General features: G+C 49.2%; 2 protein-coding genes and 1 pseudogene across 2 annotated transcripts; 1 reads left to right on the top strand and 2 right to left on the bottom strand.

Annotated features, from left to right (window-relative positions):
* Nucleotides 1-48518: 48518 nt before the first annotated feature.
* LOC123063853 (uncharacterized) lies at nucleotides 48519-48660 on the bottom strand (annotated as a pseudogene).
* A 1947-nt stretch (nucleotides 48661-50607) lies between these two features.
* Nucleotides 50608-55048, top strand: LOC123062953 (5' exonuclease Apollo). Its single transcript, XM_044486656.1, has 5 exons — nucleotides 50608-50877; nucleotides 50966-51071; nucleotides 52743-52954; nucleotides 53058-53264; nucleotides 53569-55048. The coding sequence occupies exons 1-5, from the start codon at nucleotides 50677-50679 to the stop codon at nucleotides 54757-54759; spliced, it is 1917 nt and encodes a 638-aa protein (XP_044342591.1). The 5' UTR covers nucleotides 50608-50676; the 3' UTR covers nucleotides 54760-55048.
* An 87-nt stretch (nucleotides 55049-55135) lies between these two features.
* On the bottom strand, nucleotides 55136-58719 carry LOC123062954 (scarecrow-like protein 1). Its single transcript, XM_044486657.1, has 4 exons — nucleotides 58541-58719; nucleotides 56120-57527; nucleotides 55783-55938; nucleotides 55136-55674 (listed from the first exon to the last, which is right to left on the bottom strand). The coding sequence occupies exons 2-4, from the start codon at nucleotides 57421-57423 to the stop codon at nucleotides 55476-55478; spliced, it is 1659 nt and encodes a 552-aa protein (XP_044342592.1). The 5' UTR covers nucleotides 57424-57527; nucleotides 58541-58719; the 3' UTR covers nucleotides 55136-55475.
* Between the last annotated feature and the right edge of the window lie 13098 nt (nucleotides 58720-71817).

Below are 71817 nucleotides of genomic sequence, written 5' to 3'. Positions count from 1 at the left end.
AAAAAGCAGCAACAGCTTAGAGCTGATCAGGATTTGCTAGCTGACAGATGGACTGAAGTCCTTGCGGCCGAAGAGTATGAACTCGAACGCCCCTCCAAGAGTTACCCAAAGCGCAGGCTGCTACCCCGACTAGAGGAGGAAGCACCTACATCACCAGCGCAGGACATGGCCGACCGGCCACCTTGTGGCCGCGATAGAGAGGCCTCTTGGCACTCCACTCAAGCCATGCCCCGACGCCGCGTCAAGCATACTAAGGCACGGAAAATGCGCCCGACCTACGCGACATACTGGAGGACAAGGCAAGGCAAACAAGATCGATCTACGGATAGCGCAGGCGCCCCACGGCACGTGACGGTGATCGTCACTCCGGATGCAATAAGTCCGGCCGGGCCAAACTCAACAGACAAAGCTCCTTCAAGCTGCGTTGTGATATAGCTGTTGGAAATATGCCCTAGAGGCAATAATAAATTGGTTATTATTATATTTCCTTGTTCATGATAATCGTTTATTATCCATTCTAGAATTGTATTGATAGGAAACTCAGATACATGTGTGGATACATAGACAACACCATGTCCCTAGTAAGCCTCTAGTTGACTAGCTCGTTGATCAATAGATGGTTACGGTTTCCTGACCATGGACATTGGATGTCGTTGATAACGGGATCACATCATTAGGAGAATGATGTGATGGACAAGACCCAATCCTAAGCCTAGCACAAGATCATGTAGTTCGTATGCTAAAGCTTTTCTAATGTCAAGTATCATTTCCTTAGACCATGAGATTGTGCAACTCCCGGATACCGTAGGAGTGCTTTGGGTGTGCCAAACGTCACAACGTAACTGGGTGGCTATAAAGGTACACTACAGGTATCTCCGAAAGTGTCTGTTGGGTTGGCACGAATCGAGACTGGGATTTGTCACTCCGTGTAAATGGAGAGGTATCTCTGGGCCCACTCGGCAGGACATCATCATAATGTGCACAATGTGATCAAGGAGTTGATCACGGGATGATGTGTTATGGAACGAGTAAAGAGACTTGCCTGTAACGAGATTGAACAAGGTATCGGGATACCAACGATCAAATCTCGGGCAAGTATCGTACTGCTAGACGAAGGGAATTGTATACGGGATTGATTGAATCCTCGACATCGTGGTTCATCCGATGAGATCATCGTGGAACACGTGGGAGCCAACATGGGTATCCAGATCCTGCTGTTGGTTATTGGCCGGAGAGTTATCTCGGCCATGTCTGCATGACTCCCAAACCCGTAGGGTCTATACACTTAAGGTTCGATGATGCTAGGGTTATAGGGAATAGATATACGTGGTTACCGAATGTTGTTCGGAGTCCTGGATGAGATCCCGGACGTCACAAGGAGTTCCGGAATGGTCCGGAGGTAAAGATTAATATATAGGAAGTATGGTTTTGGCCACCGGAAGTGTTCCGGGCATCACTGGTAGTGTATCGGGACCACCGGAGGGGTCCGGGGGTCCACCAGGTGGGGCCACCAGCCCCGGAGGCCTACATGGGCCAATAGTGGGAAGGGACCAGCCCCTAAGTGGGCTGGGGCGCCTCCCCACCAAGGCCCATGCGCCTAAGGGGAAGAGGGGGCAAACCCTAAGGGTAGATGGGCCTTAAGGCCCATGCCTGGCCCATGCCTGGTGCGCCTCCCTCTCCCCCTCCACTTGGCCGCCACCCTAGATGGGATTGGGGCTGGCCGCCGCCCCTAGGGTGTAACCCTAGGTGGGGCGCACCCCTCCCTCTCCCCTATATATACTTGAGGACTTGGGGCTGCCAACAGATGTGATTTGCTCTCCCTGTTGGCTTAGCCCTACCCCTCTCCCTCCTCGTCTCTCATAGTGCTTGGCGAAGCCCTACTGGAGTCCCACGCTCCTCCACCACCACCACGCCGTCGTGCTGCCGCTGGATGGAGTCTTCCCAACCTCTCCTTCCCCCCTTGCTGGATCAAGGCGTAGGAGACGTCACCGGGCTGTACGTGTGTTGAACACGGAGGTGCCGTCCGTTCGGCACTAGGATCATCGGTGATTTGGATCACGACGAGTACGACTCCATCAACCCGTTCACTTGAACGCTTCCGCGTAGCGATCTACAAGGGTATGTAGATGCACTCTCCTTCCCTCGTTGGTAGACTTCTCCATAGATTGATCTTGGTGATGCATAGAAAATTTTGAATTTCTGCTACGTTCCCCAACAGTGGCATCATGAGCTAGGTCTATGCGTAGTTTCTATGCACGAGTAGAACACAAAGTAGTTGTGGGCATTGATTTTGTTCAATATGCTTACCATTACTAGTCCAATCTTGATTCGGCGGCATTGTGGGATGAAGCGGCCCGGACCGACCTTACACGTACTCTTATGTGAGACTGGTTCCACCGACTGACATGCACTAGTTGCATAAGGTGGCTAGCGGGTGTCTGTCTCTCCCACTTTAGTCGGATCGGATTCGATGAAAAGGGTCCTTATGAAGGGTAAATAGCAATTGGCATATCACGTTGTGGTTTTTGCGTAGGTAAGAAACGTTCTTGCTAGAAACCCATAGCAGCCACGTAAAACATGCAAACAACAATTAGAGGACGTCTAACTTGTTTTTGCAGGGTATGCTATGTGATGTGATATGGCCAAGAAGAATGTCATGAATGATATGTGATGTATGAGATTGATCATGTTCTTGTAATAGGAATCACGACTTGCATGTCGATGAGTATGACAACCGGCAGGGGCCATAGGAGTTGTCTTTATTTATTGTATGACCTGCGTGTCATTGAACAACGCCATGTAATTACTTTACTTTATTGTTAACCGGTAGCCATAGTAGTAGAAGTAATAAGTTGGCGAGACAACTTCATGGAGACACAATGATGGAGATCATGGTGTCATGCCGGTGACGATGATGATCCTGGAGCCCCGAAGATGGAGATCAAAAGGAGCAATATGATATTGGCCATATCATGTCACTATTTGATTGCATGTGATGTTTATCATGTTTATACATCTTATTTGCTTAAAACGACGGTAGCTTAAATAAGATGATCCCTCACTAAAATTTCAAGAGAAGTGTTCTCCCTAACTGTGCACCGTTGCGAAAGTTCGTCGTTTCGAAGCACCACGTGATGATCGGGTGTGATAGATTCTTACGTTCGAATACAACGGGTGTTGACGAGCCTAGCATGTACAGACATGGCCTCGGAATACATGCGAAACACTTAGGTTAACTTGACGAGCCTAGCATGTACAGACATGGCCTCGGAACACGGAGGACCGAAAGGTCGAACATGAGTCGTATAGAAGATGCGATCAACATGAGATGTTCACCGATGATGACTAGTCCGTCTCATGTGATGATCGGACACGGCCTAGTTGATTCGGATCATGTATCACTTAGATGACTAGAGGGATGTCTATCTGAGTGGGATGAACTTAATTATCCTGAACATAGTCAAAAGGTCTTCGCAAATTATGTCGTGGCTCGCGCTTCAGTTCTACTGTTTAGATATGTTCCTGGAGAAAATTTAGTTGAAAGATGATAGTAGCAATTATGCGGACTAGGTCCGTAAACTGAGGATTGTCCTCATTGCTTCATAGAAGGCTTGTGTCCTTAATGCACCGCTCAGTGTGCTGAACCTCGAACGTCGTCTGTGGATGTTGCGAACATCTGACATACACATTTTGATAACTACGTGATAGTTCAGTTAAACGGTTTAGAGTTGAGGCACCGAAGACATTTTGAAACGTCGCGAAACATATGAGATGTTTCGAGGGCTGAAATTGGGATTTCAGGCTCGTGCCCACGTCCAGAGGTATAAGACCTCCGACGATTTTCTTAGCCTGCAAACTAAGGGAGAAAAGCTCAATTGTTGAGCTTGTGCTCAGATTGTCTGAGTACAACAATCATTTGAATCGAGTGGGAGTTGATCTTCCAGATGAGATAGTGATGTTTCTCCGAACTCATTACCACCAAGCTGCTAGAGCTTCGTGATGAACTATAATATATCAGGGACATATATGATGATCCTTGAGATATTCGCGATGTTTGACACCACAAAAGTAGAAATCAAGAAGGAGCATCAATTGTTGATGGTTGGTGAAACCACTAGTTTGAAGAAGGGCAAGGGAAAAAAGGGATGCTTCATGAAACGGCAAATCAGCTGCTGCTCTAGTGAAGAAACCCAAGGTTGAACCCAAACCCGAGACTAAGTGCTTCTGTAATAAGGGGAACAGCCACTGGAGCAGAATTACCCTAGATACTTGGTAGATGAGAAGGCTGGCAAGGTCGATAGAAGTATATTGGATATACATTGTGTTAATGTGTACTTTACTAGTACTCCTAGTAGCACCATGGTATTAGATACCGGTTCGGTTGCTAAATATTAGTAAACTCGAAATAAAAGGCTGCGGAGTGAACGGAGACTAGCTAAAGGTGAGCTGGCAATATGTGTTGGAAGTTTTTCCAAGCTTGATGTGATCAAGCATCGCACGCTCCCTCTACCATCGGGATTGGTGTTTGCGTTGAGCGTAGACATGATTGGATTATGTCTATCATAATACGGTTATTCATTTAAGGAGAATAATGGTTACTCTGTTTATTTGAATAATACCTTCAATGGTCTTGCACCTAAAATGAATGGTTTATTGAATCTCGATCGTAGTGATACACATGTTCATGCCAAAAGATATAAGATAGTAATGATAGTACCACCTACTTGTGGCACTTCCACGTAAGTCATATCGGTATAAAACGCATGAAGAAGCTCCATGCAAATGGACCGTTTGGACTCACTTGATTTTGAATCACTTGAGACATGCAAATCATACCACATGGGCAAGATGACTGAAAGCCTCGTTTTCAGTAAAATGGAACTAGAAAGCAACTTGTTGGAAGTAATACATTTTGATGTGTGCAGTCCAATGAGTGCTGAGGCGTGTAGTGGATATCTTTATGTTCTTACTTCACAGATGATTTGAGTAGATGTTGAGTATATTTACTTGATGAATCACGAGTCTGAATTATTGAAAGGTTCAAGTAATTTCAGGGTGAAGTTGAAAGATCGTCGTGACAAGAGGATAAAATATCTATGATATGATCATAGAGATGAATATCTGAATTACGAGTTTGGCACAGAATTAAGACATTGTGGAAATTGTTTCACAACTAATACAGCCTCGAACACCATAGTGTGATCGTGTGTCCGAACATCATAGTTGCACCCTATTGGATATGGTGCGTACCATGATGTCTCTTATCGAATTACCACTATCGTTCATGGGTTAGGCATTAGAGACAACCACACTCACTTTAATAGGGCACCACGTAATTCTGTTGAGACGAAACCGTTTGAACTATGGTTTGGAGAAACCTGAGTTGTCGTTTCTTAAAAGTTTGGGGCTGCGACGCTTGTGTGAAAAAGTTTCAGGTTGATAAGCTCGAACCCAAAGCGGATAAAATGCATCTTCATAGGACACCCAAAACAGTTGGGTATACCTCCTAATTCAGATCCGAAAGCAATAGGGATTGTTTCTAGAATCGGGTCCTTTCTCGAGGAAAAGTTTCTCTGGAAAGAATTGAGTGGGAGGATGGTGGAGACTTGATGAGGTTATTGAACCGTCTCTTCAACTAGTGTGTGGCAGGGCACAGGGAGTTGTTCCTGTGGCACCTACACCAATTGAAGTGGAAGCTTATGATAGCGATCATGAAACTTCAGATCAAGTCACTACCAAACCTCGTGGGATGACAAGGATGCGTACTACTTCAGAGTGGTACATAATCCTGTCTTGGAAGTCATGTTGCTAGACAACAATGAACCTACAAGCTATGGAGAAGCGATGGTGGGCCTGGATTCCAAAATGGCTCGAGGCCATATAATCCGAGAGAGGATCCATATATGAAAACAAAGTGTAGACGTTGGAAGAACTACTTGATGGTCGTAAGGCTGTTAGGTACATATGGATTTTAAAAGGAAGACGGAGAATGATGGTAAGTATCACCATTAAGAAAGCTCGACTTCTCGTTAAGATGTTTTCCGACAAGTTCAAGAAATTGACTACGATGAGACTTTCTCACTCGTAGCGATGCTAAGAGTCTGTTGGAATTATATTAGTGATTACTGCATTATTTATGAAATCTTGCAGATAGGATGTCAAAATATTGTTTCCTCGACGATTTTCTTTAGGAAAGGTTGTATGTGATACAACCGGAAGGTTTTGTCAATCCTGAAAGATGCTAACAAGTATGCAAAGCTCCAGCAATCCTTCTAAGGACTGGAGTAAGCATCTCGGAGTTGGAATGTATGCTTTGATGAGATGATCAAAGATTTTGGGTGTATGCAAAGTTTATGAGAAACTTGTATTTCCAAAGAAGTGAGTGGGAGCACTATAGAATTTCTGATGAAAATATGTTGTTGACATATTGTTGATCAGAAATGACGTAGAATTTCTGGAAAGCATATAGGGTTATTTGGAAAGTGTTTTTCAATGGAAAGCCTGGATTAAGCTACTTGAACATTGAGCATCAAGATCTATAAGGATAGATCAAAACGCTTAATGGTACTTTCAAATGAGCACATACCTTGACATGATCTTGAAGGTGTTTAAGATGGATCAGTCAAAGGAGTTCTTGCCTGAGTTGTAAGGTATGAAGTTAAGACTTAAAGCTCGACCACGGCAGAAGAAAGAGGAAGGACGAAGGTTGTCCCCTATGCTTTTGTCATAGGCTCCATACGGTGTGCCATGCTGAGTACCGCACCTGATGTGTGCCTTGCCACATATCTGGCAAGAGGGTACAAAGGTAATCTAGGAGTAGATCACCAGATAGCGGTCTAAATTATCCTTAGAGGAATAAGGATATGTTTCTCGGTTACGGAGGTGATAAAGAGTTCGATGTAAAGAGTTACGTCGATGCAAGCTTAACACCTATCCGGATAGCTCTGAGTAGAGATACCGGATACGTATAATGGAGCAACAATTTAGAATAGCTCCAAGTAGAACAGTTATTTGAAATGACTCCAAATGTAGCGTAGTAGTTGCATCTACAAGATGACATAGAAATTTGCGAAGTACATACGGATCTGAATGTTGCAGACCCGTTGAATGATCAAACCTAAAACTCTTTGGGTGTTAGTCACATGGGGATGTGACCTTGAGTGTTAATCACATATCGATGTGAATTGGATTATTGACTCTAGTGCAAGTGGGAGACTGTTGGAAATATGCCCTAGAGGCAATAATAAATTGGTTATTATTATATTTCCTTGTTCATGATAATCGTTTATTATCCATGCTGGAATTGTATTGATAGGAAACTCAGATACATGTGTGGATACATAGACAACACCATGTCCCTAGTAAGCCTCTAGTTGACTAGCTCGTTGATCAATAGATGGTTACGGTTTCCCGACCATGGACATTGGATGTCGTTGATAACGGGATCACATCATTAGGAGAATGATGTGATGGACAAGACCCAATCCTAAGCCTAGCACAAGATCATGTAGTTCGTATGCTAAAGCTTTTCTAATGTCAAGTATCATTTCCTTAGACCATGAGATTGTGCAACTCCCGGATACCGTAGGAGTGCTTTGGGTGTGCCAAACGTCACAACGTAACTGGGTGGCTATAAAGGTACACTACAGGTATCTCCGAAAGTGTTTGTTGGGTTGGCACGAATCGAGACTGGGATTTGTCACTCCGTGTAAACGGAGAGGTATCTCTGGGCCCACTCGGTAGGACATCATCATAATGTGCACAATGTGATCAAGGAGTTGATCACGGGATGATGTGTTACGGAACGAATAAAAAGACTTGCCTGTAACGAGATTGAACAAGGTATCGGGATACCGACAATCGAATCTCGGGCAAGTATCGTACCGCTAGACAAAGGGAATTGTATACGGGATTGATTGATTCCTCGACATCGTGGTTCATCCGATGAGATCATCGTGGAACATGTGGGAGCCAACATGGGTATCCAGATCCCGCTGTTGGTTATTGGCCGGAGAGTTATCTCGGCCATGTCTGCATGACTCCCGAACCCGTAGGGTCTACACACTTAAGGTTCGATGACGCTAGGGTTATAGGGAATAGATATACGTGGTTACCGAATGTTGTTCGGAGTCCCGGATGAGATCCCGGACGTCACGAGGAGTTCCGGAATGGTCCGGAGGTAAAGATTAATATATAGGAAGTATGGTTTTGGCCACCGGAAGTGTTCCGGGCATCACCGATAGTGTACCGGGACCACCGGAGGGGTCCGGGGGTCCACCAGGTGGGGCCACCAGCCCCGGAGGTCTACATGGGCCAATAGTGGGAAGGGACCAGCCCCTAAGTGGGCTGGGGCGCCTCCCCACCAAGGCCCATGCGCCTAAGGGGGAGAGGGGGCAAACCCTAAGGGCAGATGGGCCTTAAGGCCCATGCCTGGTGCGCCTCCCTCTCCCCCTCCACTTGGCCGCCACCCTAGATGGGATTGGGGCTGGCCGCCGCCCCTAGGGTGGAACCCTAGGTGGGGCGCACCCCTCCCTCTCCCCTATATATATTTGAGGACTTGGGGCTGCCAACAGATGTGATTTGCTCTCCATGTTGGCTCAGCCCTACCCCTCTCCCTCCTAGTCTCTCGTAGTGCTTGGCGAAGCCCTGCTGGAGTCCCGCGCTCCTCCACCACCACAACGCCGTCGTGCTGCTGCTGGATGGAGTCTTCCCAACCTCTCCTTCTCCCCTTGCTGGATCAAGGCGTAGGAGACATCACCGGGCTGTACGTGTGTTGAACACGGAGGTGCCGTCCGTTCGGCACTAGGATCATCGGTGCTTTGGATCACGACGAGTACGACTCCATCAACCCGTTCACTTGAACGCTTTTGCGTAGCGATCTACAAGGGTATGTAGATGCACTCTCCTTCCCTTGTTGGTAGACTTCTCCATAGATTGATCTTGGTGATGCGTAGAAAAATTTGAATTTCTGCTACGTTCCCCAACAATAGCCCAATACAGAGGCGCCGCACACCCACTATGCTTCACAGATGAAGTGATGGATCATAAAATCCCTGAGGGCTTCAAACCCGTAAACATCGAATCGTACGATGGCACAACAGATCCTGCGGTATGGATCGAGGATTATCTCCTTCATATCCACATGGCCCGCGGTGATGATCTACACGCCATCAAATACCTTCCACTCAAACTTAGGGGACCGGCCCGGCATTGGCTTAACAGCTTGCCAGCAGACTCAATCGGTTCTTGGGAGGACCTGGAAGCCGCATTCCTTGATAACTTCCAGGGCACTTATGTGCGACCACCGGACGCCGATGACCTAAGCCACATAATTCAGCAGCCAGAGGAATCGGCCAGGCAATTCAGGACACGGTTCCTAACAAAGAAAAACCAGATAGTCGACTGTCCGGACGCAGAGGCCTTAGCGGCCTTCAAGCATAATATCCGTGACGAGTGGCTTGCCCGGCACCTGGGACAGGAGAAGCCGAAATCTATGGCAGCCCTCGCGACACTCATGACCCGCTTTTGCGCGGGAGAAGACAGCTGGCTAGCTCGCAGCAACAATTTAACCAAGAACCCTGGTAATTCGAACACCAAGGACAAAAGCGACAGGTCGCATCGGAACAAACAAAAGCGCCGCGTTAACAGTGACATCAACGAGGATACAATAGTTAATGCCGGATTCCGAGGCTACAAATCCGGTCAACGGAAAAAGCCATTCAAAAGAAATACTCAGGGCCCGTCCAGTTTGGACCGAATACTCGACCGCTTGTTTCCAGATACATGGCACCCCCGAAAAGCCAGCCAATCACACCAACAGGGACTGTTGGGTGTTCAAGAAGGCAAGCAAGTTAAGAGCCGAAAACAAAGACAAGGGGCTGCATAGCGACGACGAGGAGGAGTCCAGGCCGCCGAACAACAGTGGACAAAAGGGATTTCCCCCGCAAGTGCGGACGGTGAACATGATATACGCAACCCACATCCCCAAGAGGGAGCGGAAGCGTGCATTACGGGACGTATATGCGATAGAACCAGTCGCCCCAAAGTTCAACCCATGGTCCTCCTGCCCGACCACCTTTGATCGAAGGGACCACCCCACTAGCATCCGTCACGGCGGCTTCGCCGCATTGGTTCTAGACCCAATCATTGACGGATTTCATCTCACAAGAGTCCTCATGGATGGCGACAGCAGCCTGAACCTGCTTTACTAGGATACAGTGCGAAAAATGGGCATAGATCCCTCGAGGATCAAGCCCACCAATACGACCTTTAAAGGCGTAATACCAGGTGTAGAAGCCAACTGTACAGGCTCAGTCACACTGGAAGTGGTCTTCGGATCTCCGGATAACTTCCGAAGCAAGGAGTTAATCTTCGACATAGTCCCGTTCCGTAGTGGCTATCACGCACTGCTCGGGCGAACCGCATTCGCAAAATTCAACGCGGTACCACACTATGCATACCTCAAGCTCAAGATGCCAGGCCCTAGAGGAGTAATCACGGTCAATGGGAACACTGAACGCTCCCTCTGAACGGAGGAGCACACGGCAGCGCTCGCAGCAGAAGTACAAAGCAGCCTCTCTAGGCAGTTCTCCAGTTCGGCCTTCAAAAAGCCAGACACTGTCAAGCGCGCCCGGAGTACCCTACAACAAAACCGCCTGGCACGTTCTGAGCTAGTGTAGCAATGCGGCCCCAACCCTAGCCCTCGCGATATAGCGAAACCAGTGCTTCGCGTACATAACTACGCTCTTGAAATACCATGGGCACAGGGGAAGGAGCACTATCACGGCACGCCCGAAATACGGCTTAAAACCGCACCAGGGGCTGCCGGATTCCTTTTTTTCTTTTTTTCTCTTACTCTCAGGACTCCATATTTCGGATGACCCGTTCGGCAATTCAACTGCCGCACAAACGATGCAAGATCTAGGAAAGCAGACAAGCCACGTCGCATTATGGAACTCCCAGGTGGTCTCTATTGCGAGCAGTATACCTGTTTTTTAATACAATTCCGCGGCCTGCCCCTGGCCAGGACATGTTAAATAGTCCAATTTCTTTTGCTTATCGCACTATTTGTATTGTTTCGCTTTCATAGTAGCCTTTCTATAAACAATGCATAGCTTTTTGTCTATTTTTTGCATTATCCTCTTGTTATATATATGTTTATTAATAACATGTTGCATCCGTACACTGTGGTACGGCAAAATACGCCAGGGGCTTCAGTACCCATCAATATGGCGTGAGAAGTCCGTACACTTTCACAAGTGCGGCACCCCGAACTTATAGCACTATATGCATCGGCTCCGAATCATGATTTGGGTCAATAGTTGGGTTTGCCCGGCTCCTATGTTTTGGTGCCTTACGTTCCGCTATATCAGCTAAGGTAGCACTAGGAGAACCACTGCGATTGTGCCCCAGTTGAGCTGGGCCGAGCACCTCAGTGGAGAAAGCTAAAACTGACTGTCATGATGAGGCGAGAGACCGGTCGCTGTTCGAGAGGTTTTTCGAGTCCTTAAAGACTTATGCCGCTTCGAGCGAGGAACCGGCTTTGTCCGGCCAAGGCGTGGATAGCGCCCCGAACTCGGTCTTCCGAATACTAGGGGCTTCGCCGAAATTTAAAATTATAGAGTTTTATGGCTAAGTGAGAGTGTTAAAGCATTATAGTCCGATTGCCTTGTTCGTTGCGCTGAGCGCCTCCCTCGACGGACCCAATCATGGGAAAAAGAGCGCTCAGGTTTATCCCGAACACCCCAGCACTAGTGGCATGGGGGCAGAAGCCGACGACTGGCCATCTCTCAATTTTTTGATAAACGGTTGCACAGAAAGTAATATTTTAAATTCAACAAGCATTGCTTAGCGCATATAAACAAGTTTTCAATGCACAGGATAACACGAGCGAGTTCATTCAAAAATTACATCCTTGGTACATTCATCCGCCATAAGGTGGGCACCAGCCAGAACATCCTTGTAATAGTTCTCGGGCTTGCGATGCTCCTTCCCTGGCGGCGGCCCGTCCCTCACAAGCTTCTCACCGTCCAGCTTACCCCAGTGCACCTTTGCACGGGCAAGGGCCCTACGGGCACCTTCGATGCAGACGGAGCGCTTGATGACCTCGAGCCTGGGACAAGCCTCCACCAGCCGCCGCACCAACCCGAAGTAGCTCCCAGGCAGGGCCACTCCAGGCCACAGCCGAACTATGAAGCCCTTCAGGGCTTGTTCGGCCGCCTTGTGGAGCTCGACCAACTGCTTCAGCTGGTCGCTCAAGGGCACAGGGTGTCCGGCCTCAGCGTACTGAGACCAGAACACCTTCTCCGTCGAGCTGCCTTCCTCAGCTCGGTAGAATGCGGCGGCATCGGATACGCTGCGGGGAAGATCTGCGAATGCCCCTGGAGAGCTCCGGATTCGGGTAAGTAACAAGTAGTTTACTTTTAAATGTCTGCTTTGCATAGAGAATGCCTTACCCGCCGCTATCTTTTTCACCGCATCCAATTCCTGGAGGGCCTTCTGGGCTTCGGCCTTGGCAAAATTGGCATTTTTAAGGGCCGCAGCAAGCTCGGACGCTCGCGTCTTCGAGTCGAGCTCCAAACTCTCATGTTTTTTCATGAGAGCCTGAAGCTCTTGCTGCACCTCGCTGACCTGCGCCTCAAATTTCTCCCGCTCGGTGCGCTCCGTGGCCACTTTCTTCTCGGCCTCGGACAGCGCCTGCTTGAGGGTCGCCACCTCAGTTGTGGCCCCTACAATAAGCAGTATACTCCTGTCATTTTTTGCAACTGCGTCTTCTTATAGGCATTTTTTCTATAAGGTATCTCTTACCTTCTTTCTCCTCGAGCTGCCGTTTGGCAAGGCCGAGCTCTTGCTCGGTCCACTCGAGGCCCTGCTTCAGGGCACCCACCTCCGCAGTCAGTGCGGCGGTGGCCAGCAGCGAAGCCTGCATACGTATATTGACTCCTTTTTAGTTAGACTCCTGCGATATTTAATAGATCCTCTATTCGGCTTTTCTTTCCGAACGCCAAACAGAGCATCAGGGGCTACTGTCTATACGGTAATATTTTTACATATTTTTACTTACCTCGAAGCCTGTTAGAAGGCTAGCACAAGCTTCAGTCAGTCCGCTTTTGGTGGAACGAACCTTCTGGACCACCGTACTCATGATGGTACGGTGCTCCTCGTTGATGGAGGCGCCCTTAAGCACCTCCAGCAGATTGTCCGGTGCCTCTGGTTGGACGGAGGACGCCGGCTCAATAGGCTTGCTCCTCTTGGCAGGAGTTCACCTGCCGCGGTCCAGAACCGTTGATGATTCCGACGCGGTGTCCGGCTTAAAGCCGGACTTGGAGCTCTGGGGGGTCTTGTCCCCTTTACTCCTGGAGTCCGGGAGGTCGCCTCGCGACTCCTCCTGGACCACCTCCTCTTGCCCTGGAGCTTGTTGCGACGCCACTTCGGCGTCATCCGCAGCACAGGGGGAGGCAGCGGGCGGAACTGAATTCACGTCCGATGAATCCAGGGAGCCGCTCGACGACTCGTCGAGCCCGTCCTTGGGTGGGCTGCATGATTATATTCGATATTAGGGAAAGCTGTGCAACAAAAGGATATCATGAGTTACTCTGGTATCCGAACACTTACGATTTCGCCGGACGCTTGGCCCTGTCCGGCCACTCCTCTTCGTCCTCGTCGCCGTCGGGGGCGTAGTCCGGCGGAGGGTTTTTTCTCTTCTTGGACCCTTCAGCCTCCCCTACTGGGGCGGCCTTCCTCTTCTTTCCTCCCCCCGCTGGAGGGGGAGAGGTCTCTTCTTCCTCCTCCTCGTCTTCATGGGAGGAGTGCGTCTCGGACTCGTCGAACGACGAGTCCGGCACCACCATATGCCGGGAACTCTTTCGAGTCCCCGTGGCCTTCTTCTTCTTGGCCTTCTTCTCCAGCACCACATAAGGTGCCGGAACCAGCAGCTTCACTAGGAGAGCAGGGGCTGGGTCTTCGGGCAAGGGAGCCGGACAGTTAATCAGTCCGGACTTCGCCTGCCAATCCTGTCAAAGGTGAGGGAGTTTAATCCCGCATAGAGTCAAACTATGAAGAAAACTTAACATCCTGTAAAAGATGAAAATATTTTACCTCACCAGCAGGACGCTGCGAGCTGAATCCGCGGTCTTCGGAGGCGGATGTGGGAGCTTCGGCGCCTTTGGTTAGCCCCCTCCAGACATCTTCGTACGTCGTGTCGAAGAGCCTGCTCAGAGTTCGGTGCTGCGCCGGGTTGAACTCCCACAAATTGAAGTCCCGTTCTTGACACGGAAGGATCCAGCGGATGAGCATGACCTGGACTACATTGACAAGCTTGAGCTGCTTGTTCACCAGGGACTGGATGCATTTTTGCAGTCCGGTCACCTCTTCTTCGTCGCCCCACGACAAGCCCGTCTCCTTCCAGGACATGAGCTGCGTAGGGGGTCCGGATCGGAATTCGGGGGCTGCGGTCCACTTCGGATCGCATGGCTCGGTGATGTAAAACCACCCTGACTGCCACCCCTTCAAGGTCTCCACAAAGGAGCCCTCGAGCCATAGGACGTTGGCTATTTTGCCCGCCATGGCACCTCTGCACTCCGCCTGGTTGCCGCGCACCACCTTTGGCTTGACGTTGAAGGTCTTGAGCCAGAGGCCGAAATGGGGACGGATGCAGAGGAAAGCCTCGCACATGACGATAAACGCCGAGATATTGAGGATGAAGTTCGGGGCCAGATCGTGGAAATCTAGGCCATAGTAGAACATGAGCCCGTGGACAAATGGGTGGAGAGGAAAACCCAGTCCACGGAGGAAGTGGGGAAGAAATACTACCCTCTTATGGGGCCTTGGGGTGGGGAGAAGCTGCCCCTCCTCAGGAAGCCGGTGCGCGATGTCTTTGGACAAGTATCCGGCCTTCCTTAACCTTTTGACATGGCCCTCCGTGACGGAGGAGACCATCCACTTGCCTCCCGCTCCAGACATTGTTGGAGAAGGTTGAGGTAGGAAGTGCGGGCTTGGGCGCTGGAGCTCGGGTGCACAGAAAATGGATAGGCAAAGGAGGAAGAAGGCGTAGGTAAGAAGGTGGATCCTTATCCCCTTATATGGGCGGATGCAACTATGCGGCCCCTGTTGGAAATATGCCCTAGAGGCAATAATAAATTAGTTATTATTATTATATTTCATTGTTCATGATAATCATATATTATCCATGCTAGAATTGTATTGATAGGAAACTCAGATACATGTGTGGATACATAGACAACACCATGTCCCTAGTAAGCCTCTAGTTGACTAGCTCGTTGATCAATAGATGGTTACGGTTTCCTGACCATGGACATTGGATGTCGTTGATAATGGGATCACATCATTAGGATAATGATGTGATGGACAAGACCCAATCCTAAGCCTAGCACAAAGATCGTGTAGTTCGTATGCTAAAGCTTTTCTAATGTCAAGTATCATTTCCTTAGACCATGAGATTGTGCAACTCCCGGATACCGTAGGAGTGCTTTGGGTGTGCCAAACATCACAACGTAACTGGGTAGCTATAAAGGTACACTACAGGTATCTCCGAAAGTGTCTGTTGGGTTGGCACGAATCGAGACTGGGATTTGTCACTCCGTGTAAATGGAGAGGTATCTCTGGGCCCACTCGGTAGGACATCATCATAATGTGCACAATGTGACCAAGGAGTTGATCACGGGATGATGTGTTACGGAACGAGTAAAGAGACTTACCAGTAACGAGATTGAACAAGGTATCGGGATACCGACGATCGAATCTCGGGCAAGTATCGTACCGCTAGACAAAGGGAATTGTATACGGGATTGATTAAGTCCTTGACATCGTGGTTCATCCGATGAGATCATCGTGGATCATGTGGGAGCCAACATGGGTATTCAGATCCCATTGTTGGTTATTGAACAGAGAGTTGTCTCAGCCATGTCTGCATGACTCACGAACCCGTAGGGTCTACACACTTAAGGTTCGATGATGCTAGGGTTATAGGGAAAGTATGTATGCGGTTACCGAATGTTGTTCGGAGTCCCGGATGAGATCCCGAACGTCACGAGGAGTTCCGGAATGGTCCGGAGGTAAAGATTAATATATGGGAAGTATGGTTTTGGCCACCGGAAGTGTTCCGGGCATCACCGGTAGTGTACCGGGATCACCGGAGGGGTCCGGGGTCCACCAGGTGGGGCCACCTGCCCCGGAGGCCTACATGGGCCAATAGTGGGAAGGGACCAGCCCCTAGGTGGGCTAGGGCACCTCCCACCAAGGCCCAAGGCGTCCTCAAGAGGAGAGGGGGCAAACCCTAGGCGCAGATGGGCCCTAAGGCCCACCCTAGGTGCGCCCCCCTCTCTCTCGTCCTTGGCCGCCTCCCAGATGGGATCTGGGGGCTGCCGCCACCCCTAGGGAGGGAACCCTAGGTGGGGGCGCAGCCCCTCCCCTCCCCCTATATATACTTGAGGTTTGGGGCTGCCCAACACATGTGATTTGCTCTTCCTGTTGGCGCAGCCCTACCCCTCTCCCTCCTCGTCTCTCGTAGTGCTTGGCGAAGCCCTGCTGGAGTCCCGCGCTCCTCCACCACCACTGTCGTGGTTTTGTCACGGCAGATGTCCTATTAAAAGGACTTAGTCGTGGAGCCATCGCTACAGTTAGCTTGAAGGGGTTAAAGCAGACACAAGAACGCAAGAGAGTTTATACTAGTTTGGCCCCTTCAATGAAGGTAAAGCCTACCTCTAGTTGTGATGGAATTGATGGGTGTTTCAATGACTAGGGAGCAAATAAGCTTCGCCTATGTCTCGAATTGTTGTCTGTTGTCCCTGAACCGCCGCCGGGTCGTCCCCTTATATACATGGGTGACGCCTGCCGGTTCAGAGAGTCCCAACACCGGTTCATACTCGTATCCGGGTTGGTCTCTCCTTGTTCCTAACTTATATTACAAGTATATGCACAAAGCTGATGTACGGCTACAGGTTGTAAACCGACTACGGGCCCTGGGCCTTTATCTGCCTCTTTGGGCTTTAACACCTTTGAACTACTGATGGAGTTAATCCGGCCCAGGTAGGCCGGTTTATGCCCAGTAGTAATATCCCCAACATTAGGCCCCAGATTGATTTGAACAGGTTCATGTCAATCCTTAGCAAAAATCTTCGTCTTCAACATCTTCTTGTAGTTGTTGAACCGCCGTGACGTCATCTTCTCTGTTTGCTGTAAACCGGCGTGACATCATCTGTCATAAAGAAAACATCCATGCTATCTTCTTGTTTAATAGATTCGCAATGACCGAGGTGACCGCCCTACTTCCAAAATCTGCGGTCCCTTGATTCCCGCGCCTGACACATGTCCTTTGCCTTATAAATAGGCCCGAAGGGTCATTTCTTTTCTTCCCTTCGTGCCCTTCCTCTTCGTCTTCCTCGCGTCGCCAGTCTCAGAGCTCCGCCGCCGCCGTCGTCTTCTGCATCACCCTTGGCCGCTGCATCAACTTGAACGCGCCAGAAAGCCGCGGCGACCTTCCGCGTTTTCCTCAGCTCTGGTAGGTCTTCTGTTCTTCTCAACATAGATCTGATCTAGGGCTTCGTGTTCTTGCGGTGTTCATCACTTGTTCATACTCATGTACTATCTCCTGGATGCACAGGCGAACCCTTGCTTTGTGTAGCGGTAACTTTTAGTACCCGCCGTTAGTTTCCTACCCAAAACCGTAGATCTCACATATACTTCTGCCCATTGATTCAATACTGTTCTGCTTTGATCTTCGACTATTTTTCTTATTTTCTGAACTTGCTTCAGATCCAACGCCGTAACAAGACCTTGTGAAACCTGTTTCTGCATACTTAACCATCCGCCATCTCAATTGCTTCAATGTTTAGATCAGGCGGTTTAACCTGATAGAAAATTTTCCAAACCGGTATATGCCATTAGTCCCCTTGTTGAACCGCCATATGTTGTTGCTTCATAAAACTCCGGTTTAGATAGATCTGCTTCCGGTTTAACGTTGCACATATCAATATACCTTGTAGATTTCATCATGGCCAAGCAAGTGTATGAGTGCAACTGGGTCCCTTCTCGCGTCACAGAGGATCAACTGGACGATTTAGTCCTGATTGGCGCCTTGGGCAGCAAAGACACCATCCATTGGAGGGCTCCTGGCAAAGAATGCCCCCCCACACCTCGAGAAGGAGAGGTTGTTGTCTTCGTAGACCACTTAGCCCGGGGTTTTAAACCGCCCGGTTCTAAATTTTACCGGGATGTTCTAGCTGATTTCCAACTCCATCCGCAAGACACTGGCCCCAACTCTGTTACAAATATGTGCCACTTCCAAGTGCTCTGTGAGGTGTTCTTTCAAGAGGAGCCCACGGTGGAATTATTCAGAGATCTTTTCCATCTAAACCGCCGTACTGAGTTTACTGATGGCTCTAATACGGAGTTGGGTGGCATGGCGATTCAAAAAAGGAAAGAGGTCACATACCCTCACGCCAAGCTGCACAGTCACCCCAAGGAGTGGAATCAGACATGGTTCTACTGCAAAGATACCTCCCCTGCTGGTGAGAATCCCTTGCCTGGTTTTCGTCCGGAGCGGCTCAGCAATACCCATCCTTTTCCTCAACGATTGACTGCCCAGGAGAGAAGCAAATATGCTCCCCAGCTGTCAAAGCTCAGAGCCTTTATGGCCAACGGTTTAACAGGGGTTGACCTTGCTCGCTGTTGGATATCATGGAGCATACTGCCCCTTAGTCAGCGCTCCGGTTTGATGTGCGAATATACTGATAGTGTGGATGACCCACTGCGACATTCAAGACTCCAGCTGTCCGGTGAAGAAATCACGGAGGCTGTGCGTAAGATACTGAATGAACCGGAGCACATCTGCGCTAGAACCGGCCTGCTTCCCTTCTGCGCCACCAACAAACCGCCAGCTGTAAGACTTTGATTTTTCTCTTTGCTGAATCTGTTATCGATATGTCTGGCCATTGTTTCTAATATCAGTGTCTGCATAATCAGGGTGATGACCCGTTTTGGAGCAAAAAGCTGCCGCAGGAGAAACCAGAGAAAACAGATAAACCGGAAAGGGCAACCCGGCAAAAAACTAAAGCTGTGAAGAAGACTACCCACCGGAAAAGAACCACTGCATCTTCTAATCCGGCCCCTGATGACGAGGTGGATAATCCGGACTTTGAGGTAGAGCTTGACTCACTTGGTTTATTTTTCATGCATCTTATTGATGATGATATTTGTCAGGATGATGCCGAAGCCAGCCATGCGGATGTTGCAGAGGTAATTATTCTCTCTTCCGATTCAGAAACTTTGCCTTCACAAAAAATCCGTCAGGCAAACCGGAAAGTTAAATTTTCTCATCCTCTTGCTTATTTGGATCCTAAACTTCTTATGAAGACTCAACAACACGAAGCTCGCCGCACCACCCGGCACAGCGGCCAGGTAGTTACCTCTGCCAGTTTACCGAATAGTCCGGTTCGGAAACGTCATTCAGAGGTCTCTAATTCGCTTGTCAGTACTTGTCCTAAAGCGGGCTGCTTTCGTCAACCTCTTAATCCGTCTAACTCCGATTATCAGGCTATTTCCCACTCATCTTCTGGCGAGTCGTCGGCTACTCAGCTCCCACCGCTCAAAACGGTGCTTGGGTAAGCTATATTTATTGTGATGTTTGCAGTATATTGCCTTAGAACATATGTTGTATTTAATTTTGTTATTTTTCTCAGGGCCAAACCTAGGCCGAGCAAGAAGGCCCGCCTGGATAAAGCTGCCGAAGAAGATGTCATTCTTGAACCAGGCACAACACCCAATCTTGAAGCGGCTATTCCTGAGGATATTCCCAATGATCCACCGCAGCCAGATGATGATCTTACTGCTGAGGAAAGACCTACTGATACCTCAGGTCCTATCCATCAGCCCACAGGTTCCCTCCGGGTTGAAAGCTCCACCGTTCTCGCAAAACCTACTGACAAGCCAACAGCTCCAGTGCAAACCGGCGGTACGAATGATGATGAAGTTGTCATTACTGGCACTGGCCATACTGAGCCAAGCAACCCTGTCGCTTTATCCAAACATTCTGCCAAGGAGGAATTAGCTGCTTTTGGCAAAGGCAAGTGGAATGCTGATCTGACGGCTTACGCTGCTCTGAACGCCCGAGATATCCATTCCGGCTATCTGAACCGGCTGTATACCAGCCGTGACTATGAAGTCGGTCTGGTTAATATGATGAAGGATAAATATGAGGTAACTTCCATATGCTCCTTCTTGCTTGTATGCTTTCATTCTTGTTGACTCTCCTAGCCCCTAAGGGCCGATTTGAAATATTCTTTCAAACCGGGACTTAATACTATGAATCTTGATGCTTTGAAATTTGCTGATGTAGTCCCCAAGGGCCGGTTCAACTTAGCGTAGTTAAACCGGTACTTTAAGTAAATGAAACTGCCGCATCAGAATACATATGATCAAATAGCCATTAGCCCCCAAGTGCCAAGTTGAATACTTGTATTGAGCTTGGGACTTTGTAAACAATTGAAAGATGAAGATCGAATATGCATTAGCCCCCAAGTGCCAAGTTGAATACTTGTATTGAGCTTGGGACTTTGTAAACCATTGAAAGATGAAGATCGAATATGCATTAGCCCCCAAGTGTTAAGCACATAACTTGTTATGTGGTTGGCACTTGAATCCTTCTACCAATTTGCTGAAGCATATATCTGTATGCATGCAGGCGGAGCTAAAGACGAAAGAGAACCAAGTCATCGATCTTCAAGAAGCCCTGAAAACCCAACAAGCTGAAACCTCCAAAGCAAAAGAGGAATTGGCCAGTGCTTTAAGCGCCATGGAACAACTTAAGGAAAACTTCAAAAAGAAACGGGCGGACTGGGCCACTGAGAAATCCGCTTTGATCAAACGAGCAGAGGATGCTGAGGCTGCACTAAAACCAGTGGCAGATGAACTGACCAGCATAAAGCGGCACGTGCATGCCATGACTGCTGCTATCTTTGGTAAGCCAGTTTTCCTACTGAATTGGCTCTGCCTTCTGACAAAGTCGCCGGTTTATTAACCCTTTATGGTATTTCAGGGACACGCATTGGTCACTTGGGGTCAGATGTACGGAAGAAGCTAAAAGCCGCCTATACATTGGTTGAACAATTGTATACTGGTGCCCAGCGGATCATCTGTACCGCCTCTCATAACAAACCGGCGCCTACTTTGATTCAAGATACTCTGATGAAACTGTCAGTGCTTCCTGCCCGGATTGAAGAGCTAAAGAAATCTGCTGCTCGAACCGGCGCAATCAATGCTTTAATCCGGGCAAAAGCCTGGGTGCCGGATTTTGATCCTGTTGAAGCGGCTCAGGGCTATCCCAGCTTGAAGGAAGACGGATCAGAATTCGGTGAAGCGGATCTGCGAGCGATAAACCGGGAGGTGCGTCCACTAGCTTGTCAGTTGGCTGAGGAAGCAGACTTGTCTCGTTATCAAGCGCAATATGACAGTCAGAACAAGCGAATAGCTGCGCCAATCCATGAATCGGAAAATCTGATTCCTCCAATCCGTAAGCATACTTACGCTCCCGATATTGACCCGTCCTTGCTGATCCACGATGAAGCTGTTTTTCAAGCATTAATGGGAATCGACTGGACAACTGTGGATTTCCAGCCACTGGGTAGGGATACGGAGGCTGAAGCGGCGCAGGACGACCCACAACCATCAGGCCAGGCTGGTGACCAAGCTTGAACCGGACGCCGGTTTAAAACTACCTCTTCTTCGTGAAAAACAATTATATTATCATGGGCACCATGTTGCCTTGTAATAGGCTAGCTGATACCTTTGATATTGATATGCCTTCGTGCATAATTTGTTCTTCCTGTGGCAATGAACTTTCCAATACTTTCTGAAATGAAAAATTCGTCAAGTGCCACCGCGGTTGTACCGTCAGGCAGAATATGATGTCTGCATATATGAAATCAAAACAAAATTTTAAGTATGACCAAATTTCGAGATACATAATACCTGCCGTCATTGAGCGTGAAGTTGGCTTGGCCAATCTTGAAGCGGAGTTTTGCAAACCCATACTGTTGGAGGAGATAACAGCTCCTGTATATATATGACGCTGGTTTACCATGTAAACCGTGGCGGGTTATGATAAACACCGTGTTACTCCATAAGAGGATGTTAACAACAAGGATCAAACCGGACAAATAGTCTCCGGATTGACGTGAACTGTGTTCCGTCAATTGATTGGTTAAAAAACTTTGTTGGTTTAAAGAACACAATAAAAGCAAAAAAAACCCTTCAAAGAAAAGTATGAAGCAAAAGCAATGACAAAAACATTTGCCAAAAAAGATTTATTTAAGCTGATCAAATGGCGTAACCATGGCTAAACACGACCAAGCTCCCGTTAGGTGTAACTATGGTTCTAGTTAGCCAGGTCCCCAAGTGATTCTTGTGGCATTTATGCCGACCAAATGGCATGGTCATGGTTCGGGTTCGACCAAGCCCCCAAGTGATTCTGTGGCCTTAGGCCGATCAAGAGGCATGACTGGTTCAGACATGACCAAGTCCCCAAGTGATCTGGTGGCTTTCGCCTATCAAGAGGCATGGTATTGGTTCGGACACGACCAATCCTCCAAGTGATATAACACGATGCTTTTAGCAAAGCGAACTCAAGGGGTAAACCGGAGGCCGTTTTAGAGCAACTCCGTGTAACCTCACATGATGTAAAAGAACAGATATCCCGCTTTAGCTGAGGTTCCGGTTTATTATACTTAATCATAATATATACATTGTATGTACATAAGTATAGCCAATGGCTCAGGTATAGTAAGGCCGAAGATGAGCTATATTCCATGGCCTGTTAGTCTCTTCCCCTGATGCACGTGAGTCCTTATGCTCTCGAATATCGATCAGATAGTACGACCCGTTGTGCAGATTCTTGCTGACCACGAAAGGCCCCTCCCAAGGTGGGGATAGTTTATGCATATCAGTCTGATCTTGGATGAGCCGAAGCACCAAATCTCCTTCCTGGAAGGCTCTGGTTCTAACTCGGCGACTGTGATAACGACGAAGATCCTGCTGGTAAATCGCCGACCGGGCGGCTGCAATGTCACGCTCTTCATCCAACCGGTCCAAAGCATCTTGCCGTGCTGTCTCGTTGTCCGCTTCAACATAAGCTGTGACACGAGGTGAGTCATGACGGATATCGCTGGGGAGAACCGCCTCCGCTCCATAAACCATGAAGAACGGTGTGTATCCTGTTGATCTGTTGGGTGTTGTATTGATGCTCCATAACACAGATGGTAATTCTTCTACCCAACAACCCGGCGTTCTCTGCAAAGGAACCATGAGCCGGGGCTTGATGCCTCTCAAGATATCTTGATTAGCTCTTTCTGCTTGACCATTGGACTGTGGATGTGCCACTGATGAAACGTCGAGCCGGATGTGCTCCCGTTCGCAGAACTCCTTCATAACACCCTTGGATAAATTGGTACCATTATCTGTGATAATACTGTGCGGAAAGCCAAACCGGAAAATCACCTTTTTGATGAACTGAACCGCCGTGGCCGCATCACACTTGCTAACAGGTTCTGCCTCCACCCACTTTGTAAACTTATCCACCGCCACCAAGAGGTGGGTCTTCTTATCTTTGGACCTTTTGAAAGGCCCAACCATATCCAGCCCCCAAGTCGCAAACGGCCAAGTAATTGGAATCATCCTCAATTCTTGAGCCGGTACATGAGCGCGTCTTGAAAACTTTTGGCAACCATCACATCGTCTGACCAGATCCTTCGCATCAGCATGAGCAGTTAACCAATAGAAACCATGGTGAAACGCTTTAGCCACCAGGGACTTTGAACCGGCGTGGTGACCATGATCTCCTTCGTGGATCTCCCGAAAAATTTCACGGCCTTCTTCAGGAGACACGCAACGTTGAAAAGCTCCTGATACACTGCAATGATGCAACTCACCGTTGATGACAGCCATGGACTTGGATCGCCGGATTATCTGCCGGGCCAGAATCTCATCTTCTGGCAACTCGCCCTGGTTCTTGTACGCCAGATAAGGAAGCGTCCAATCCGGAATAACATGAAGAACTGCCACCAATTGAGCCTCCGGATCAGGAATGGCCAAATCCTCTTCACCAGGGATCTTCACCGACGGGTTGTGCAGCACATCCAGAAAAACATTGGGTGGGACCGGTTTGCGCTGAGAGCCCAGCCGGCTTAAAGCGTCCGCCGCTTCATTTTTCCGCCGGTCCACGTGGTCCACCTGATAGCCTCTGAAATAACCTGCAACAATATCCACCTCACGACGATATGCTGCCATGAGTGGGTCCTTGGAGTCCCAAGTGCCAGACACTTGCTGAGCCACAAGGTCCGAATCACCGAAGCACTTAACTCGACTTAGATTCATCTCCTTAGCCATCCGAAGACCATGGAGCAAGGCTTCATACTCAGCTGCATTGTTAGTACAAGGGAACATTAAACAGAGAACATAACAAAACTTATCACCTCGTGGGGAAGTTAATACGACTCCAGCCCCCGAGCCTTCCAACTGCCTGGATCCGTCAAAATGGATGGTCCAATACGTATGATCCGGCTTTTCTTCAGGTGCTTGCATTTCCGTCCAATCATTGATGAAATCAACAAGTGCTTGAGACTTAATCGCTGTCCGAGGCACATATTTCAAACCGTACGGCCCCAGCTCTATAGCCCACTTTGCAATCCGGCCAGTTGCTTCCCGGTTCTGGATAATATCTCCCAAAGGAGCAGAACTGACCACCGTAATTGGGTGCCCTTGGAAGTATTGCTTAAGCTTCCGGCTTGCCATAAAAACTCCGTACACCAGCTTCTGCCAATGCGGATACCTTTGCTTGGACTCAATGAGCACCTCACTGATATAATAGACCGGACGTTGAACCGGATGCTCCTTGCCTGCCTCCTTTTGTTCCACCACAATAGCTACGCTGACCGCACGAGCATTAGCAGCAATATATAACAGTAACGGCTCCTTGTCAATGGGAGCGGTGAGCACATGCGGATTGGCCAATTGCCGCTTTAAGTCCTCAAATGCTTCATCAGCAGCAGAACTCCAGACGAACTGATCCGTCTTCTTCAACATCTGATACAAAGGGATCGCCTTCTCACCCAGGCGGCTGATAAACCGGCTTAACGCGGCAATCCGGCCTGCCAGGCGTTGAACATCATTGATACACTTCGGTTTAGCCAGGGAGGTGATGGCTGTGATCTTCTCCGGATTAGCCTCAATTCCCCTGTTGGACACCAGAAAGCCCAATAACTTGCCCGCCGGTACACCAAAGACACACTTGTCCGGATTAAGCATCATCTTGTACGTCCTTAGGTTATCAAAGGTTTCCTTCAAATCGTCAACCAGAGTCTCCTTCTCCCTGGATTTAACCACGATATCATCCACGTAAGCATGTACATTACGGCCAATCTGCTTGTGAAGACAATTTTGTACACACCGTTGATAAGTTGCCTGGGCACTTTTGAGCCCAAAGGGCATAGATACATAGCAGAAGGCTCCAAAGGGAGTTATGAATGCCGTCTTCTCCTGGTCCTTAACTGCCATTTTGATCTGATGATAACCAGAATATGCATCCAAAAAACTTAAACGCTCACAACCCGCCGTAGCATCAATGATTTGATCAATACGGGGGAGGGCAAAAGGATCTGCTGGACAAGCTTTATTAAGATCCGTGTAATCCACACACATACGCCAGGTGCCGTTTTTCTTAAGGACTAGCACCGGATTGGCAAGCCACTCAGGGTGAAAAACTTCAACAATAAAACCAGCTGCTAAGAGCCTGGCTACCTCTTCCCTAATCGCCTTGCGTCTTTCTTCGTTAAACCGGCGGAGGAACTGTTTCACCGGTTTGTATTTAGGATCCACATTAAGTGTGTGCTCAGCGAGTTGCCTCGGTACACCTGGCATGTCAGAGGGCTTCCATGCGAAAATGGTGAACTCAATGAGCGCGCTTTCCTATTTCGGATCCAAGTTGGCACTAATGCTGAACTGCTTGGACGGATCGCCAGGTACGAAGTCAACAAGCTTAGTTTCTGCTGCCGATTTGAACTTCAGGGCCGGATCATGCTCCGTAGTTGGCTTCTTCAACAGAGTCATGTCCACTGGATCAACATTGTCTTTATAGTACTTCAACTCCTCGGTGGCACAAACCGACTCTGCATAAGCCACATCTCCTTCCTCGCATTCCAAAGCGATTTTGCGGCTTTCGTGAACTGTTATTGTCCCCTTGTGACCCGGCATCTTGAGCTGCAAATACACATAACAGGGCCGAGCCATAAACTTGGCGTATGCCGGACGCCCAAACAAGGCATGATATGGACTTTGGATTTTCACCACTTCAAACGTTAATGTCTCCGACCTGGAATCATGATCATCCCCAAAGGCCACTTAAAGAGCTATCTTACCAACGGGATATGCTGATCTGCCAGGCACTACACCGTGGAATACTGTATTGGACGGTTTGAGATTCTTATCTGTAAGTCCCATACGGCGGATGGTCTCATAGTATAGGATGTTAATGCTGCTCCCTCTATCCATGAGCACTTTGGTGAACTTATAACCTCCCACCTGAGGCGCCACCACCAGAGCCAACTGACCCGGATTATCGACCTGGAGTGGGTGATCCTCTCTGCTCCATATGATTGGCTGTTCAGACCAACGTAGATAACGTGGTGTGGCCGGTTCAACAGAGTTGACTGCCCGCCTCTGAACCTTCCGGTCTCGCTTATCCAAGCTAGTGGTAAAGACATGGTACTGCCCACTACTCAACTGCTTTGGGTTGCTTTGGTAACCTGACTGTTGCTGCTGTTGGTTGTGACCATCCTGGTTGTTCTGACTATTTTGACCATTATGCCCGCCCGGATTACCATTAAATCCTGAACCGGAACTTCCTCCACCATAACCCGGCCCAGATCCTGAGCCGCCGCCAGATCCGTGATCATACAGGAAATTATTAGAATTCTTGAACTCCTGCATGATAAAACAATCCTTCCAAAGGTGGTTTGCTGGCTCCTCCTTCGTCCCATGTTTTGGGCAGGGCTGGTTTAGCAAATAGTTCAGGCGGTTTGGATTGGGGTTGGGCGCTCCACTACGATTTTTCGGCCTGCCCTTGCGCCGCTGGCCATTGTCCTGTACGTTGGTATTAGCCACAAAATCCATGTTGCCATCCGCTTTACGCTTGCCTCCTCCGCCATTGCCTACCCAGTGATGTTGCTGACCTTTGGAGCTGCTGTTCTTCTTCCCCTTCCCTGTCTTGTCATCATCAGACTCGGGATCCTTGGTACTATCAGAATCAGCATATTTTACCAAAGCGGCCATGAGGGTTCCCATGTTGGTGCAATGACGCTTCATCCGTCCCAATTTCAACTTCAGGGGCCCAAACCGGCAGTTGCCTTCTAGGGTTAATACTGCGGTGTCAGCGTTGATGCGGTCTGAGGAGTGCAACACTTGTGACACCCGGCGCACCCAATGAGTCATTGACTCTCCTTCCTCCTGGACACATGCAGCTAAGTCCACTATCAACATAGGCTGTTTACAGGTATCCTTGAAATTGTTGATAAACCGGGCTCGTAATTGGGCCCACGAGCTGATAGAATTAGCGGGCAAGCTTTTTAGCCAAGTACGGGCCGTTCCTTCAAGCATCATGGTGAAGTATTTCACACACGCCGTGTCATCCACATCAAGCATCTCCATGGCCATCTCATAGCTCTCTACCCATGTCTCTGGTGGTTGATCCGCCGCATAATTTGGTACCTTGCGTGGGCCTTTGAAATCCCTGGGCAAACGCACGTTGCGTAAAGCGGGGATGAGGCAAGGCACCCCAAAGAACTAGAAGTAACATCAGGTTCGATCGAAATGGTTGGTCGAACTGGCGTGAGCTGCCGAGCCTGATGCTGTGCGGCTAACTCGGCCTCCCTACGCACTCGGGCCTGGTTCACCACTTCCTGAGCGTCGTCAGCCCCACCCGTCGGGTTGTTACCACGGGGTGCTCCACGTCGTTCATTACTCGATACTGCTGGTTCATCCATATGTCTGCTATAGCTCCGGCTCAGACAGGGGGTCGAGTGGATTCGGTCGCGGCTATACGAGTACGCTTCCTGTTGGGCCAAAGCTGTCCTCAGAAGTTCCTTGACCCGTCGCGTCTCTACTACTTGCGGCGAGTCACCTTCAACTGGAATGGCCTCCAGTCGTGCAGCAGCGACAACAAGATTGTCCATTGGGTTGGAGTAGTGACCCGGAGGTGTTAAAGCATCCTGAGGTATAACGATGTTTTGACGAGGTGGGTTGATCTGACGAGGCTGAACCGGTGCACCGATCCCAGGGGCTTCTGCCCGGTTCCCCTCCAGCGGATTGCCGGCTCTTGGCCCTAGAGTGTTGAAAAGGTCTCTGGCCTCGAAAACCGGAGGTAAGCGGGATCGATGCTTCCTTCTCATGACTTCATGTGATGCGTTCTGGTCTAACATAATCCTGTAGGCCTGTGCGTCTAAAGCAGCCCGTTCTGCGGCCATCCCGGTGTCCTCAGCCGCCAGATCCGCCTTGGCCTGGGTGATCTATTCCTTTACCTTTGCAACCTCCGTATTGTGAACGTCGTGATCTGGCGGATTAACTTCCGCCATAAGCACATCCAACGCATCAAATAGCTCTGATAGAACCTGAGCCAGTGGGCGCACAGGGCCTCCTGCCCCAGCGGCCGTTGCTGCTGTTGAACCGAAAATCGTTGCCGCAGCTGTCGAAGAATGTAGCGCTGCTTGTGTTCCGGCCATGAATATTCCAAACCGGTTGGGCGGATCAGAGGGGTCCGGAATACTGTCGCCATCGGAACAGCTCCCAATCCGGCCATCTTGTAGTTGATAAAGAGATTCGGTTTCTTCGGTCGAAGATTTGTCACCGGAACGAATGGCAGTCGCCCCGCGAAGCTCCGATCCATCCTCATAACTCCCTCCATGGATCATTCCCACGAAGGCACGCTTCATGGCCGGTTTAACCCGGGCGGACCGCGTACGCTGAGCTGTCTCGACGAGGTCGATGCAGATGTCCGGCTCAGGGCCCGGTTCACCGATCTTGCCAATGAAAACATGAATGCTACCAAAGGGGACCCGGTACCCGTACTCAATTGAGCCGGCCTCGGGGCCCCAGCCTGCATCATCGATGTAGAGTTTGCCGTGACGACTCTTAGTCATCCGGCCTACAGCGTAGCCCTCGAGTCCTTCAAAGCGGCCCTCCAAGAACCGGAAACCATCATGCGATAGCCCCACGGTGGGCGCCAACTGTCGTGGTTTTGTCAGGGCAGATGTCCTATTGAAAGGACTTAGTCGTGGAGCCATCGCTACGGGTTAGCTTGAAGGGGTTAAAGCGGACACAAGAACGCAAGAGAGTTTATACTAGTTCGGCCCCTTCAATGAAGGTAAAGCCTACCTCTAGTTGTGATGGAATTGATGGGTGTTTCGATGACTAGGGAGCAAATAAGCTTCGCCTATGTCTCGAATTGTTGTCTGTTGTCCCTGAACTGCCGCCGGGTCGTCCCCTTATATACATGGGTGACGCCTGCCGGTTCAGAGAGTCCCAACACCGGTTCATACTCGTATCCGGGTTGGTCTCTCCTTGTTCCTAACTTATATTACAAGTATATGCACAAAGCTGATGTACGGCTACAGGTTGTAAACCGACTACGGGCCCTGGGCCTTTATCTGCCTCTTTGGGCTTTAACACCTTTGAACTACTGATGGAGTTAATCCGGCCCAGGTAGGCCGGTTTATGCCCAGTAGTAATATCCCCAACAACCACCACGCCGTCGTGCTGCTGCTGGATGGAGTCTTCCCCAACCTCTCCTTCTCCCCTTGCTGGATCAAGGCATAGGAGGCGTCACCGGGCTGTACGTGTGTTGAACACGGAGGTGCCGTCCGTTCGGCGCTAGGATCATCGGTGATTTGGATCGCGACGAGTACAACTCCATCAACCCCGTTCACTTGAACGCTCCCGCTTAGCGATCTACAAGGGTATGTAGATGCACTCTCCTTCCCCTCGTTGCTAGATTACTCCATAGATTGATCTTGGTGATGCGTAGAAAATTTTGAATTTCTGCTACGTTCCCCAACAGTGGCATCATGAGCTAGGTCTATGCGTAGTTTCTATGCACGAGTAGAACACAAAGCAGTTGTGGGCGTGGATATTGTCAATTTGCTTGCCGTTACTAGTCTTATCTTGATTCGGCGGCATCGTGGGATGAAGCAGCCCGGACCGACCTTACACGTACTCTTACGTGAGACTGGTTCCACCGACTAGCATGCACTAGTTGCATAAGGTGGCTAGCGGGTGTCTGTCTCTCCCACTTTAGTCGGATCGGATTCGATGAAAAGGGTCCTTATGAAGGGTAAATAGAAGTTGGCATATCACGTTGTGGTTTTCGCATAGGTAAGAAACGTTCTTGCTATAAACCTATAGCAGCCACGTAAAAACTTGCAACAACAATTAGAGGACGTCTAACTTGTTTTTGCAGCATATGCCGTGTGATGTGATATGGCCGAAAGGATGTGATGAATGATATATGTGATGTATGAGATTGATCATGTTCTTGTAATAGGAATCACGACTTGCATGTCGATGAGTATGACAACCGGCAGGAGCCATAGGAGTTGTCTTAATTTATTTATGACCTGCGTGTCAACATAAACGTCATGTAATTACTTTACTTTATTGCTAAAGCGTTAACCATAGTAGTAGAAGTAATAGATGACGAGACAACTTCAAGAAGACACGATGATGGAGATCATGATGATGGAGATCATGGTGTCATGCCGGTGACAACGATGATCATGGAGCCCCGAAGATGGAGATCAAAAGGAGCAAAATGATATTGGCCATATCATGTCACTATTTGATTGCATGTGATGTTTATCATGTTTTACATCTTATTTGCTTAGAACGACGGTAGCTTAAATAAGATGATCCCTCACTAAAATTTCAAGAAAAGTGTTCCCCCTAACTGTGCACCGTTGCGAAGGTTCGTCGTTTTGAAGCACCACGTGATGATCGGGTGTGATAGATTCTAATGTTCGAATACAACGGGTGTAAGCCAGAGTTACACAGCAAAAACACTTAGGTTGACTTGACGAGCCTAGCATGTACAGACATGGCCTCGGAACACGGAAGACCGAAAGGTCGAGCATGAGTCGTATAGAAGATACGATCAACATGAAGATGTTCATCGATGTTGACTAGTCCGTCTCACATGATGATCGGACACGGCCTAGTTGACTCGGATCATGTTTCACTTAGATGACTAGAGGGATGTCTATCTGAGTGGGAGTTCATTAGATGAACTCAATTATCATGAACATAGTCTAAATTGTCTTTGCAAATATGTTGTAGATAAATAGCTCACGTTGTAGCTCCCTGTTTCAATACGTTCCTAGAAAAATATTAAGTTGAAAGATATTGTAAGCAATGATGCGGACTGGGTCCGTAGTCCGAGGAGTGTCCTCACTGCTACACAGAAGGCTTACGTCTTTGATGCACCGCTCGATGTGCAAACCCCTACAACGTCATCTGTGGATGTTGTGAACACCTGACAGACACGTCCTGATGACTAGTGCACCATACTTTACGGCTTAGAATCGGGATTCCAATGACGTTTTAAACGCCATAGAACATACGAGATGTTCCAAGAGCTGAAATTGGGATTTCAGGCTCATGCCCGTGTTGAGAGGTGTGAGACCTATGACAAGTTCTTTTGCCAACAAGACGGAGGAGAATAGCTCAGCTAGTGAGCATGTGCTCAGAATGTCTGGGTGCTACAATCACTTAAATCAAGTGGGAGTTAAACTTCCAGATAAGATAGTGATTGATAGAGTTCTCTAGACACTATCACTAAGCTACTAGATCTTCGTGATGAACTATGACATGCAAGGGATGGAGTTGATCCCGGAGCTGTTCGCGGTGCTTAAGACCGCAAAAGGTAGAAATCAAGAAGGAGCATCAAGTGTTGATGGTTTAACAAGACCACCGGTTTCAAGAAGGGCAATGGCTAGAAGGGAAACTTCATGGATGGCAAACGAGTTGCCGCTCCAGTGAAGGAACCCAAGGTTGAACCCAAACCCGAGACTAAGTGCTTCTATTGTAAGGGGAACGGTCACTGGTAGCGGAATTACCCCAAATGCATGGTAGATAAGAAGGCTGAAAACTTCAACAAAGTATATACGTGTTATTAATGTGTACCTCACTAGTACTCCTGGTAGCACCGGGGTATTGGATACCGGTTCAGTTTCTATTATTGGTGACCTGAAGCAAAAGCTACGGACTAAACGGAGACTGGCTGAGGGCGAGGTGACGATGTGTGTTGGAAGTGTTTCCAAAGTTGATGAGATCACCATCGCACGCTCCATCTGCCTTCGCGATTAGTATTGAACCTAGATAAATGTTATCAGGTGTCTGCGTTGAGCATGAATATGATTAGATCATGTTCATTGCAATACAGTCATTCATTTAAGTTAGAGAATAATGGTTATTCTGTTTACATGAATGATACCTTTCATGGTCATGCACCCTATGTGAATGGTTCACTGAATCTCGGTCGTGGTAATACACATGTTCACGCCAAAAGATGTAGAGTTAATAATGATAGTACTACTTTCTCGTGGCACTGCCGCTTAGGTCATATTGGCGTAAGATGCATGAAGAAACTCCATGTCGATGGATGTTTGGAGTCACTTGATTTTGAATCACTTGACACATGCGAGCCATGCCTCATGGGCAGGATGACTAAGACCCCGTTTTCAGGTACAATGAAACGGGCAAGTGACTTGTTGGAAATCATGCATGCTGATGCGTGTGATCCAATGAGAATTGTAGCGTGCGGTGGATATCGCTATTTTCTCATCTTCACTGACGATTTGGGTAGATATAGGTATATCTACTTAATGAAGCACATGTCTGAAACATTTGAAAAGTTCAAGCGATTCCAGAGTGAAGTTAAGAATCATCATAACAATAAGATCATGTTCCTACGATCTGATCAAAGGGGGATTTTCTGAGTTATGAGTTTGGCAATCACTTAAGACATTGTGGAATTGTTTCACAGTTGAAGCCACCTAGAACACCACAAGGTAATGGTGTGTCCGGACGTCGTAATCGAACCCTATGAGATATGGTGCGATCTATGATGTCTCTTACCAATCTACCTTTTCATTTTGAGGTTATGCGTTAGAGACAGCTGCATTCACTTTAGATAGGACACCATCTAAGTCCGTTGAGACGACGTCGTAAGAATATGGTTTGGCAAGAAACCAAAGTTGTCGTTTCTTAATGTTTGGGGCTGCGATGCTTAAGGCTTCAGCCGGAGAAGCTCGAACCAAAGCGGACAAACACATCTTCATAGGATACCCAAGGGTGACAGTTGGGTATACCTTCTATCTCAGATCCAAGGGCAAATTGTTTGTCGCTAAGAACGGGTCCTTTCTCGAGAAGAAGTTTCTCTCGAAAGAATTGAGTGGGAGGAAGATAGAACTTGATGAGGTTGTCGAACCTTTACTTCAACCAGAGAGTGACACAACACAGAAAGATGTTTTCTGTGGCGCATACGTCTGTTGAATAGGAAGTTAATGATAGTGATCATGAAGCTTCGGATCAAGTTGCTATCGAACCTCGTAGGTCGACAAGGATATGTACTACTCCTAAGTGGTACGGTAATCCTGTCTTAGATATCATGTTGTTAGACAACAATGAACCTACGATCTATGGAGAAGCGATGGTGGGCCCGTATTCCGACAAATGGTTAGAAGCCATGAAATCCGAGATAGGATCCATATATCAGAACAAAGGATGGACTTTGGTGGACTTGCCCGATGATCGGCAAGCCATAGAGATAAATGAATCTTTAAGAAGAAGACGGACGTGGGTGGTAATGTTACCGTCTATGAAGCTCGACTTGTGGGAAAGAGTCTTTTCACAAGTTCAAGGAGTTGACTACGATGAGAATTTCTCACCCGTAGCGATGCTTAAGTCCGTCGGAATCATGTTAGCATTAGCTGTATTTTTCGATTATGAAATCTTACAGATGGATGTCAAAACAAGTTTTCTTACCAGTTTTCGTAAGAAAATTTGTATGTGATACAATAAAAGGTTTTGACGATCCTAAGAATGCTAAAAGGTATGCTAGCTCCAGCAATCCTTCTATGGACTAGAGCAAGCATCTCGGAAACGGAATATATGTTTTGATGGAGTGATCAAAGCTTTTAGGTTTATACAATGTTTGCTAGAAACTTGTATTTACAAGAAAGTGAGTGGGAGCAGTACAACATTTCTAATAAGTATATGTGGATGACATATTGTTGATCTGAAATAATGTAGAATTTCTGGAAAGCATAAACGGTTGTTTGAAAGAGTGATTTTCAAAGGAAGACCTGGATAAAGCTGCCTACATATTGGGCATCAAGATCTATAGAAATAGATCAAGACGCCTGATGATACTTTCAAAGAACGCACACCTTGACATGTTTTTGAAAGAGTTCAAAATAGATCAGTCAAAGAAGGGGTTCTTACCTGAGTTGTAAGGTGTGAAGTTGAGTAAGACTCAAAGCTTGACCACGGCATAAGAAAGGACGAAGGTCGTCCCCTATGCTTGTGTCATAGGCTCTATACGGTATGCCATGCTGAAGTACCGCACCTGATGTGTGCCTTGCCACATGTCTGGCAAGAGGGTACAAAGGTGATCTAGGAGTAGATCACCGGATAGCGGTCAAAAATTATCCTTAGAGGAATAAGGAAATGTTTCTCGGTTATAGAGGTGATAAAGAGTTCGACGTAAAGAGTTACATCGATGCAAGCTTAACACCTATCCGGATAGCTCTGAGTAGAGATACCGGATATGTATAATGGAGCAACAATTTGGAATAGCTCCAAGTGGAACGTGGTAGCAGCATCTACGATATAAAGTTTTGTGAAATGCATAGGGATCTGAATATGGCAAGACCCGTTGACTACAACCTCTCTCACAAGCATAACATGATCAAACCCAAAACTCTTTGAGTGTTTATCACATAGTGATGTGAACTAGATCATTGAGTCTAGTAGACTCTTGGATGTTGGTCACATGGCGATGTGACCTGTGAGTGTTAATCACATGGCGATGTGAACTAGATTATTGACTTTAGTGCAAGTGGGAGACTGTTGGAAATATGCCCTAGAGGCAATAATAAATTAGTTATTATTATTATATTTCATTGTTCATGATAATCGTTTATTATCTATGCTAGAATTGTATTGATAGGAAACTCAGATACATGTGTGGATACATAGACAACACCATGTCCCTAGTAAGCCTCTAGTTGACTAGCTCGTTGATCAATAGATGGTTACGGTTTCCTGACCATGGACATTGGATGTCGTTGATAATGGGAACACATCATTAGGAGAATGATGTGATGGACAAGACCCAATCCTAAGCCTAGCACAAAGATCGTGTAGTTCGTTTGCTAAAGATTTTCTAATGTCAAGTATCATTTCCTTAGACCATGAGATTGTGCAACTCCCGGATACCGTAGGAGTGCTTTGGGTGTGCCAAACGTCACAACGTAACTAGGTGGCTATAAAGGTACATTACAGGTATCTCCGAAAGTGTCTGTTGGGTTGGCAAATATCGAGACTGGGATTTGTCACTCCGTGTAAACGGAGAGGTATCTCTGGGCCCACTCGATAGGACATCATCATAATGTGCACAATGTGACCAAGGAGTTGATCATGGGATGATGTGTTACAGAACGAGTAAAGAGACTTACCAGTAACGAGATTGAACAAGGTATCGGGATACCGACGATCGAACCTCGGGCAAGTATCGTACCGCTAGACAAAGGGAATTGTATACGGGATTGATTAAGTCCTTGACATCATGGTTCATCCGATGAGATCATCGTGGAGCATGTGGGAGCCAACATGGGTATCCAGATCCCGCTGTTGGTTATTGACCAGAGAGTTGTCTCGGCCATGTCTGCAAGACTCACGAACCCGTAGGGTCTACACACTTAAGGTTCGATGATGCTAGGGTTATAGGGAAAGTATGTACGCGGTTACCGAATGTTGTTCGGAGTCTCGGATGAGTTCCCAGACGTCACGAGGAGTTTCGGAATGGTCCGAAGGTAAAGATTAATATATAGGAAGTATGGTTTTGGCCACCGGAAGTGTTCCGGGCATCACCGGTAGTGTACCGGGACCACCGGAGGGGTCCGGGGGTCCACCAGGTGGGGCCACCAGCCCCGGAGGCCTACATGGGCCAATAGTGGGAAGGGACCAGCCCCTAGGTGGGCTGGGGCGCCTCCCACCAAGGCCCAAGGCGTCCTCAAGAGGAGAGGGGGCAAACCCTAGGCGCAGATGGGCCCTAAGGCCCACCCTAGGTGCGCCCCCCTCTCTCTCCCCCTTGGCCGCCTCCCAGATGGGATCTGGGGGCTGCCGCCACCCCTAGGGAGGGAACCCTAGGTGGGGGCGCAGCCCCTCTATTGGAAATATGCCCTAGAGGCAATAATAAATTGATTATTATTATATTTCCTTGTTCATGATAATCGTTTATTATCCATGCTAGAATTGTATTGATAGGAAACTCAGATACATGTGTGGATACATAGACAACACCATGTCCCTAGTAAGCCTCTAGTTGACTAGCTCGTTAATCAATAGATGGTTACGGTTTCCTGACCATGGACATTGGATGTCGTTGATAACGGGATCACATCATTAGGAGAATGATGTGATGGACAAGACCCACTCCTAAGCCTAGCACAAAGATCGTAGTTCGTATGCTAAAGCTTTTCTAATGTCAAGTATCATTTCCTTAGACCATGAGATTGTGCAACTCCCGGATACCGTAGGAGTGCTTTGGGTGTGCCAAATGTCACAACGTAACTGGGTGGCTATAAAGGTACACTACGGGTATCTCTGAAAGTGTCTGTTGGGTTGGCACGAATCGAGATTGGGATTTTGTCACTCCGTGTAAACGGAGAGGTATCTCTGGGCCCACTCGGTAGGACATCATCATAATGTGCACAATGTGACCAAGGGGTTGATCACGGGATGATGTGTTACGGAACGAGTAAAGAGACTTGCCGGTAACGAGATTGAACAAGGTATCGGTATACCGACGATCGAATCTCGGGCAAGTACCATACCGCTAGACAAAGGGAATTGTATACGGGATTGATTGAGTCCTTGACATCGTGGTTCATCCGATGAGATCATCGTGGAACATGTGGGAGCCAACATGGGTATCCAGATCCCGCTGTTGGTTATTGACCGGAGAACATCTCGGTCATGACTACATGTCTCCCGAACCCGTAGGGTCTACACACTTAAGGTTCGATGACGCTAGGGTTATAAAGGAAGTTTGTATGTGGTTACCGAATGTTGTTCGGAGTCCCGGATGAGATCCCGGACGTCACGAGGAGTTCCGGAATGGTCCGGAGGTAAAGATTTATATATAGGAAGTCCTGTTTCGGCCATCGGGACAAGTTTCGGGGTCATCGGTATTGTACCGGGACCACCGGAAGGGTCCCGGGGGCCCACCGGGTGGGGCCACCTGCCCCGGGGGCCACATGGGCTGTAGGGGGTGCGCCTTGGCCTACATGGGCCAAGGGCACCAGCTCCTAGAGGCCCATGCGCCAAGATATAGGAAAAAGGGGAGAGTCCTAAAGGGGGAAGGCACCTCCGAGGTGCCTTGGGGAGGATGGACTCCTCCCCCCTTCTTAGCCGCACCCCTTCCTTGGAGGAAGGGGCAAGGCTGCGCCTCCCCCCTCTCCCCTGCCCCTATATATAGTGGAGGGGAGGGAGGGCATCCATACCTGAGCCCTTGGCGCCTCCCTCCCTCCCGTGACACCTCCTCCTCTCCCGTAGGTGCTTGGCGAAGCCCTGCAGGATTGCCACGCTCCTCCATCACCACCACGCCGTTGTGCTGCTGCTGGATGGAGTCTTCCTCAACCTCTCCCTCTCTCCTTGCTGGATCAAGGCGTGGGAGACATCGTCGAGCTGTACGTGTGTTGAATGCGGAGGTGCCGTCCGTTCGGCACTAGGATCATCGGTGATCTAAATCACGACGAGTACGACTCCATCAACCCCGTTCACTTGAACGCTTCTACTTAGCGATCTACAAGGGTATGTAGATGCACTCTCCTTCCCCTCGTTGCTGGTCTCTCCATAGATAGATCTTGGTGACACGTAGGAAATTTTTTGAATTTCTGCTACGTTCCCCAACAGTGGTATCAGAGCTAGGTCTATTGCGTAGATTCTTTGCACGAGTAGAACACAAAGTAGTGGTGGGCGTCGATATTGTTCAATATGCTTGCCGTTACTAGTCTTATCTTGATTCGGCGGCATCGTGGGATGAAGTGGCCCGGACCAACCTTACACGTACGCTTACGTGAGACCGGTTCCACCGACAAACATGCACTAGTTGCATAAGGTGGCTGGCGGGTGTCTGTCTCTCCCACTTTAGTCGGATCGGATTCGATGAAAAGGGTCCTTATGAAGGGTAAATAGCAATTGGCATATCACGTTGTGGTTCATGCGTAGGTAAGAAACGTTCTTGCTAGAAACCCATAGCAGCCACATAAAACATGCAAACAACAATTAGAGGACGTCTAACTTGTTTTTGCAGGGTATACTATGTGATGTGATATGGCCAAAAAGGATGTGATGAATGATATATGTGATGTATGAGATTGATCATGTTCTTGTAATAGGAATCACGACTTGCATGTCGATGAGTATGACAACCGGCAGGAGCCATAGGAGTTGTCTTTATTTATTTGTGACCTGCGTGTCAACTTAAACGTCATGTAATTACTTTACTTTATTGCTAACCGTTAGCCATAGTAGTAGAAGTAATAGTTGGCGAGGCAACTTCATGAAGACACGATGATGGAGATCATGATGATGGAGATCATGGTGTCATGCCAGTGACGATGATGATCATGGAGCCCCGAATATGGAGATCAAAAGGAGCAAAGTGATGATGGCCATATCATGTCACTATTTGATTGCATGTGATGTTTATCATGTTTATACATCTTATTTGCTTAGAACCACGGTAGTAAATAAGATGATCCCTTACAACAATTTCAAGAAGTGTTCTCCCCTAACTGTGCACCGTTGCGACAGTTCGTGTTTCGAAGCACCACGTGATGATCGGGTGTTAGATTCTAACGTTCACATACAACGGGTGTAAGACAGATTTACACACGCGAAACACTTAGGGTTAACTTGACGAGCCTAGCATGTACAGACATGGCCTCGGAACACGGAGACCGAAAGGTCGAACATGAGTCGTATAGAAGATACGATCAACATGAAGATGTTCACCGATGATGACTAGTCCGTCTCACGTGATGATCGGACACGGCCTAGTTTGACTCGGATCATGTAATCACTTAGATGACTAGAGGGATGTCTATCTGAGTGGGAGTTCATAAGATGAACTTAAGTATCCTGAACATAGTCAAAAGGTTTTTGCAAATTATGTCGTAGCTCACGCTATAGTTCTACTGTTTAGATATGTTCCTAGAAAAAAATTAGTTGAAAGTTGATAGTAGCAATTATGCGGACTAGGTCCGTAAACTGAGGATTGTCCTCATTGCTTCATAGAAGGCTTATGTCCTTAATGCACCGCTCAGTGTGCTGAACCTCGAACGTTGTCTGTGGTTGTTGCGAACATCTGACATACACGTTTTGATAACTACGTGATAGTTCAGTTAAACGGTTTAGAGTTGAGGCACCAAAGACATTTTGAAACATCACGAAACATATGAGATGTTTTGAGGGCTGAAATTGGGATTTCAGGCTCGTGCCCATGTCAAGAGGTATAAGACCTCCGATGACTTTCTTAACCTGCAAACTAAGGAGAAAAGCTCAATTGTTGAGCTTGTGCTCAGATTGTCTGAGTACAACAATCATTTGAATCGAGTGGGAGTTGATCTTCCAGATAAGACAGTGATGGTTCTTCAAAGTCATTGCCACCAAGCTGTTAGAGCTTCGTGATGAACTATAACATATTAGGGATAGATATGATGATCCTTGAGGTATTCGCGATGTTTGACACCGCGAAAGTAGAAATCAAGAAGGAGCATCAATTGTTGATGGTTGGTGAAACCACTAGTTTCAAGAAGGGCAAGGGCAAGAAGGGATACTTCATGAAACGGCAAATCAGCTGCTGCTCTAGTGAAGAAACCCAAGGTAGAACCCAAACCCGAGACTAAGTGCTTCTGTAATAAGGGGAACAACCACTAGAGCAGAATTACCCTAGATATTTGGTAGATAAGAAGGCTGGCAAGGTCGATAGAAGTATATTGGATATACATTGTGTTAATGTGTACTTTGCTAGTACTCCTAGTAGCACCAGGGTATTAGATACCGGTTCGGTTGCTAAGTGTTAGTAACTCGAAACAAAAGGCTACGGAATAAACGGAGACTAGCTAAAGGTGAGCTGACGATATGTGTTGGAAGTTTTTCCAAGCTTGATATGATCAAGCATCGCACGCTCCCTCTACCAAAGAGATTGGTGTTAGACCTAAATAATTGTTATTTGGTGTTTGCGTTGAGCATAGACATGATTGGATTACGTCTATCGCAATACAGTTATTCATTTAAGGAGAATAATGGTTACTCTGTTTATTTGAATAATACCTTCAATGGTCTTACACCTAAAATGAATGGTTTATTAAATCTCGATCGTAGTGATACACATGTTCATGCCAAAAGATAGTAATGATAGTACCACCTACTTGTGGCACTGCCACGTAAGTCATATCGGTATAAAACGCATGAAGAAGCTCCATATTGATGGATCTTTGGGCTCACTCATTTTTGAAAAGTTTGAGACATGCGAACCATGTCTATTGGTGTATATGCATGAAGAAACTCCATGCAAATGGACCGTTTTGACTCACTTGATTTTGAATCACTTGGGACATGCAAATCATACCACATGGGCAAGATGACTGAAAAGCCTCGTTTTCAGTAAGATGGAACAAGATAGCAACTTGTTGGAAGTAACACATTTTGATGTGTGCAGTCCAATGAGTGCTGAGGCATGCAGTGAATATCGTTATGTTCTTACTTCATAGATGATTCGAGTAGATGTTGAGTATATTTACTTGATGAATCACGAGTCTGAATTATTGAAAGGTTCAAGTAATTTCAGTGTGAAGTTGAAAGATCGTCGTGACAAGAGGATAAAAGATCTATGATATGATCATAGAGATGAATATCTGAATCACGAGTTTGGCACAGAATTAAGACATTGTAGAAATTGTTTCACAACTGATACAGCCTGGAACACCATAGTGTGATGGTGTGTCCAAACGTCATAGTTGCACCCTATTGGATATGGTGCATACCATGATGTCTCTTATCGAGTTACCACTATCGTTCATGGGTTAGGCATTAGAGACAACCACATTCACTTTAAATAGGGCACCACATAATTTCGTTGAGACGACACCGTATGGTTTGGAGAAACCTAAGTTGTCGTTTCTTGAAAGTTTGGGGCTGCGACGCTTATGTGAAAAGGTTTCAGGTTGATAAGCTCGAACCCAAAGCAGATAAAATGCATCTTCATAGGACACCCAAAACAGTTGAGTATACCTCCTAATTCAGATCCGAAAGCAATAGGGATTGTTTCTTGAATCGGGTCCTTTTTCGAGGAAAGGTTTCTCTCGAAAAGTTGAGTGGGAGGATGGTGGAGACTTGATGAGGTTATTGAACCGTCACTTCAACAAGTGTGTAGCAGGGCACAGGAAGTTGTTCCTGTGGCACGTACACCAACTGAAGTGGAAGCTTATGATAGTGATCATGAAACTTCGGATTGAGTCACTACCAAACCTCGTGGGATGACAAGGATGCGTACTACTTCAGAGTGGTACGTAATCCTGTCTTGGAAGTCATGTTGCTAGACAACAATGAACCTACGAGCTATGGAGAAGCGATGGTGGGCCCGGATTCCGATAAATGGCTCAAGGCCATAAAACCCGAGAGAGGATCCATGTATGAAAACAAAGTGTAGACTTTGGAAGAACTACTTGATGGTCGTAAGGCTGTTAGGTACATATGGATTTTGAAAGGAAGACAGACAATGATGGTAAGTGTCACCATTGAGAAAGCTCGACTTGTCGTTAAGATGTTTTTCGACAAGTTCAAGGAGTTGACTACGATGAGACTTTCTCACTCGTAGCGATGCTAAGAGTTTGTTGGAATTATATTAGCAATTACTGCATTATTTATGAAATCTTGCAGATAGGATGTCAAAACATTGTTTCCTCGACGATTCTTGAGGAAAGGTTGTATGTGATACAACCGGAAGGTTTTGTCTATCCTGAAATATGCTAATAAGTATGCAAAGCTCCAGCAATCCTTCTGAGGACTGGAGTGAGCATCTCGGAGTTGGAATGTATGCTTTGATGATGATCAAAGATTTTGGGTGTATACAAAGTTTATGAGAAACTTGTATTTCCAAAGAAGTGAGTGGGAGCACTATAGAATTTCTGATGAGTATATGTTGTTGACATATTAATGATCAGAAATGACGTAGAATTTCTGGAAAGCATATAGGGTTATTTGGAAAGTGTTTTCAATGGAAAACCTGGATTAAGCTACTTGAACATTGAGCATCAAGATCTATAAGGATAGATCAAAACGCTTAATAGTACTTTCAAATGAGCACATGCCTAGACGTGATCTTGAAGGTGTTCAAGATGGATCAGTCAAAGAAGGAGTTCTTGCCTGAGTTGTAAGGTATGAAGTTAAGACTTAAAGCTCGACCATGGCAGAATAGAGAGAAAGGACTAAGGTCGTCCCCTATGCATAAGATGTAGGCTCTACAGTATGCTATGCTGTGTACCGCACCTGAAGTGTGCCTTGCCATGAGTCAGTCAAGGGGTACAAGAGTGATCCAAGAATGGATCACAGGACAGCGGTCAAAGTTATCCTTAGTAACTAGTGGACTAAGGAATTTTCTCAATTATGGAGGTGGTAAAAGAGTTCGTCGTAAAGGGTTACGTCGATGCAAGCTTAACACCTATCCGGATAGCTCTGAGTAGAGATACCGGATACGTATAATGGAGCAACATTTTAGAATAGCTCCAAGTAGAACAGTTATATGGAATAGCTCCAAATAGAACGTGGTAGCTGCATCTAGGAGATGACATAGAGATTTGTAAAGCACACACGGATCTGAAAGGTTCAGACCCGTTGACTATAACCTCTCTCACAAGCATAACATGATCAAACCCAGAACTCATCGAGTGTTAATCACATGGTAAATGTGAACTAGATTATTGACTCTAGTAAACTCTTTGGATGTTAGTCACATGGGGATGTGACCTTGAGTGTTAATCACATATCGATGTGAACTAGATTATTGACTCTAGTGCAAGTGGGAGACTATTGGAAATATGCCCTAGAGGCAATAATAAATTGATTATTATTATATTTCCTTGTTCATGATAATCGTTTATTATCCATGCTAGAATTGTATTGATAGGAAACTCAGATACATGTGTGGATACATAGACAACACCATGTCCCTAGTAAGCCTCTAGTTGACTAGCTCGTTAATCAATAGATGGTTACGGTTTCCTGACCATGGACATTGGATGTCGTTGATAGCGGGATCACATCATTAGGAGAATGATGTGATGGACAAGACCCAATCCTAAGCCTAGCACAAAGATCGTAGTTCGTATGCTAAAGCTTTTCTAATGTCAAGTATCATTTCCTTAGACCATGAGATTGTGCAACTCCCGGATACCGTAGGAGTGCTTTGGGTGTGCCAAACGTCACAACGTAACTGGGTGGCTATAAAGGTACACTACGGGTATCTCTGAAAGTGTCTGTTGGGTTGGCACGAATCGAGATTGGGATTTTGTCACTCCGTGTAAACGGAGAGGTATCTCTGGGCCCACTCGGTAGGACATCATCATAATGTGCACAATGTGACCAAGGGGTTGATCACGGGATGATGTGTTACGGAACGAGTAAAGAGACTTGCCGGTAACGAGATTGAACAAGGTATCGGTATACCGACGATCGAATCTCGGGCAAGTACCATACCGCTAGACAAAGGGAATTGTATACGGGATTGATTGAGTCCTTGACATCGTGGTTCATCCGATGAGATCATCGTGGAACATGTGGGAGCCAACATGGGTATCCAGATCCCGCTGTTGGTTATTGACCGGAGAACATCTCGGTCATGACTACATGTCTCCCGAACCCGTAGGGTCTACACACTTAAGGTTCGATGACGCTAGGGTTATAAAGGAAGTTTGTATGTGGTTACCGAATGTTGTTCGGAGTCCCGGATGAGATCCCGGACTTCACGGGGAGTTCCGGAATGGTCCGGAGGTAAAGATTTATATATAGGAAGTCCTGTTTCGGCCATCGGGACAAGTTTCGGGGTCATCGGTATTGTACCGGGACCACCGGAAGGGTCCCGGGGGCCCACCGGGTGGGGCCACCTGCCCCGGGGGCCACATGGGCTGTAGGGGGTGCGCCTTGGCCTACATGGGCCAAGGGCACCAGCCCCTAGAGGCCCATGCGCCAAGATATAGGAAAAAGGGGAGAGTCCTAAAGGGGGAAGGCACCTCCGAGGTGCCTTGGGGAGGATGGACTCCTCCCCCCTTCTTAGCCGCACCCCTTCCTTGGAGGAAGGGGCAAGGCTGCGCCTCCCCCCTCTCCCCTGCCCCTATATATAGTGGAGGGGAGGGAGGGCATCCATACCTGAGCCCTTGGCGCCTCCCTCCCTCCCGTGACACCTCCTCCTCTCCCGTAGGTGCTTGGCGAAGCCCTGCAGGATTGCCACGCTCCTCCATCACCACCACGCCGTTGTGCTGCTGCTGGATGGAGTCTTCCTCAACCTCTCCCTCTCTCCTTGCTGGATCAAGGCGTGGGAGACATCGTCGAGCTGTACGTGTGTTGAATGCGGAGGTGCCGTCCGTTCGGCACTAGGATCATCGGTGATCTGAATCACGACGAGTACGACTCCATCAACCCCGTTCACTTGAACGCTTCTGCTTAGCAATCTACAAGGGTATGTAGATGCACTCTCCTTCCCCTCGTTGCTGGTCTCTCCATAGATAGATCTTGGTGACACGTAGGAAAATTTTTGAATTTCTGCTACGTTCCCGAACACCCTCCCCTCCCCCTATATATACTTGAGGTTTGGGGCTGCCCAACACATGTGATTTGCTCTCCCTGTTGGCGCAGCCCTACCCCTCTCCCTCCTCGTCTCTCGTAGTGCTTGGCGAAGCCCTGCTGGAGTCCCGCGCTCCTCCACCACCACCACGCCGTCGTGCTGCTGCTGGATGGAGTCTTCCCCAACCTCTCCTTCTCCCCTTGCTGGATCAAGGCGTAGGAGACGTCACCGGGCTGTACGTGTGTTGAACACGGAGGTGCCGTCCGTTCGGCGCTAGGATCATCGGTGATTTGGATCACGACGAGTACGACTCCGTCAACCCCGTTCACTTGAACGCTTCTGCTTAGCGATCTACAAGGATATGTAGATGCACTGTCCTTCCCCTCGTTGCTAGATTACTCCATAGATTGATCTTGGTGATGCGTAGAAAATTTTGAATTTCTGCTATGTTCCCCAACATCCCCACCAGCCTGGTAAAACTCGCTTGCCTCTCAAGCGCCATGATAAATGGCGCGGTTGGGTTACCCACGTCCGTATTGATGAGAATCCCATAAATGGGGGACATGATCTCTGCTTTGACAAGACGTGCCAAGGAAACCGCCTCGCAAAACACGCCGAGGTGGAAAAGTGAAAACGATTCGAATAAAGGCTTGGCCGTAGTGTGATGTCACGCTGCGGAATACGTCAGCAGATTAGATTTGTGTTAATATTATTCTCTCTATGGCAATACGGGGAAACTTATTTTGCAGAGCCGGACACTACTCTTGGTGTTTACAAACTTTTATGAAGAATTTGGAGGAGGAACCCGCCTTGCAATGCCGAAGACAATCTACGCGCTGGACTCGTCGTCATTGAATCCTGGTTCAGGGGCTACTGAGGGAGTCCTGGATTAGGAGGTGTTTAGGTAGCCGGACCATATCTTCAGCCGGACTCCAGGACTATGAAGATACAAGATTGAAGACTTCGTCCCATGTCCGGATGGGACTTTCCTTGGCGTGGAAGGCAAGCTTGGCGATGCGGATATTCAAGATCTCCTACCATTGTAACTGACTTTGTGTAACCCTAACCCTCTCCGGTGTCTATATAAACCGGAGGGTTTTAGTCCGTAGGACAACTTCATATACAACAATCATACCATAGGCTAGCTTCTAGGGTTTAGTCTCCTTGATCTCGTGGTAGATCTACTCTTGTACTACCCATATCATCAATACTAATCAAGCAGGACGTAGGGTTTTACCTCCATCGAGAGGGCCCGAACCTGGGTAAAACATCGTGTTCCTTGCCTCCTGTTACCATCCGGCCTAGACGCACAGTTCGGGACCCCCTACCCGAGATTCGCCGGTTTTGACACCGACCGGAGCCAACGCCCGACACGCCCATGCACCCTCCTGGCCCACCTGGGGAGGCAGCACCCGACGCGCACACGCGCCCCCTGGGAGGGGTGCGATCCGAGGCGGATTCCCTTGGGCTGCCGCCTGCACCTGCGCTGTCATCCTCGGAATCAGCGGCAACAGCACCTGAATCTCCTCCGTGCTCTGCGCCATTTTTGTCCTGTACTGCCTGCATAAAATGACGCATAGGGGCTGGATTTTCACCAGAATTAGCAGGAAAATTTGCATGTTGATCAAGCACTCGTTTACCCCCATGATCAATAGGCTCAGACAGGGTAGTTTCAGGTAGCAATAAGATCTCAGATCGAAGGGGAGTGCCTGCATTAGGGTTTAAAGCCTTGAAAGGAAAAACCGTCTCATCGAAGATGAAATCCCTAGATATGTAGACTCGGCCAACAGCAACATTAAGGCATTTAAAACCTTTGTGAAGATTGATGTATCAGAGAAAAACACATTGTTTGGATCGAAATTCTAATTTTTTGGAATTATAGGGACGGAGGTTTGGCCAACAAGCACATCCAAAAACTCGAAGGGAATGATAGTTTGGTTGTTCATGAAACAGACGACCCAGGGGGGTTTCATAGTTGATCACTTTACTAGGGGTGCGATTTATGAGATATGTGGCAGAGAGAAAAGCCTCATCCCAAAATTTTAAAGGCATGGAGGCATGAGCCAAGAGAGAAAGACCCACGTCGACAATGTGACAATGTTTTCTTTCAGCTGATCCGTTCTGCTGATGAGCAAGAGGACAGGAGACATGGTGGGTGATTCCTAGTTGGCGAAAGAAGGAATTTAAACGTTCATATTCGCCACCCCAGTCAGTTTGCATGGTGATAATTTTCCTATTGAACAACCTTTCAACTAATGCTTGAAATTCATGAAAGATTTTGAAGACTTCAAACTTATGCTTAAGAAGATAGATCCATGTGAATTTTCTATAATCATCAATGAAGGACACATAATAGTTTTTCCTATTGATAGAATCACGGGCAGGCCCCCATACATCGGAGAAAATTTGCTCTAAAGGAGCTTTAGATACACTGATCGAACTAGGATACGGTAGTTGGTGGCTCTTGCCTAATTGACAAGCGTCACAAACACCTTCTTTATTCAACTCACTACTTGAAAAAGGAATGTTGTTGTGGCTAAGGACATGATGAACTATGGTTGATGAAGGATGCCCTAGCGACTGTGCCACCTGTCCATGGACACTTTATTGACACCAAACGCCTGTTTGCTGGAGGTCACCGGAGCCGATGATAGGGGGTAAAGACCACGTTTACACCAGCCTTGGAGAAGGGTTCTCCTCGTTCCCTGTTCCTTAACAAAAAATAAACGTGGGCGAATTTCAAGAAAGGTATTGTTGTCAGTGGATAAACGATGAGCTGAGATAAGATTTTTGGTGGCATCGGGTACATGCTATATATTTTTGAGATGAAGATCACGAGTGGGGGTTTGAACAGTGGATTGACCAATATGACAAATTTCCATACCTTCCCCGTTTGCAGTATGGACTTGCTCGTTGCCATTGTACTTGTTGCGGACGGTCAACTTGTCGAGCTCGCTGGTGATGTGGTCCGTGGCCCCCGTGTCCAGGTACCAGTTCGTGTCCACTCCATAGGACGAGGTGGTGGCCGAGCCTGCACTTCTCTCGTTCTTGGTGAAGGAGATGTCGAAGCGGCGGTAGCACTCGACGACGGTGTGGTTTGGCTTCTTGCAAATCTGGCAAACAACCTCAGGGAGATCGTTGCCTCCTCCATTGCCGTTGCCACGGCCTCCATTGCCGCGGCCACCGCCTCCATTGCCACGGCCTCCATTGCCATGGCCTCCTCCGTTTCCATGGCCTCCACGGCCGCCTCCGCGACCGAAACCACCACGACCATGAGACACGGCGTTGGCCGAGGATTGAGAGGACTGATTTCCCCCTTCAAACATGGCAAGACGCTTTTCAAAACCAATCAGCTGAGAATAAAGTTCAGCTACCTTGATGGGCTCAGTCCTCGCAGCGCAGATGGACAAGACGAAGGAGATGTAGTCGAAGTCGAGTCCGGCGAGGATGTAGGAGACCATGTCGTCATCGTCGAGCGGCTTCCCTGCTGAAGCCATCTCGTCGCCTAGCGCTTTCATGCGCCTGATGTACTCGGCGATGGTCGCGGTGCCCTTTTTGGTGGTGGAGAGGGCGATCCGCGTGTTGACGATGTTGGCCTGCGTTTGGGAGAGAAACATCTCTCTGATCGCGGTCCATGCCGCGGCGGCCTTGGTGCAGTGGGCGACTTGGATCATCACAGGAGCAGAGATTGAATTGAAGATGAAGTTGAGCACCTGGGAGTCTTGCGCCAACGCGGTGAGATGTTCCGGATTCGGCACATCTGTGGGCTTGCCGTCCTTGTCGACAAGCTTGGGCTCCGGGAACGGGTGATCGGGGTTGAGGTGGTCGATCAGTCGGGCTCCGTGGATGGTAGCTAAGGCCTGTGCGCGCCACACTAGGTAGTTGCCGCGATGGAGCTTTTCAGCGATGGGAATGAGGGCATATGGAGCGGCGGCGGCGGCGGAGCTAGAGCTGGCCATGGCTACTAGGTTTGATGCGAGCTGCTAGGTTTGGATGCGGTAGAGGAACTAGGCTCTGATACCATGAAAGATTGCGTGGAAGCGTATGCCCTTGAGCAGGGACGCGTACGTGTTATATAGGCAATGCAGATTACATCATGCGATAGTTAGGTTGTGGATTGATCCTCAAGAAAACTATATAAGAGATAAGGATAAACCCTAACAACCTAACCACCTAGATTACAACACACGCAATCTACCTACCTCTCTACGGTATACGGTTTACAATACCGTATACCTTGTACATGACTCTTTCTAACACTGCCCCCTGGAAACAAACCCAACAAACTTTTGCTTTCATCTCATAAACAAACCAGCATCTTCAAGGCAGACTCTTAAACCACTCGCATCCGTCCGGACCGTGCGGTCTGGATGTGTTTTGCCGTCCAACGCTGTCATTTTGACTGTCGGTATCTGCCTGGTTGATTTTGTTTCTTGATGACTTTGTACGTACGTAAATTTGCCAGCCACAAGCTGGTGAGGAACCAAAGGGGGAGCTATGAGACAGAGTACTCCGGAAATCTCATGTTCTATCTGCAAGTGTGCATTGTTTGGCTTTCTTCTTCAGCTCTGTTTTTGTGCGCAGTACAGGACGCTTGTACTTCCATCCCATAATTTCATAATCTCAGAAGATGCTTTAAGATGAAAATTCAGCTTGTTTGCCCGGGCTCATCTACACCCGGAAAATAAATAAATAAAACCGACTTTTTTTGGGTGCAGAATCCTCAAAGGCATGATGTTCATGCAAAAATTCGGGTGTTTGGGCATTGGAGGAGCTGCAAAATTTCGGGGTGTTTGAACATTCGAGGAGCTCCTGACAAAAAAGTCAAAATCAGATGTGAGCAGTGTTATTTTCAAAAGTTTCCCAGACACCCGAAATTTATCTTTTTCATCACGAGCTCCTCGAATACCCAAACTTCACCAAATTTTGCACGGACAACACACACATAAGCATCTTGCATCACGGAATAATTTACATTTTTTTGCTATTTCAAACGTTTTTACTGTTCACATCCGGCCTCATCTGAGCCCGGGTGCAGAATAGCCGCATCCATACAATTACATCCATTCCATTGTGCTGGTTTTTTTTTGAACTTTGAAATTGCAATGGTTTTTTTTTACTTTGAAATTACAGAGTAGTTAGTTGTTGTTTTTTTGAGGTCAGAGTAGTTAGTTGTTAGGCTCGGAGGAAGCAGAATGGGAAGGCCCAATCCCTGGTGGGCAAAGGAGAGCACTGACATGTGGGCCCACCTGCCAGTGCCAGCCAACTTACGAACGTACCAAAGGCGGCAAGTTAGCGGGTTCTGGGCCTCGGTCCGGCCACTAAACTGAAGTGAGAGCCCGAATCCACAAACCCATTTCTCTTCCTTCCTGAGGAAGGAGCCACTCTTCCCATTCGAGGAATATAAAACCGACCCAACCAACTCCCAACGAAGCGGCGCGCTCCCGAGGAAGCGGAGGAGGGCCCGGGCGCAATTTCACAAAGTTCCGGGGAGGATGCCGATAGAGATGCCGCGGGGGCTCCCCTTCGCCGTGGACACGTGGGGCCCCTCCTCCCGCCGCCGGCGCCACCGCTTCCTCACCCACGCGCACCGGGACCACCTCGTCGGCGCCGCCGGGGCCGGCCCCGGAGGAGGAGGGGGCGCCCTCTACGCCACCCGCCTCACCTTGTCCCTCGCCCTCCGCCACTTCCCCCAGGTACCTTAGCCTGTGATACCCTCTCCCAGAGAGCCGCGGTGAATTTCCGGTGAATTGAGATTTCTCGCGCGGTGCGGTCGTGTTGCAGCTGGACCAGGGGGAGTTTGTGGAGGTCGAGGTGGGGAGGACGTTCAAGGTGGACGACCCCGCCGGCGCCTTCTCCGTCACCGCGTACGATGCCAACCACTGCCCTGGTAACGCTCCTTGCTTGCTCTGCTTATCTTGTTACAGCAGTCTTTATGATTGAACTTGCTAGTGCATAGATCAATCCTACTACTCCAAATGCGCCGTACCTAAGATTGAGCTTGGTAGTGCATAAATCAATCCTGCTTTCATTTCTGAAACTGATAAACAGTCAGGTGTCAATTTCTGAAATGCGTACCTAAGATTGAAGTTGCTAGTGCATATATCAATCCTGCTTTCATTTCTGAAACTGATGAACAGACAGCTCCCAAGTTCTGAAATGCATCGTACCTAAGATTGGACTTGCTAGTGCATAAATCAATCATGCTTTCATCTCTGAAACTGATGATCAGTCAGCTCCCAAGATCTGAAATGCATCGAACCTATGATTGAACTTGCTAGTTGCTAGTGCATAAATCAATCCTGCTTTCATTTCTGAAACTGATAAACAGTCAGCTCCCAAGTTCTGAAATGCAAAATGAAACACCACATCATCAAGCTAGCTCATCCCGGTGTAGCATCGCCCCTGGCAGCTACTGGGAGATCTAAGCAGGCTTTCAACGTTTTTAGACGCACAACAGTAGCATAATAGCTGGGCCAAAAGAGCACCACAAAAACGAGATGCAGATGCAAAGCGTTTGCCTCAGAGTGTCTCCACGGACCACGGCCGACAATTCCCAGCTGCCTGACGCTCACCAGAAACACTCAGTTACGGCATTCCTCGGCAGCCATCAGCGCTGACCCCCGCCTCCGATTGAAGAACTGAGATGCCATTTGCAGAAATAAGCTTGCCCCTCGGCGCTGCATTGAGCGCACACCTGCTTTATGCCTTTATGTAATGCAGAGTAAAAGTTCAACCAATGAGCCGTTTTCGCTACAAGACTAGTTGGGTCATAAGGAAACACATTACGAAAGCAAGCTGCATTACGATATGTCCCAATCAACGAAATGAGAGCAGCTACCCTACAGCTAAGCGCCCCCTGTGAGACCCTTGCAAATTTAGCACCCAACCATATAAATTTGCTACTAAACTTTATCTCGATGTCAATATCCAAAGCACATTTTGGTGCACCCCAGGCATGTCTAACGACGGAACAATGCACACAAAAATGATATTATCTCCAACATTACAATTTACCAGCTGATATTTCCGTCCCCCCTTCCTGTCTTGCCACAACAGTTTCTATCTTGAAAAAAATTTAGATAATTCAAATGTAGACATGATCTAAGCAGTTATAATTTCCCCTTCATTGGAGAGAAACTTCCTCTGCGATGTGCCCAGTTTACCCTCTACCTTTTATTTATTTCTCTTCCAGTTACCATGTGTTGTCTTTTCTTGAGTAGGGGACCCCCTAGATATTTCATAGTCAGAACTGCCTCCACACAAGTAAAAATTCCATATACTGTTCCCTGTCCTGATTAGATTCTCCCAGACAACATATTTCACTCTTGTGAACATTTTTAAACCAGATAATTCAACCTCGAACAGAAACACTGTGTCATCAGTACATGGAAGCATGGCTAGAACTCATGTTACCAGATTTGGCACAACACCTCTAATCAAGTTTCCTTAACCCAAGCTCGAGCATATGTTTTGCTATATTAGTGATATCATAAAATGCGCCCTGGAAATTGGGAATTTGGCCTTTGGCACTAACTGTTGCCGTTCCCTCTGATTTCAGGGGCAGTTATGTTCTTGTTTGAGGGTGAATTCGGTAGCATACTGCACACGGGTGACTGCCGACTGACACCAGATTGTGCTCAGAACTTGCCACTGAAATACATAGCAAAGAAAGGGAAAGACAATGTTTGTCGTTTAGACTTCGTGTTCCTGGACTGCACATTTTCCAAATGCTTCCTCAAACTACCAAGCAAGGAGTTGGCAATCCAGCAGGTTATCCTCTGCTCTGAGATTTTAAATGTGCTTGTCATTGCCTGGGGGGCTGTAGTTATGACAATGGGGAAGTCACCATTTTGAAATGATTCAGTAAATGCAGGTTATAGCTTGTATATGGAAGCATCCGGATGCACCTTTTGTATATCTTGCTTGTGACCTTCTTGGTCACGAAGAGATCCTAGTTGAGGTGTTCAGGACGTTTGGATCGAAAATTTATGTTGACACGAGAAGGAATTCAGATTGTTTTAAAGCGCTGTCACTCACAGCCCCTGAGATCATCACTGATGATCCATCTTGTCGCTTTCAGGTGTGTTACTCGATGACATTCATTCTGTTTTAATTCACATACCGCTAACCTGTCTAAAGCTGTTATTGAAAACAATAATGCGAATTCTGTAACCAATTTTGAGTAGTAAAATGATTAATTCGTGTCACTGTTCTTATGTGTAGTCACAGAGTACTTCTTTTCTTTCTTTTTTTACTTTGTTAGTTCTAACTCTGTTAACTCAACAGATAGTTGGATTCAACCAATTCGTCTGATGTATATTGCATGTAAAGTAGGTACTTTTTTCTTTCTACTATCTTGGCTTTAACCATTTTTATTTCCACAGATAGTTGGATTCCACCATTTGTATGATAATGCAAGTAAAAAGCTTGAAGGGGCAAGGGCTAGTCTTCAGCCGGAGCCTTTATTCATCCGCCCCTCAACGCAGTGGTATGCCTGTGGCCGAAACCAGAAACCCAGCCTAACAGAAGCTCAGCAGGATGATTTTGGGATCTGGCATGTCTGTTTCTCCATTCACTCTTCCCGGGACGAGTTGGAGCAGGCGATGCAACTTCTTCAACCTCAATGGGTCATCTCAACAACTCCCCCATGCTTTGCCATGGAGCTGAGCTATGTGAAGAAACATTGTTTCAAGACTCGCTTGACAACTAATGATCCATTGTGGAAGATATTCAGGGATCCTCTTCAAAAGTCAGTAACCTCGCCCTCATCGGTGCTTGCTTCTTGCACGCAGCCAGATGAAGTTCTCTCAACTTTTGTTGATGATGATCATCCAACTTCTGCCAGTGAAGAATGCACAGATTTTGATGTCAGCACACTTGAACTGCAATTTGTGCCATCCCCTCCAGTTGAAGAACCAGATATTACATTGTTTGGAAGAGCAAGATTTGGTTCTCAAGCGATTGACATAATGAAAGAAGAGTTGTGCCACCAGTACATTGCTGCAGCTGAACAAACCAGATTTTGTGCACCGGAAGATTTGCTTCATGATAGCAGCCAAAATGTTGAAACATATTCTGGTATGGATTTGATCACAAAGCAAGCCCCAGCTTCCCAACAAGATTGTGGGGAAGCTGGAGATGTGGCCCCCTCCTGTCAGTGTGCCGAAGCTGGAGATGTGGCCCCTTCCTCTCAGTGTAAAGCACCACCCCCAACCATACCAGAAGCATTTGCAGTTCAACCTTTGCCTACTGTTGAACACAATATATCAGTAGTGTCTGATCAACCAGAAAAGTCTGACATTATAATAGAGCCAATATCTACAAGCACTACGGAAAGTTCAAGCCTTCGCATGGTCAGAAATGCACAAGTAACAGAATGTCAAACGGACCACCTGTGTGTCATTGGATCATCGAAATCTTTGCATGCAAGTCTGAAGAGGCTGTACAGATCGAGGAATGTCCCTGTCCCGCATCCTCTCCCGTCTCTTGTTGGACTTTTGGAATCCACTAAACGGGTCAAAAGGCGACCTGGCTCTGATTATAGCTTGTTGAATTCACGGCACAGCCTACCTTGAAGATAAGATCGAGCTTATACCTTGCCTTCAATATGAGATATATTTTATAGCACATACGACAAATATAGACAAATATGGACCGTGAAGTATTCAGATTCTTGAGATTATAGTGTTGCCAACTAAATTACTTCAACGAATATATCTGGAGAGCATATGTGTGTTTGTATTTGATATATGGGTTTTGAAATGTTATGTTGTACATCAAGCTGTTGTAATTTCACAAGATTACTCTGTGAGATAAATAAAGGTTTTTCTTCTACCATTTTTTTGGTAGAAGCCTGTGGCCAAACTGCTGCCAACTACTCTATTGGTTATAAGAAAATCTGGGTGGACTTTTGCAAGTATTTACATGATTGTATCGATAGACAGAAACCTGTGGCCAAACTGTGTATATATTACTGCATGTTCTAGTTCCCAAACAGACACATCATTGTACTTAGGAGTATGTTCTAGCAACATAAATAGATTTATACATGGAGCAGAGTCGACATGTCATGATTCTATCCCAGAATACGACAACACAACCAGTTGCTGCAGCAGCACAACATGGTTCACCCGGGCGATCTGCCAAACTCAATTATTCTGACAAGCAGACTCCTAAAATTAGATAAGATCAGCCAAGAACTCCTCCGTGGTCCACACCCTTTTTACAACCTCTGCACCAGAAGCTCCTAAAATACAGCAGTGCTAATGCAACCCAAGTCAGCGAGCTCGATCTATTGCCATGCGGAGGCGACGATGAGCGTTTTCTCTCCCCAGCCGAAGTGAAGTCCCCCATGGTCCTCCTCGAACTTGTACCTGTCGCAGTACGAGCTCAGCAGCGATCTTATTCCTCCGATGACGTTGCTGCTAAATGGGCACGGTGCGAATCCAGCCATCGTCATTCTCGCCCTCCATTTTCCGGCAACTTCGTACCTGGAGCATAAACAACTACACTGTCAGCTACATGGAGTTTGCAGTATGCATAGTTTGGAAAAACGGGAATAATTTGCATGGCTTATGAGTGGAGAGAAGCACTATTACCTCTCCACGCGATCAGGGCCTTCGCAAGCCAAGATGTTCACAATTTCCCGTGCAAGGCATTGCCTTTCCACATTCATTCTATCTGGACTTTCCCTTGGAAGTGTTGCGTCCAGTGAATCGAAAAGAGCGGAGTAGTAGTCATAGACCTCACGGAACCTGTGAAAGTCAGATGTTTCAGGTATTTTTAGGGGCTCAGCAGTGGGAAGAGAAGCACAAGAGTCGATACACAGAATCTACGAAGAAATAGTTACTATCTACAAAGGATTCGGAAAAACTATCCAATCCACAAAAAACCGTAATTACTGCCGCAATAGAATTGGATAATGAGATAACCAACCTTGTCTGAAATGGAGCAGTATTAGTATTAGCATCCTGCTCAACCAGGGTCACAAGCTTTGGTTGAAGGCCCTTCACCATACGAAGGAGCTGATCCCGTTCGTTCATGATCGAAACACTTTCATCAGGAAGGTGGTGCAGCTGGAATGCAAAATTCACAACTAGTGCTTCCCCGGGACGGCAATCTAGCATTGCAGGTGTGACATCCCCGATGTCAGCACCCACTGCCCTGAACTCAAAAGATATTCCGCAGTCCTCCGCAAGCTTCTCCAGGCGTTGCCCAATGACCTTCAGACCTCCAACAGTCCTCTGTACTGTCTCGTGATCATCCACACCAGTTATTCTCAAATGGCGTGGTTTGTTGGCATCATCTTTCATAAACTGCATCAGTGTAATATACTGGCTGCCTTGGTTGATGTCAAAGTCTATAATATGCATCCTTTCTTCGCCTTTGCAGGCTTCAAGTATGGCATAATTAGCAGCCATGAAACCAAATCGATAGCATGGACAGATCTCAAAGAGGATTTGCATTGCTGACAGCTGATACAGAGTTGGAGGGTCCTTGCATGTCAATGCCTTGTAGATGCCTGTCCCTGAAGCTACTATCCTTGCAGCAAGGCCCTCCACTAGATAAGCTGCAATCCTGTGAGAAGGGTCCCCTTGGATTGAGACCATCTGCCGGAGGTCCGTTATGATTGCCTGTGCTTCATCTACATTATATTCAGCTAATGCCGTAGCACAGTCAAAGAGCAACTGCTTTGGGGTCCGTGCTTCTCCGCTGTTGCTGCCTGCACAACTAATGCTTGATTCTGATTCTTTCGGAGAATTTGCAAGCAAGACATCCTTCATGGGATCGGCCCATTCATCACTGATGCAACCCGCCTGGGAAACTTCGAACAAGATGTCATCTCCATCATCAAGTAAAGCATGCTCCAGCTCTTGAAGCTTCAGCCTGATCTCATCATCGAACTCTACTTCAAGTCCAGAACTCTGATTATCTGATATAGACTGGGAGTTCTGTTGAGAGATATTGGAGCACACCGGTGAGTCTTTTGCTGCATCAGAGCAGGGTGTTAGTGAAGCTTGCTGGTTGTAAAAGGAGCTCTGGAATGCAGCAGATGGTGCTTCAGGGAAACCCATATGTCCATAGTCCTCGGAATTGAATGGTTCAGGGCCATAACGGAACAACTGCGTGTCAGAGCCAAATCTTCTTGCAGCAAAGTTTGAGTTGGGTGCGCCAAATTTATGTACATAAATATTATCCGCGTATGTCATTGACGGGTCTACTCGCCCGACAAAAGACATAGCTCCTCTCAAGCACCTCCGGGCCTGCCAAGCTAAATATCCTGAGGCCTTCTTTCTTCAGAACCTCAGATTAAATCCAAACCCAATGCAATTTTCTTTGATGCCTACAATAAGACAAGGAAGGATCAGCAGCCTCTCTAAATAACAATGAGCTGAAATACATAGCGCTACTTGTTAACAGGAATACAGGATGCCATTTGATGATGTTGCTGTTGTTTTTTCAGTCTAGTAGATTCCCTGTTCATATACCTAACTTGTACTACAAACTAAGGTCATAGTCTCGTACCTAACAAGTAATCCAATCAGACTCACTAGTTAACTGATGGAGCTGGAATTCTGTACAGCATGTTGCAAATTATTTTTTATAGAACATTTAGCAGCTAGCAAGTGGAGTAGCTCGCTGGACATGGTAGGCCACTAAATGCCAGAAAAATACTGCCTAACTTGCAACGAAGACTTGACCACCGATTGCCAGGTCTTAAAGAATACTAGGCGAGAATAATCACATCTACAAGTAGCTGATTTATAAATTTAGTATAATGTTAAGACTTAATACACAAGAAACGCGGAGACAAAATATCAGCCAAGCACAGCTCATTCGCACCACAAACGTTTTTTTGGTGTGAAAAATCCTAAATAACATGCTATGCTCGAGAAAGAAGAAGATAAATCTGCAAGTACTGAAGCCTGAACCAGGAAACTGCTCAAATCTATTGAGAATTTGAGATGCACAAAAACCCACAAATATTGGAAGTATTCATTCTTATCAGAGGACATGAGATGCCAATTGGCAAAAAAAATCATGAACTATGCATCAAAGATCAAATAAGGTGTTCCCCTTCCCCTCTGAACATCACCATGGCAGCATGGCACCCGAGGGCCCAAGCAGGCCGGCTCTGCACGCAACCCGAAGAACCATAGCTTGACCCTACGCGACGAGGCCTCCCAAATAGCGCAGGCATGAACATACCAATCAAGAACTCCGACCAGACGAAACGGCCCCAAGAATATCCCGAAAGGGACAAGGACGCGCGCGCGGGCAAGAAATCGAAAGAGCAGCAGCAAACAGCAACGGCCTTGATTGGAGACAGACAAGGAGGCGGCGAGAAGTACTCACGGGGTGATTAGCCGGCCGGGCGGCGCGAGCAGGGAAGCGGAGACCGGACGGAGAGGGCGGGAGGCGGGACGGGAATGGAAGGAGATGGAGCGGGAGGGGGAGCGGGGGAGGAGGAAGAGGATGGGAAGAAGGAAAGGAATGGGTTGGGGTTGGGGGTTGGGTGGGTGGGTTGGTTGGTTCGGGGATAGGGAGTGGGGGCGCCAAAGTCCGAGATGTCATACGGTGGGACGCGGTCTGTGCGACGACCGGCGGCTCCCCCCGGGATCCTCTGCGCCGCCCACGGAGAACAGGCGGCGTCGTGTTTTCGGTCGCACGGGCTTTGGACGCGCGACTTTGGCGAGGCAGCTCTCCACGCCTCCGTCCATCGCGGTTATACCTGTGAGATAGGAGGTCAACGTGCGTGCCATTGCAAATGTTTTCAAGCGTCTGGTTTCGTGTGCGTTGATTAGCAGTTTGTCACCGCAGATCGTGAAGTCAACACTCACACCTTGCTATCGACGGGTACATCAATCACCTACCACCAGTCGACGTGTAGGAAACATCAAACCTAGGGTTTTGATATCGGCTATGCCGGGATAGGATCAACGACTATCGGGAGCGGGGCCCCATGCCGCCGAGCGAAACAACAATGGGCAGATTTCATAAGAGGGCCCGCATTCGTAGCACGGGAGCAGGGGTTGCGGATTCAATGATGCCGAAGGGTCCCGGAACGGAGCCTAATTGGGTCTCGCTTCATCAGATGTTTGGATGGTATGCATTTCTCAGTTCGGATGGTTTGTCCATAAGGTTGTTTCTAGATGGATATGTAAATATACATGTTAGTGTCAACATCCTCATACATATTTTGATTTTGCGGAAGCCAAGTATATATAGGTTGTACCTCGCGGGCTATACTGCTCTTAGATCCAGATTAGGCTCATGCTTTGAGATTTCTATATATTTTTGTCATGTTTGTCTATCATATCTCATCTTCTTACCTTAATAAAATTAACTTTACCATGCCAACATGTCTAAAACAAGATCAGTATGGTTTGTATTCAACTATTACTTGTTCATCAACTCATTTTCATGTCTAACGTGCATGTAAATGGATGAGTAATGCAATACATTGGAGTAATTAGCAAAAACCATCAAAATTGCAGTTGGGGTCACAAAAAACGCCATTTTGGTACTTTCCACTAAAATCTATCGGTATTGTGCCTAAATTTTGCAAAAACACTAGTGTGGTGTAGCCCACCAGAGGTAAACAATCCACACTGTTTTCTTGAATATTAGTTTATAATATATTGTTGTTGAGATTCTAGAGTGGTAGGTTTAGCACTAAATAGTCAAAGTCATTGTGGAAAATGAGAAAAAAAATACGTATGATTCATCATTTATTTCTTAATCAATGGAATGTGACACTATGACCCATTTGGCTATTTTGAACAAGTCATGTATTGGAAGGAAAGTTCCAAGGGAATACCCAATGTACTTAATTTGAGGTTGCTCCATGCCTCCGTCGCGGTTATACGTGTGTGTGGTAGGAGGTCAACGTGCGTGCCACTGCAAATGTTTCAAGCGTATGATTTCATGCACATTGATTAGCATGGGTGCATCTCAAGGAAAGGTTGTCACGGCGGATCATAAAGTCAACACTCACGCCTTGCTATCGACGAGAACATCACCTAATCCGCCCAGATGAAATGTACACGTCAAACATAGGGTTTTGATATCTGTTAGGCCGGGATAGGATCGACGACTATCAGGAGCGGGGCCCATGTTGCCGAGCGAAACAGCAATTGGCAGATTTCATAAGAGGGGTCGGCCGCATTCGTAGCACAGGAGCAAGGGTTGTGGATTTCGTGGTGCCGAAAGGGTCCCAGAACGAAGCCTAATTGGGTCTGGCTTTATCAGGTGTTTGGATGATACACATTTCTCGGTTCAGACGGTTTATCCGTAAGGCTGTTTTAACTGTTAGATGGATTTATAAATATACATGTTATGTTAGTGTCAACATCCTCGTATTTGATTTTGCGGAAGCGAAATATATATAGGTTGTACCTCGCGGGCTATACTCCTCTTCGATCCAGATTAGGCTCGTGCTTTGAGATTCCTATATATTTTTAACATGTTTGCCTATCATATTCTCATTTTTCTACCTTAATAAAATTAACTCTACTGTGCCAACATGTCTAAAACAAGATCAATATGGTTTGCATTCAACTATTACTTATACATTAACTCATTTTTCGTGTCTAACGTGCATGTAAATGGATGAGTAATGTAAATCAACCATTTACATTGGAGTAAATAGCAAAAACCATCGAAATTGCAGTTTGGCTTGCAAAAAATCACCATTTTGGTACTTTCCACTAAAATCTATCGGTATTGCGCCTAGTTTTTGCAAAAACACTAGTGTGGACAAGCCCACCAGAGGTAAACAATCCACACTGTTTTCTTGAATATTAGTTTATAATATATTGTTGTTGAGATTCTGGAGTGGTAGGTTTAGCACTAAATAGTCATCATTGTGGAAAATGACAAAAAAATGTATGATTCATCATTTATTTCTTAATCAATGGAATGTGACACTATGACCCATTTGGCTATTTTGAACAAGTCATGTACTGGAGGGAAAGTTCCAAGAAAATGCCCAGTGTACTTAATTTGATTCTTTTTAACATCAAACTACTGGAACTGGATTAATGAATAAACACCCATGTCTGAAATTTTTGTAGGTCAACTCAAAGTTACCATAGAGTTCATACATGTTTGTATTCCTTTTATAGTATTCCTACTGACGCTTGGACCCGGTCAGGTTGTCGGGTGGTAGGTGCGACATATGCCAACGGGTGGCTTATCATTGTGGGAGCCAGTAAGACGTCGCCGGTGCCTGGAAACGGGATGAGGCGAAGACATGTACGCCGGTGAATCTTACCCAGCTTCGGGGCTCTCCGTGGAGATAACACCCCTACTGCTGCTCTGCGGGGTCTCCGCATGATCACTAGATGAACAAGTAGCTACACAATGCTCCTTGAGCTGTTTGGTGGAAGGAGGAAGAAGGGCACGGCTAGCTTGCTTCTTCTCCCTATGTGGTGTCTAAAGCTAGCTGGGGGTCCAACCCTTTGCATGGGTGCCCCGGGGGGTTTATATAGGCCTACTCCCCGGGGGTACAATGGTAATCCGGCTGGGCGCGGGGCCCAGCCGTCTGTGACTGCGCTCGCCGGCTTCTGCGCCGGCTGCTGGGGCCCGCTGACTGGTGGGTCCCGCCGGCTGCCGGCTCCTTGGTCGACAGGCAGGCCCCACTGTCCAGGACCTGGTCGGCGGCTGATCACTGTTGCTCTATCTTGGTGACGTGGGCTTCGTCGTGGTAGGCGTGGCTATAGTGTCTCCGCCCAGCGGGCGATCGCTGTAGCCTCACCGCGTCTTGTCTTCTTAATGGGGCGTTTCCTTCGAGGGAGGCGGCAAGCCGGCTGCGGGGAGCCGGCTCCGCCTTGGGCCGACTAGGGGAGGCATGGCCGCCTTCGGGTGTCTCTCTGCCCGAAGGGGCCCACCGCCCGTGGGCCGTACTGGTAGCCCGTCGTGGATGACATCAGGGGCAATGTGGCAACAGTGTCGCGTCGGACGGGTCAAGGCAACCCGTACGGCGCACTGTGCCAGGCGTGCTCCGGGATTCGGGGATGGCTGGCCTCACTGTAGCCACGCCCCGTCGCACCGCCGTTAGGTGGGTGCAAACTTTGAAGGTACGGTCCCGACCGCTTTATGGGAGCCGGCTTCTTGGAGTCGGCCTTCTTGCGGCCGGCTTCTCGAAGTCGGCTCTCCCATGGCTTTCTTCATGAGGGCTAAAGTCGGGCCGCCTTCCGAAAGCCGGGCTGGGTGACAGCCAACAAGGGGAAGGCGGCCCCATGCCTTGGATTCTTGAGAGCCGGACGGGCTCGTAATTTTTTCAGAAGGGCCAGGGGAGAGCCGGCTAGGCTACCCGTGGCTATTTACTCCGACAGTAGTCCCCGAAGCTGAGCGAGTTTCGAGGCTGATAAGGGGACAAGAAGCTTGGTCAGCTTCCTATCCTGCGGGGCCGGCTTTGCTTGTGCGTGCCGACTTTAGAGAGCTCCGGTTCTCGTAGGCGGGAACGCGGGCCACGTGGCGAGGAAATCCTGCCAACGCACGCGCGTGACGGTACGTCGCCGCAGGCCCGGGCCCGCCACTCGCAGGCCTCGGTCCGAGCGCGGATCTTCCGTGGCCCACATGGACCGCTCGCCTTCCCGCGGTGTTTTTATTTTGCCGTTAGGGCGTAATAAACGCGGGACGTGGGGGAGTGGGCACGATCGATCCCCACGTTTCCCCACGCCGCGCCTCCTCGGCTCCGCCACGCGAGCCTATAAGTTGGGGGAGGAGGGGGAGCGACAGAGATTCGCACGCTCTCCCTCGCTCCGCCCCTTCTCGTCCTACTTTCTTCCTCTCGTTGCCGCCGCAGCCTCCCGTCTCAGCGCCGCCGCGCCGCCACATCGTCTTGCTCCCATGGCGCTGTCGAGCTCGTGGGACGGCTCCAACGTCCACGAGGACCATGTTGAGTTCCTCCGCCAGACTCGGCGCCTGCCCGACGCCAACCTCGTGCGGGTCCGCCTGGCGCCAGAGACGGAGATCTCGCCGGCACCAGAGGAGGGCGAGCGGGTCGTCTTCCGCTCGCACTTCCTACGCGGCTTCGGCCTTCCGGCGAGCGGGTTCCTGCGCTCCTTCCTCGAGTTCTAAAATCTTCAACCGCATCACCTCACGCCCAACGCGGTGATGCTGCTGTCGGCCTTCGTCTCTCTCTGCAAAGGTTTCTTGGGGCTGCTCCCCATGCTGGAGCTCTGGGGGGAATTCTTCCAGAGCAAACTCGGCACCGTCGTGGCAGGCGTGCCCGCCCCCTGCGGGGCCTTCATCGCCATGAGGAGGGCGGGCGAGAACAACCCGTTCCCACCCATCCCCCTGATCCAGTCGGTGAAGATCTGGCAGAAGTCGTACTTCTATGTGAAGAACGTCGCCCAGCAAGGAGACCACGTCAACCTGCCGGCTTACGTAGCCGGCCCGCCGGCTGGGAGGCAGCCCTCATGGAGTTTTCGGTCCCGGTCACTGTCTCAGGCCGGGAACGCTGCCGTCTCCCGGCTTCGGGTGATGATCCAGTCGGAAGGCCTGAGTGGGGCCGACTTGGTGGCCACCTTCGTGGAGCGCCGGATATCTCCTCTCGAAAGCCGGCCCCACATGATGTGCCAGATGAGCGGCCGCTTCGACCCAAGCTGGCTGAGCACCAGGGAGATGCCTCATGCGGAGGTGTCATACATGGTAAATTATATCTCCAATTGCAAGCTCGCCGAGGACTGGCGATACGACAAGGTGCCGTATTCTCGCGCCAACCCTCCGCCCGTGGTAAGCTTTCCTCTCTTTCTTCTTTCTGTTGGTAGCCGGCTTTATGATGGCCGGCTTCTGATTGGTCGGTTCTTCTTAGTAGAACCCCCTTCTTTCGCCGACGACTGGGGCAGCAGGGATAGAGCGTGAGTACGTCCCCGACCGCACGGTGGACGACGTCGACGACCCGGACTTGGGGGCGGCCGCCATGGAAGACGCCGTCGTGGGGGACGACGCCGAGCCCGGAGGCACAAGGCTCACCGCCAGCTTCGAGGACTGGCCGGATGACGCCGAAGCCGAAGTCGTCCCGCGTCGCCAGCCGGGGGCCGACCATCAAGGCGCGGGCTCGTCCACCGTGCCGGCTGCCAGCGGCGGCGCACAGAAGCGCCGGGCCGCGTCAATCCTCTTCGGTAGTCGGCCGAAGAAATCCAAAGCCTCCACCGCGGCGACAAAACGAGATGAGGCGGCCGCGAAGGCGGCCCGCTTCCACAAGGCGGTGAAGCAGCCTCAGGCGGTCTCAGCGTAAGTCATCGATTGCCTGGTCACCTGCTCTTCATCATTCTCTTCTTGTTTGAACATTCTTCTTAACTTTTTCCCGCTTGCTGGACAGGGCGCCGCTTTCCCTTGAGCGGGGTCCGGGCGGCTCCGTAGTTGGGCCGACCGGAGGGTCTTCGGGCTCCCACCGCATGGACCCCCGCGCCGACCTCAGGGAGGCCATAGAGCGGAACGCCCGTGAGGCGTGGGAGGAGCGCGAGGCGGCGGAAAAAGCGGCCGCCCAGGCGGCGAGGGAGCAGGCCGACGCGGCAGCCAAGGCTCAGGCGGAGGCGGCGACCGCAGAGTCGGAGGCGGAGGGTTCGCGTAACCAGCCTCCGCTGCTCGCCATTCCCCTCCGAGCCGTGGCCCCTGACACCCCATTGCCCCTGGCGGAGGAAATCATCCAAGACCCTCCGCTGATGGAGAGGAGGGAGGACCTCGTGGTCCTCGCGGGGAGAGCGCCACCGGCAGCGCCAACCGGAGCGGGCCAAGGCGGCCAATCGTCAGCGGCGCCAGAGGAGCTGGCCGGGGGTGAGCCGGAGGACGGAGCCGGCTTCGAGGTGCAGCCAGTGACGCGTCGGCGCGCAGGGGGAGGCGCCGCTCCGACGGAGTCGCGCCGAGTTGCGGGTGCCGGCCAGTCGGCCGAGGCTCTGGAGGCGGCCAGCACCGCCTCGTCCGAGTGGACTCCCAGCGGGGGGACTGGCGAGCTAAATGCGGCGGCTCAAGAGGTCGCAGTAGTACACCCAGGAGTTCCTGTCGACGCGGGCCGTCATCCAGGTGAGTTTTTCATTCTTGACCGCTTTGGTCTCTTGATTTCTTCTGTGGGGGCGCGTCAGCGCACCCACTGGGTGTAGTCCCCGAGATTCGGGCCGACTGCTGTGCAGTCGGGTCGGATCTTTCTTGACGACTACCTTATTTTTGCTTCCTATCTGAACTTCTAGGAATATCATAACTCCCGTGCTGCCACCTTCAACTCCCAGGCTCAGGAGTTGGGTCGGAAGACCGACGACCTGGCCAACAGCCGAAGTAAGTGCTTGATCTTGTCTTTCTCCTGTGGGGGCGCGTCAGCGCATCCACTGGGTGTAGTCCCCGAGATTCGGGCCGACTGCTGAGCAGTCGGGTCGGATCTTTTCTTGACGACTTTTTTCTTATTGGTTTTCTTTTGTCTTTCGCGCTTTCAGGGGCCAACGCCGACTTGAGGAGGGAGCTCGGCGAAGCGCAGGCCGCCCTTCGTACCAAGGATGCTGAGTACGCTGCCTTGGTCCAGGAGCGTGCCCACCTGTCCAAGAAGCTGGCTGACCAAGAGAACAGCCACAAAGCGGCCCTGCAGAAAGCGCAGGATAGCGAGGCCGCCCTGAAGGCAGAGTTTGAGACCGAGGCGGCGAGCTGGGCTGAGACTCGGCGAGCACTGGATGAGGGCTTCGGCCGCATCGAAGACTTGATCGACGGTAAGCCGCCTTCCTCGCTCCTCTCCTGCCCCTTGGCGCCTGGTTCTTGGCCTAACTTGTGCTGCTGCCTATTTTCTTGTGCATACTACTTTCCTGGCTACTCCGCCTTCGCCGCCCAAAGCATCAAGGCCCATCGCGAGGCGCGCCGTCAGGCGGGGGCCAACATCGCGCCGGACGCGAACCGGACACTTGAGGAGCAGCTCTTGGCTGTCCAGGCGCGGTTGCAGCCGGCTCACCGGATGCTTCGCCGGCTCCAACGTGCCGGGGCGCAGGTGTTGGCCGCCCTCTGGCCCGGCGAGACGATCCCCCGCACCCCGAGCCGGACTGCCGACTGGCTGGAGGTCGCAGTCGGTCACTTTGAAGCTTCGAAGGCGTCGGCGGCCCGTCTTGGAGCCGGGCGGGCATTGGAGTTCGTTCGGGCTTGGTACCCAGGGCTGAACCTGGACCAGCTGCGCACTTGGCGGCTGGAGGCCGATGCGGAGCTGGAGGAGGTGCGGCCGGCTATCGCCCAGCGTGCTTCGACGATCGCCGAGTGCACTGACATCAGCGTTTTTGCACCTGAAATCAATGATGACGGCATTGCCCAGCCGGAGGAGTGGTTCGGGCTGAACCCGGCGGTGAGCGAAGACTCGGCAGAGGAGATCGCCTCCAGCGACGAGGGCAAGGATGACGATGAAGAGGACGGTGAAGACGTCGAGCCGGCTAGTGGAACAACCGACCGGCCTCAAGCTGACCGTGCCTCCAGCAACGAGGCGCGTGGAAGCGCGCCCTCTGCGGGAGGCGGTGATCAAGCCTAGGTTCGCCAGCCGGCCGCTCCTTCAGCTGGCACAACCGTCTCCGCCGACCAGCCCGACTCGTCGTTCGCTCCACCAGCTTGACCTGCCGTCCTTATTTTTCCTGCTTGTTGTCTTTTAAACAATCTTTATTAAGTTTTCACAGTTCCACCCACTGAGGGTGTATCCAAACTATGTTGAATGCTGGCCTCTCGGAGGTCTTTTATGTAAATATTATTATGTGCATGTTTGGTTTCCATTCGCGTATGCTTTTTATCCTTAGGCTTTTTCCTTTGCCGCCTTCCCTCTTTGGGGAGGCAAGTACTCGAGTTTTCTTAGATTGAAGTGAAGTGAATGGAAACCGGCCGGCCGGCTACTCTAGTAGTCGGTCGGCGGTAGGCGGCAAACCGGCTTTCGTTATATTAGTCCGATGGTCCCTGGCCATTTTTCGTGTGGGCATCCTTTCCTGCTTTTGACTCTTGCCAGCCGGACAGCCGGTTCTTCGAACTGCGACTTTGGCAAGAGCTAAGCCTGGGTGTCGGCACACTACTTGTCTGACCGCGGGTAGGACTTCTAATATAACTCCAGTCGGCCAGTCCCCGGGCCGACTAGTCGAACCCGGTGCCGGACGGAACAAGTAAATGAAATGACAAGGTCATAAGCATGATACTTTTCATTCATAGATAAAGGATGGCAGTCCCCGAGCCCTCCTCGGGGGGCCTTTTGTCTCGTACTTAGTACAAAAGTTAGCGTGATACATACTGCATTTCAGCTGTAAAATCTTCGAAGGAGGTTGGCGTTCCATGGTCATTCCGACTCCTTGCCGAAGTCGTCTCTCTTTCGTGCCTTCGGCTTCTGTGCGTCGATCAGGTAGTAGGAGTCGTTGCCTAAGGCTCTGCTGATGACAAAGGGGCCCTCCCAAGGGGCCGAGAGCTTGTGCTGGTCGGCTGTTCGCTGGATCAGCCGGAGCACAAGATCGCCCTCTTGGAAGGATCTTGGCTTGACCTTCCGGCTGTGGTAGCGGCGTAGGCCCTGCTGGTAGATGGCAGACCAGCTGAGGGCTAACAACCGGCTTTCTTCCAGCAAGTCGACGCCGTCTTCTTGTGCTTCCTTGGCCTCCGCTTCCGTGTACATGGTTACTCGAGGCGAGTCGAACTCGATGTCAGTTGGGATGACCGCCTCGGCACCATACACGAGGAAGAAAGGGGTGAAGCCGGTTGACTTGTTTAGTGTAGTGCGCAGGCTCCAGAGGACAGCCGACAACTCGTCGAGCCAACAGCCGGCTGAACGCTCCAGTGGTACGACCAGTCGGGGCTTGATGCCGGAGAGGATGAGGCCGTTGGCTCGCTCGACCTGGCCATTTGACTGCGGGTGGGCGACGGACGCTAAGTCTAGCCAGATACCTTGGGCTGCGCAGAAACGTGCCAAGGCTCCTTTGGCAAAATTCGTGCCATTGTCGGTGATGATGCTGTGTGGCACGCCGTACCGAGTTGTTATATCTGCGATAAATGTGACGGCAGTCGGCCCATTCAGCTTCTTGATCGGCTTTGCTTCAATCCATTTGGTGAATTTGTCCATGGCGACAAGCAGATGCGTCATGCCGCCGCGCGTCGTCTTGAATGGGCCCACCATGTCCAATCCCCAAACGGCGAAGGGCCAGGTGAGGGGAATGGTCTTGAGTGCCGAAGCTGGCATGTGTTGCTTGGAGCTGAAGAGTTGGCACCCCTTGCAATATTTAACTAATTCTTTGGCGTCATCCAAAGCAGTCGACCAGAAGAAACCATGGCGGAAAGCTTTGGCGACAAGTGATCTTGAAGCCGCATGGTGGCCGCATTCTCCTTGGTGAATGTCTCTGAGGATTGCAATGCCCTTCTCTTGCTCGACGCACCGTTGGAGGACTCCAGTGACACTGCGCTTGACGAGTTCTCTGTTGAGGATTGTGTATGCTCCGGCTCGACGCTGGACTTGTCTTGCCTCTGCTTCGTCAGCCGGCAGATCTTGGTTTACTAGAAAGTTGAGGATGGACTGAGCCCATGACGGAGCCGCGACTTCTCCTACTGCCAATGTGGCTACTGCCACCAGGATGGGCGGGCTGGGTGGTGAAATGTTGAAGTCGGCCGCCGGCTGTTGTGCTGGTGCAGTCCCCGGGCCGGCTACTGTAGTCCCCGAGCCGGGTGTGGCAGTCCTCGAGCCGGTTGCCGAAGTCCCCGGGCCAACTACTGAAGTCCCAGGGACGCCTGCTTGGTTCTTCGAGCCGGACCCGGCCGCGTCGGGGTCAGGCAGTACGAAGATGGAATCGGACTCTGGAGACCGCTTGATGGACGGCTTGAGGAGGCGTTGTAGAGCGACGCCGGTTGGTATTGCTTGCCGAGTGGAGCCTATTCGAGCCAGGGCATCGGCTGGCTCGTTGTTGACTCGCGGTACGTGGAGGAACTCGCATCCTTCAAAGTATCCGCTGAGTTGTTGAACCAGGAAGCGGTAGCTTGCCATATTTGCGTCCTTGGCATCCCAGTCGCCGGATGATTGCTGGACCACCAAGTCCGAGTCGCCATAACATAGGATCCGGCGAATGCCGAGTTCTTTGGCAAGCCGGAGCCCGTGTACGAGCGCCTCGTACTCGGCCACGTTGTTGGAGGCGGCGAAGTGGATCTGTAGCGTGTATCTGAGCTTGTCGCCTTTGGGAGAGGTAAGGACGACGCCGGCTCCCAAGCCGATGCGCATCTTGGACCCGTCAAAGTGCATGCGCCAATGGGTGGAGTCGGGAGCCGGCGGCAGGTACTGGGTCTCGGCCGAGTCGACGAGGAAGTCGGCCAGTGCTTGGGACTTGATGGCGGTGCGGGGCTGGTAGAAGATTGTGTAAGGGGCCAGCTCGATGGCCCATTTCGCCACCCGGCCGGATGCGTCCCGGCTGCCTATGATCTCGGCCAGCGGGGCGGTGCATACGACCGTGACGGGATGCTCTTGAAAGTAGGGCTTCAGCTTCTTGGCGGTGAAGTACACGCCGTAACACATCTTCTGGTAGTGCGGGTAGTTCTGCTTTGAAGCGGACAGCACCTCGCTCAAATAATACACCGGCCTCTAGACCGGCTGGGCTCGGCCTTCTTCTGGGCGTTAGACTACGATGACGGTGCTGACCACCCGGCTGGTTGCAGCAATGTAAAGGAGCATGGGCTCTTTCTCAGTCGGCGCCGCTAGGACGGGCGAGGTGGCCAGCATCTTCTTCAACTCGTGAAAAGCTTGATCGGCCTGGTCGTTCCACTCGAAGTGAGTGCTCTTCTTCATGAGGCGGTAGAGGGGGAGAGCTTTCTCTCCAAGCCGGCTGATGAAGCGGTTCAAGGAGGCCAAGCATCCGGTGAACTTTTGGATGTCTCGAAGCTTGGTGGGGATCGCCATTCTCTCGATGGCCTTGATCTTCATCGGGTTGCATTCGATGCCGCGTTCGGAGACCAGGAAGCCTAGGAGCTGGCCGGCTGGCACTCCGAACACGCATTTCTCGGTGTTGAGCTTGATTTGGAACCGGCGTAGGTTCTCAAACGTTTCTTTGAGGTCTCCCAGCAAGGTGCCGCGCTTCTCCGTCTTCACAACAATGTCGTCCACGTAGACGTGAGTGTTTCTGCCAAGTTGCTTGAGGAGGCACTTCTGCATGCAACGCTGAAAAGTGGCACCGGCATTTCTTAAGCCGAATGTCATAGTCAGGTAGCAGAAGGCTCCAAATGGCATGATGAAGGCGGTCTTCAGGCGGTCGTCCGGATCTAGCTTTATCTGGTGATATCCTGAGTAAGCATCCAAGAAACTCAACAGCTCGCATCCGGCCGTGGAGTCTATCACTTGATCAATCCTTGGCAGGGCAAAGGGATCTTTGGGGCAGGCCTTGTTGAGGCTTGTGTAGTCTATACACATGCGCCACTTGTTGTTCTTCTTTAGCACGAGGACCGGGTTGGCGAGCCATTCTGGAAAGAAAACTTCCATAATGAAGCCGGCTGCCAGAAGCCGGACTATCTCCTCCCCTACAATCCTGCGTTTCTCCTCCGACAGTCGGCGAAGGGGTTGTTTGACTGGCTTTGCGTCTTCTCGGACGTGTAGTTTGTGCTCGACGAATTTCCTCGGAACACCCGGCATGTCCTTGGGGGACCATGCAAAGATGTCCCGATTCTCACGGAGGAAATCGACGAGCTCGCCTTCCTATTTGCTGTTCAGGTTTGCCCCGATGACGGCAAACCTCTCTGGGTGCTCGGGGTCAAGAGGTATCTTCTTCGTCTCCTTGGCCGGCTGGAAAGATCCTTGAGAATCATGCTCCTTGGGGTCGGGGGACACGTTCGACTGCTTGCCGGCTATGGCCACGACTCGGTCCAACATCTTCTTTTCTTCGGCAATCACAAGGGACTCGGCCAGCCGGCTGCTGGCTGCCGCGCACTCAGAGGACTTCTTGTAATCGCTGGCTACGGTGATGACGCCTTTGGTGCTTGGTATCTTCATCTTGAGGTATGCATAGTGGGGAACTGCCATGAATTTGGCCAAGGCAGGTCGGCCAAGCAATGCATGGTAAGAGCTTTCTAGGTCCACCACTTCAAACCATATTGCTTCCCGGCGGAAATGCTCCTTGTCCCCAAAGAGTACATCAATCTTGATCTTGCCAATGGGGGCGCAGGACAGGCCGGGTACGATGCCATGGAACACTGTCCGAGTAGGCATGAGCTGCTTCGTCTTGACATTTAGCTTCTCCAGGGTGTCACGGTACAGGATGTTAATGCTGCTCCCGCCATCTATCAGCACGCGGGAGAAGCGGGCGACACGTCTGTCCGTTGCAAGGGTGGCTTCCAGGACCAACGCATAAGAGCCGGGAGACGGCATCACCTCTGGATGGTCGGCCCGGCTCCAGCTGATGGGCTTTTCTGACCAATGCATGTGTCCGGCGAGGTTGGCAGCGACCACGCTGACTTCCTGGTGCTCTCGGCGTTTGCTGCGCCGATCTTCGGGATGGCTTGTAAAGACGATGTAGGTTTCTTGCTCGTCGGGGAATTCGTCGTGCACGGCTCCGACTGCGGGCCGAGCGGCCGGAGGCGGCGGGCCGGCAAGCGGAGGCGGCGCGAGCCCCTCGCCTTTAGAGATTCGGGTGAGCCAATGGCACTTCCGGGTTGTGTGGTTGGACGGCTTC

Source organism: Triticum aestivum, chromosome 3A, assembly GCF_018294505.1.
Source record: "Triticum aestivum cultivar Chinese Spring chromosome 3A, IWGSC CS RefSeq v2.1, whole genome shotgun sequence".
Lineage (NCBI taxonomy): Eukaryota > Viridiplantae > Streptophyta > Magnoliopsida > Poales > Poaceae > Triticum > Triticum aestivum.
The sequence above is the reverse complement of the archived record's forward strand: the minus strand, read 5'-3'. Positions and strand labels throughout refer to the sequence as shown.

Coding starts and splice junctions, on each gene's coding strand:
- LOC123062953 (XM_044486656.1), top strand. CDS start 50,677: ATGCCGATAGAGATGCCGCGGGGGCTCCCCTTCGCCGTGGACACGTGG. Junction 50,878..50,965: donor CCCTCCGCCACTTCCCCCAG/GTACCTTAGCCT, acceptor GTCGTGTTGCAG/CTGGACCAGGGGGAGTTTGT. Junction 53,265..53,568: donor ATCCATCTTGTCGCTTTCAG/GTGTGTTACTCG, acceptor TTATTTCCACAG/ATAGTTGGATTCCACCATTT.
- LOC123062954 (XM_044486657.1), bottom strand. CDS start 57,423: ATGTCTTTTGTCGGGCGAGTAGACCCGTCAATGACATACGCGGATAAT. Junction 55,939..56,119: donor ACTGCTCCATTTCAGACAAG/GTTGGTTATCTC, acceptor TGACTTTCACAG/GTTCCGTGAGGTCTATGACT. Junction 55,675..55,782: donor GGCCCTGATCGCGTGGAGAG/GTAATAGTGCTT, acceptor TTTATGCTCCAG/GTACGAAGTTGCCGGAAAAT.